The sequence below is a fragment of the Triticum aestivum genome, chromosome 1A (genome assembly GCF_018294505.1).
Source record: "Triticum aestivum cultivar Chinese Spring chromosome 1A, IWGSC CS RefSeq v2.1, whole genome shotgun sequence".
Taxonomy (NCBI): Eukaryota; Viridiplantae; Streptophyta; class Magnoliopsida; order Poales; family Poaceae; genus Triticum; species Triticum aestivum.
This window is the reverse complement of record NC_057794.1, coordinates 172,960,857-173,032,945: the sequence shown is the minus strand read 5'-3', so window position 1 is coordinate 173,032,945 and position 72,089 is coordinate 172,960,857. Positions and strand designations below refer to the sequence as shown.

Here is a 72,089-nt window from a genome sequence, read left to right as displayed (position 1 = left end):
AACTTGTGGGAACAATAATCAACTAGCATAGGAGGGCAAAACAAGCATAAATTCAAAACTTTAAGCACATAGAGAGGAAACTTGATATTATTGCAATTCCTACAAGCATATGTTCCTCCCTCGTAATAATTTTCAGTAGCATCATGAATGGATTCAACAATATAACCAGCACGTAAAGCATTCTTTTCATGATCTACAAGCATAGAAAATTTACTACTCTCCACATAAGCAAAATTCTTCTCATGAATAGTAGTGGGAGCAAACTCAACAAAATAACTATCATGTGATTGAAAATTAAGACCAAGATGACAAGTTTCATGGTTATCATCATTCTTTAAAGCATACGTGTCATCACAATAATCATCATATATAGGAGGCATGCTTTCATCATAATAAATTTGCTCATCAAAACTTGGAGGACAAAAAATATCATCCTCATCAAACATAGCTTCCCCAAGCTTGTGGCTTTGCATATCATTAGCATCATGGATATTCAAGGAATTCATACTAACAACATTGCAATCATGCTCATCATTCAAATATTTTTTGCCAAACATTTTATAGATTTCTTCTTCTAGAACTTGAGCACAATTATCCTTTCCATCATACTCACGAAAGATATTAAAAAGGTGAAGCGTATGAGACAAACTCAATTCCATTTTTTGTAGTTTTCTTTTATAAACTAAACTAGTGATAAAACAAGAAACTAAAAGACTCGATTGCAAGATCTAAAGATATACCTTCAAGCGCTAACCTCCCCGGCAACGGCGCCAGAAAAGAGCTTGATGTCGTCTACTACACAACCTTCTTCTTGTAGACGTTGTTGGGCCTCCAAGTGCAGAGGTTTGTAGGATAGTAGCAAATTTCCCTCAAGTGGATGACCTAAGGTTTATCAATCCGTAGGAGGCGTAGGATGAAGATGGTCTCTCTCAAGCAACCCTGCAACCAAATAACAAAGAGTCTCTTGTGTCCCCAACACACCCAATACAATGGTAAATTGTATAGGTGCACTAGTTCGGCGAAGAGATGGTGATACAAGTGCAATATGGATAGTAGATAATAGTTTTTGTAATCTGAAATATAAAAACAGCAAGGTAACTAATGATAAAAGTGAGCATAAACGGTATTGCAATGTGTGGAAACAAGGCCTAGGGTTCATACTTTCGCTAGTGTAAGTTCCCTCAACAATACTAACATAATTGGATCACATAACTATCCCTCAACATGCAACAAAGAGTCACTCCAAAGTCACTAATAGCGGAGAACGAACGAAGAGATTATGGTAGGGTACGAAACCACCTCAAAGTTATTCTTTCCAATCAATCCGTTGGGCTATTCCTATAAGTGTCACAAACAGCCCTAGAGTTCGTACTAGAATAACACCTTAAGACACAAATCAACCAAAACCCTAATGTCACCTAGATACTCCAATGTCACCTCAAGTATCCATGGGTATGATTATACGATATGCATCACACAATCTCAATTCATCTATTCAACCAACACAAAGCACCTCAAAGAGTGCCCCAAAGTTCTACCGGAGAATCACGACGAAAACGTGTGCCAGCCCCTATGCATAGGTTCCCAATGTCACGAAACCTGCAAGTTGGTCACCTTAACATACATCAAGTGGCACGTGGTATCCCATTGTCACCACAGATATCCATGGCAAGACATACATCAAGTGTTCTCAAGTCTTTAAAGACTCAATCCGATAAGATTACTTCAAAGGGGAAACTCGATTCATTACAAGAGAGAAGAGGGGGGAAGAAACATCATAGGATCCAAATATAATAGCAAAGGTCGCGATACATCAAGATTGTATCATCTCAAGAACACGAGAGAGAGAGAGAGAGAGAGATCAAACACATAGCTACTGGTACATACCCTCAGCCCCGAGGGAGAACTACTCCCTCCTCGTCATGGAGAGCACCGGGATGATGAAGATGGCCACCGGAGAAGGATTGCCCCCTCCGGCAGGGTGCCGGAACGGGTCTAGATTGGTTTTCGGTGGCTACGGAGGCTTCTGGCGGCGGAACTCCCGATCTATCTTGCGTTCTGGAAGTGTTAGGGTATATGGAGTTATATAGGCAGAAGAAGCACGTCAGGGGAGCCACGAGGGCCCCACGAGGCAGGGGGGTGCGCCCTAGGGGGGTGGGCGCGCCCCCCACCCTCGTGGGCAGCTCCCATATCTTCGGACGTGGGGTCCAAGTCCATCAAGTGTGTTTCCTTCCAAAAATAACTTCTCCAGTTGATTTCGTTCCGTTTCGACTCCATCTGATATTCCTTTTCTTCAAAACACTGAAATAGGCATAAAACAGCAAATCTGGGCTGGGCCTCCGGTTAATAGGTTAGTCCCAAAAATAATATAAAATTGGATAATAAAGCCGAATATTGCCTAAAACAGTAGATAATATAGCATGGAGCAATCAAAAATTATAGATACGTTGGAGACGTATCAGTTATCATTATTGAGAGAACTTGCACTAGTGAAAGTATGAACCCTAGGCCTTATTTCCTATCATTGCAATACCGTTTACGCTCACTTTTATCACTTGTTACCTTGCTGTTTTTATTATTTCAGATTACAAATACTTTTATCTAATATCCATATACCACTTGTATCACCATCTGTTCGCCGAACTAGTGCACCTATACAATTTACCATTGTATTGGGTGTGTTGGGGACACAAGAGACTCTTTGTTATTTGGTTGCAGGGTTGCTTGAGAGAGACCATCTTCATCCTACGCCTCCTACGGATTGATAAACCTTAGGTCATCCACTTGAGGGAAATTTGCTACTGTCCTACAAACCTCAGCACTTGGAGGCCCAACAACGTCTACTAAGAAGGTTGTGTAGTAGACATCATAACCCCACTTGTGCTTAAATGATGAGTATGACCTACGATCAAATGTTCTCATTTGACTACTCAGTCAATATACTCATATATAGATGACCTATTCATCGCCAAATTGCTTGATAGATGCTAGAGTGATTGTGCATGCTTTGCCACATATTTCATTTGCCATCTTATTGTGTGAGCATGTTGGTTGCATATTTTACTCATTCGAGGACATCCATTTGTTGCCTTTATTGTTTGGCTTTTTCTCTTTTGCCAAATGGATGGACAAGAATGCCTAAGGACTTCCTCTAGCTATCTATGCTTTTCTCGTCTCAAACTCTATTCATGCTACATCACAAAGTTTGATCAAGTCAGATTCGAACCACTCTGTGTGAGGAGCACTCGGAGTCCCCGATTCGTCATAGACTTAAACTTCCAAAACCTCTCTGTGCATTTAGGTATGACTGATTCATCCATTTTGGTCACACCGAGATCACTAAGTTGATCTAGGTTTTCGATCTCGGTGCAACCGATTTGAACTTCGGTCACACCAAGTTGCAGTAACCGCTTGCGATTCTGCATCTCGGTGCCACCGAGTTGTCGCACTCGGTCACACCGATAGGGTCGGGATATATATACCCATGTGTGAGATTTTGGAAATTTCTTCAAACTCATCAGCCCGCGTGTGTGTCCTGCTCTGCCTCCTCGGGTCTCCGGATCGTCTCCTCACCGCCAGTGACCTCCCGCCGCTGGTTTCCATCGCCGTCAACGGAAATGTTCTCCACCGTTATCGCTGTAGCAAACTCCCGCCGAACTAGGGTATGGGTTCGACCCTTGTGCTATTTTTTTACCTTTGATTCATAGCACATTGTTTTGCCATGATCTTTACCACGTATGCAAACACTCTATCCACTGAAAACATCCTTTAGGTTAGATTTGATTTTAAAATTTAGGGTTAGGTCTCCGCCGAACTCATCTCGGACCGACCGAGTTGTAGAAATCGGTCTCACCGATTTGGCTTAGGCCATAGCACTTGCAATTTTTGGTCTGGCCGAAAACTGCAAATCGGTGTGACCGAGTTCGATTCTCTGTGGAACTCTAGCAGTCTCGGTGCCACCAAACTGTGACTCGGTCTGACCAAGTTCACTAGTTTAGGTTCCAAAAGCTTCTTCAGTATCACCGAGTTTACAAATCGGTAGCTCCGAAATGCTTTCTGTGGAGAACTAAAACTAAGTTTTTAAGTCATCTGTTTTGCAAAACCTCTTCACTTTGTGATGCTCATCCACTCTATCTCATCTACATCTTTTCATAGGGTCTGATGTCAGTGAGTTTGCAGAGATATCTGATCAGAGTGACAGTTAAAACAGGTTTGAGGAACATGTGCAGCCGAGTGAGGGTTCAGATCCCTCAAGCACTTCTGATGATTGCAGCAGGAGCACTCCCAGCAACTTGCCAAAGGCAGCCACCAGATCTAGGAAGGAGATAACCTCAGAATCTGAGGATGAGGATTATGTTGCCACTAAGGAGGAAGTAAGCTCCAAGAAGAAGGTGCTGAAAAAGGAGTATGGCACAGCTGCTACAGTTAAGCCAGGAATGAATAAGAAAGCTCCAGCAAAGAGAATTCCTATGTCTAAGGCCATAGCCTCTACTCAAGAGACAATGGAGTTCACTCTTGAACCCAAAGAAGGGGGAGAATGCAAGAAAAGGAAGGGGAGGGTCAAGAAGACCATTTCCAGAGTCATTGACAAGCCCTCCATGATGAGAGATCCCTCTGAAGAAGAGGAAGAGGATGCTGCACTAGCACCCAAAGCTCACAAGCTTATGGGAGATGCTATGAAGTCAGGGGCTGCTCCATCAAAGCCCAAGATAGCTCCCAAAGCTCCAGCTCAGAAGCCCAGTAAGCCCAAGAGGAACACCAGAAGTATACCTGCTGAAGAAAAGAACAAGGTCCCAGTGCCTCAGGCTGAAGAAGAAGATGATGAGTCTCTTATTTTGAGAAAATTGAAGCCCAAGATTCTAGTCCACAATGATGCTCATCCAGTCGCTGAGAACATGCACATCAGGAAAGATTCAGGACTGAGATTGTGGAGAGAGTCTGATCCTTATGCTGTGAGGAGGAGGACAGCAGTTGACTACCGGTTTCATACAAAGGAACAACAAGACTTTTATGAAACTATTTTGCTTGACAAGAAGCCCATTGTCTGTGACATGAGATGGGTTGATTGGGAATACATCCAGGAGAATGAAGATCACTTTCTAGGAGTTTATGATAGCTTTAAAGCATGTGAAGTAGATGAGTTTGTTGGACAAAAGCTCACAAAATGTAATGATGAACTGATCATGCAGTTTTACTCCACTGCTCACCTTTACCCAGATGGGAATATCATATGGATGTCAGAAGGTACTAGGTACCAATCCACAGTTGAAGAATGGGCAAAATTGATAAATACCCCAGAAGAACATGAAGATGACTTGGATGTGTATGCCAAGAAGAAGAAGGGCCACAACACTATGGCTAACATGTACAAGGAGATCCCAGATAAAGCTTTGGAGACTCACAAGCTTGGATCTATACATTTCTTGTTGTCTGGTCTGCCTACTATCAACTGGATCCTAAGGCACACTCTGCTACCCAAGTCAGGAGATCGCAAGATGATCAGAGGGCACTCTATCAACCTGCTACAGCTTTTTGATGTCCCTCAGAAGTTCAAGGTCATGAGTCTGATTGTAGAGACAATCAAGAGGATTGCTGCTGACCAGAAGAGAAGATGTGGGTATGCTCCACACATTCAGGAGCTCATCAACTCCAAGATGGGCACAGGAACATATCTTTTTGATAAGGAGCATCTACCCCTGTATCCTAATTTTGAAGATAATATTGTTGTGATGAATGAGGAGGAACCATCATCAGTTCAAGCACAGGAGAAGAGAGCCAAAGCAAAGGCTGAGAAAGCTGCCAAGATGCCAAGTGTTGAAGAGGCATCTCAAGTTTTCCTGAAGAGCAAGCAAGATCAACTTGCATATCTGATCCAGTCTACACTGAGGATTGAGAAGGGCTTGGCCACCCTGACTCAAAACCAGGAGAGCTTAGAGAGGATCATAGAGACCAAATTTTATGATCTTGATCTAAAGGTAACTGAGATTCAAACAACAGTTGAGCAGCTTCAGGAGGAAGCAGAAGAGAAGAGAGGTAAGGCAACCACAGATGCATTTCAGCGAGTGCCAAGGAGTCAGAGATCTGCTGCCGTGCGAGTGATAGATTCCAGAGCTACAACATCAGCACCAGCAGCTACAGCTCCAGTGCCACCTCCAGCAGCCACTCCACCGGCTCCAACTACATCAACAGATGCCTTCGTCCTTGGAGTTCTCTCCACACCACCTCCCAAAGACCAAGCCTGAGAGACGCATAGCACTATGCATATTTGAACTTTTTGGTAACTTGTTGCCAAAGGGGGAGAAATATGTATAGATCATAGGCTTCGAGAGAGTGTTTTGCGTCTTTGCATTTGGTTGAACTTTTTATTGTGTGAGATACTTTATGTCCTTGTGTGAGATACTTGTGTGATCATGTGATTGATCATTTGCTACCTTAATGCTTGTTTAGATGATACTATCCTTTATATCCATATATGATCATTCACTTGCTTGGTGATGAGTGCATGCTTTTAATTTCTATCATTTTGAGTGCTCCACCAAGATGTATGTGACATGGAAGAGTAACCCATGATCCTAATCAATTGTGCATTTGCATTCAAAAGCAAATTTTAAATAATGCACAAATTTAGGGGGAGCTCTTGCTTATCACATACTTCTCAAAGTGACGCTGTTTTTCAATCTTATTATCATCTATCGAAGCTTTGATCTATATGTTGTCATCAATTACCAAAAAGGGGGAGATTAAAAGTGCAACTATCCCTGGGTGGTTTTGGTAATTCCTAACAACACATAGCCCATTGAGCTAATGCTATTTCAAGATAAATATTTCAGGAAAGCTCAATGTTTGGCATGGCATGGATTAGAAAGTGGAACCCTCAAAATACTAAGAACACATGTTGGCTCAAGCTCAAGACTCTACATTTTACATTTAGTGATCCAAGATCACATTGAGTCCATAGGAAAAGTCAATACTATTAAAAGGGGATGAGGTGTTGCTTAATGAGTTACTTGCTCAAAATGCTTAGTGATATGCTCCAAAACCCGCAACTACTTTCTCATATCCACATATGTCCCAAACAAAAAGTCAAACTCGGCCCCACCGAAATTTCCTACCCGGCGTCACCGAGTTCACTTGACATAGCCACTGCCACAAACCCTAGTCATCTCGGTCTCACCGATAGGGATCTCGGTCTCACCAAGATGGGATTGCAACCTCTCTATTTCCCTTCGTAATGTTTTGGTCCAACTGAGATGAGCGATCGGTCCCACCGAGATTGCAATGCAAACTCTCTGTTTCCCCTTCGTAACGTTTCGGTCTAACCGAGATGAGCAAATCTGTCCCATCGAGTTTGCCTGACCAACTCTCTGTTTGCCTATTACCAAAATCGGTCCCATCGAGTTTGTGTAATCGGTCTCACCAAGATTACGCTATGCCCTAACCCTAATGGAATCGGTCACACCGAGTTGACATGTCAGTCCCACCGAAAATCCTAACGTTCACATTTTGAACTAAATCAGTCTGACCGAGTTTCATGATTCGGTCCCACCGAGTTCGGTGATTTGTGTGTAATGGTTAGATTTTGTGGAGGCTATATATACCCCTCCACCCACTCTTCATTTGTGGAGAGAGCCATCAGAACATGCCTACACTTCCAACATACATTTTTTGAGAGAGAACCACCTACACTTGTGTTCAGGTTAATATATTCCTTTCCAACCACATAAATCTTGATCTCTAGCCTTCCCCAAGTTGCTTTCCACTCAAACCCTCTTTACACCAAATCCAATACTATGAGAGAGAGCTAAGGGTTAGGGAGACTATCATTTGAAGCACAAGATCAAGGAGTTCATCATCAACACACCATTTATTACCTTTTGGAGAGTGGTGTATCCTAGATTGGCTTTGTGTCACTTGGGAGCCTCCGTCAAGATTGTGGAGTTGAACCAAGGAGTTTGTATGGGAAAGGAGATCGCCTACTTCGTGAAGATCTACCATAGTGAGGCAAGTCCTTCGTGGGCAATGGCCATGGTGGGATAGGCAAGTTTTCTTCTTCATGGACCCTCCGAGGACTCGCGCAACCGTTACCCTTCGTGGGTTGAAGTCTCCATCAACGTGGATGTACGATAGCACCCCCTATCGAAACCACGCCAAAAATCTATGTGTCTACATTATGTTTGCTCCCTCAAACTCCTCCCTTTACCTTCATATGCAATTGTTTTACATTCCGCTCCTATACTCTTAGAATTGCATGTGTAGGTTAATTACTTGACTTGTGCTAAGTTGTTAAAATCTGCCAAGACTTGAAATTGGGAAAAGGCTAGATTTGTTGGGGTCAAGTAGTCTAATCAGCCCCTCTAGACATACTTTCAATCCTACACATCATCCTACAACAAGCAACTTCAAGCAAAGAGCTTCATCATCATCTACCCCAACCGATGAGACCATCAAGACAAGTTCCTTCAAATGCTTCACATGCGGAGGCCGAGGCCACAAGTCCTTTGAGTGTACCAACAAGCGAACCATGATCCTCAACGACGATGGTACATATGACTCCATGAGTGAAGGAGAAATGGAAGCACTTGAGCAAGTAGCAATGCATCGGCAAGTGAACGAAGATGAAGAAGAACAAGACTTTTGTGACGAAGATTCAAGCCCCGCTCTCATTGTCTCCAAGGTCTTGACTCTTCAACATCGACAGGAGGAAGACCAAAGATGCCATATCTTTCATACCAAGGCCGGCATCAATGGAAGGTCCATCAAGGTCATCATCGATGGAGGGAGTTGCCATAACTTAGCAAATGAAGAACTTTGCTCCAAGATCCAATTGACCGAGATGAAGCACCCACATCCATACAAAGTTCAATGGCTTAGTGACTCTGGCACTATCCAAGTCGAGCATAGGGTACAAGTATCCTTCAAAATTGGAGCTAAAGAAGACATTTTGGAGTGTGATGTCGTTCCAATGACCGTTTGCCACCTTCTTCTCGGGCGACCATGGCAATTTGATCGAGGTGTCATCCACAACGGCCGTACGAATCACTATGTCTTCAAGATGAAAGGAAAGGAGTACGTACTTCGCCCTATGTCCCTAAGCCAAGGGATCACCGACAAGCAAACCACCCATTGTGGAGAGAATAGTGAGAGAGAGAGAACCACACAAAAGAGAGTGAGCGCCACAAGCCCAAATCGAGTGCCTACACGATGAGCGACAAGAAGAACTTAGTCCTATTTGCCACCAAAAGTGAGATAAGAGAAGTGTGTGAGAACCCATCTAGTGTCATGCACTATGTCCTTTTGTGCAAGGACGAGGCACCAAAAGCTAACACCTCTCACAATCTACATTTAGTGTTATCTTCTATATTGCAGGAATTCCAAGATGTTTTCCCCGACGAGCTACCTCCGGGTCTAACTCCTCTACGAGGCATCGAGCACCAAATCGACCTCATCCCCGGAGCTCCCCTTCCTAACAAGGCCCCCTACCGCGTCAACCCCGAGGAAACTAAGGAGATCCAACGGCAAGTACAACAAATCATCGACAACGGCCACGTACGAGAAAGTTTGAGCCCTTGTGCCATCCCGGTAATCCTTGTTCCCAAGAAAGATGGTACATATCACATGTGTTCCGATTGCCGTCCTATCAATGCTATTACCGTACATTATCGTTACCCTATTCCACGCCTAGATGATATGCTTGATGAGCTTAGCGGAGCTACCATTTTCTCTAAGATTGATGTTAAGAGTGCCTACTATCAAATACGCATCCAAGAAGGTGATGAATGGAAAACCGCACTTAAGTCCAAGTTTAGCTTATATGAATGGCTTGTTATGCCAATGGGTTTATCCAAAGCACCCGGTACCTTCATGCGCCTCATGCATTTTGTTTTTTGACCCTATATTGGTGTATTTGTTGTGGTCTACTTTGATGATATTCTTGTGTTTAGCAAATCTCTCAAAGATCATGTCACACACCTTAGGGCCGTGCTTCAAACTCTTAGAAAAGAGCACCTTTTTGCTAATATGGACAAATTCCTTTTCGGTGTTGACAAGCTTGTTTTCTTGGGGTTCGTTGTGTCTTCTAAGGGTGTTCATGTTGATGAATCTAAGATCAATGCTATTAAAACTTGGCCCCAACCAACTAACTTGCAACAAGTGTGTAGCTTCCTTGGCTTAGTAGGTTTCTACCGTAGACTTGTGAAGGACTTTAGCACCATTGCTTCACCTTTGCATGCTTTGAGTAAGAAGAATGCACCCTTTGTTTAGGGACCATCCCAAGATATCGCATTCAATGAGCTTAAGAATTTACTTACTCATGCTCCCGTGCTTGCATTACCCAACTTTGACAAACCCTTTGAGATTCATTGCGATGCTAGTGGTAATGGCATAGGAGGTGTGTTAACGCAAGAGAAGCTCCCCATAGCTTACTTTAGTGAGAAACTTTCCGGAGCGCAACTCAATTACCCCATCTATGACAAAGAGCTATATGCTTTAGTGCGAGTTTTGCATGAATGGGAACATTATGTTCGCCTTCATGAATTTATCATCCATACTGACAGCGGACTAAGGCATAGCCTAGTGGTGGGAAGGGGCTGATGCCTTCCCACCCACCCAGGTTCAAGGCATGGTACTTGCAATTTGGGTTTGTTGCACCAATTATATTGTAGGGGGTTCCCTTACGGTCTTTCTGCCAAAAAAATATCATCCATACTGACCATGAAACACTTAAATACCTTAAGGATCAAACTAAGTTGAACAAGCGTCATGCTAAATGGAGTGAGTTCATTGAGTCTTTTCCTTGTGTCATCAAGTACATTAAAGGTAAGGAAAATGTTGTGGCGGATGCACTTTCTCGCATATGCATGCTTGTTACTAAACTTGAATTGGATGGCGTTGGCTTTGAGCACATAAAAGACTTGTATGCACATGATCCTACTTTTTCTATTCCTTACGCCAAATGTTTGACACATACATCTTGGGAACGCTATACATGAAAGATGATCACCTTATGAGAGATAACAAACTTTGCATCCCCGAGTCTTATCTTTGTTTGCTACTTTTGCAAGAATCTCATGCGGAGGACTAATGGGACAGTTTGGACGCGACAAGACATTCGCTACGCTCTCCGAGAACTATTATTGGCCCAAGATGTTTCACGACGTCAACTGCTTCACCAACCGATGCTCTACATGTCGCAAAGCTAAGTCTAAAGCTCAATCCCATGGTATCTATATGCCTCTACCAATTCCGTACCAACAATGGGAAGATATTAGCATGGATTTTGTGCTTGATTTGCCTAGAACTAGAAATGGAAAGGATTCCGTGTTTGTTGTTGTGGACCGATTCTCTAAGATGGCTCATTTCATACCTTGCAACAAGATAGACGATGCTTCACATGTTGCCAATCTCTTTTGTAGGGAAATATTGCGCCTCCATGGAGTACCAAAGACGATAGTCTCAGACCGCGACGTCAAGTTCCTAAGCTACTTTTGGAAAACCTTATGCGCCAAGCTCAGAATCAAGCTACTCTTCTCCACGGCTTACCATCCACAAACCGACGGCCAAACGGAGGTGACCAACCGCACACTCTCCGCTTACTTCGCGTGCTAATCAAGAAGAACATCAAGGAGTGGGAGGAGTGTCTACCTATCGCCGAGTGCGCCTGCAACCGAGCAAGACATACGACTACCGGCAAGTCCCCCTTCGAGGTCGTCTACGGTTTCAACCCATTGTCCCCATTGGACATTCTCCCTCTACCACTACAAGAGCGCACAAATATGGACGTGAGTGCACGAGTCAACTATCTCAAGAAGATGCATGAAGATACAAAGCACACCATTGAGCGCCAAGTACAATGACTCGCGACCAAGCTCAACATCAACAAGCACCCCATGGTGTTCAACATTGGAGATATTGTGTGGCTACACCTTCGCAAGGACCGCTTCCCCCACGAACACAAGTCCAAACTTCGACCACGAGTGGATGGACCCTTCAAGGTGCTTGAACACTACAACAACAATGCATACAAGATCGACATTCCACGCGACAAGTACTCCGTGAGCGACACCTTGAACGTCAAAGATCTCTCTCCCTACCATGGTGATGAAGATTTCAATCCAAGGTCAGATCTTTCCCAAGGGAGGGGAGATGATGCGGAGCATCCTACGGTCATCCCCATGGACCTATCATCATCTCACGAAGTGCCAAGAGGACCTATGACACGAGCTAGAGCTAGAGCTCTCGAGACCAAGGTGACTTCTTTCCTTAGTGATATCATATATGATCCACTCGAGACATGGCTACTACCTAAGTCCGAGATGTTGTGCATGATTAGGTACCAAGAGGACCCTCCCAAAGATGCACGTGAAGACGGACAAGTTCCTAAGTTCATGGATGAAGAGAACCAATGGAAGGAGTCAAGAGCAACTCCCAGGCCCCAGACATCCGGCCTTGACCCCGGACATCCAGCCCCTGGAGCATCATCCGCCCAGACGCCAAGCACCTACAGGCCCTGGACATCCGTCCCAGCCCGGACATCCGGCCCAAAGCCCGGAAATCCGGCACCCTCCAACCAGAGAGCGTCAAGGCCAGCTCCTCCGGCCCTGACATCCGGCCACCCCAGCCCCGACATCCGGCCCCTCGCGAACGCCCGAACATCCGGCCCGACGCCCGGACATCCGGCCTCTCCTGTCTACGTACAGTGTAAGGGCCATGGCCCATGTACCCCTTTGCCCACCTAGACTATATATACTCCTCCTCCCCATCTTTCTAGGGTTAGCATTGGTTTAGATCATACTTGAGATAGAGCTTTGCTCATCCATATGGATCTACTCCTTAACAGAGACCGTGACCCCTCTTCGGAGAAGATCCGTGTTGGATTCAAGACCTCCTCGCGGAGAAGACCATCAAGACCTCCTTTGGAGAAGAACCGGTTACCCTTTGTATCGTCCCATGTTGACTTTGGATCGTGTGATCTCTATGTGTACTTGGATCTAGCATATGTGTGATCGTACTTGTTGGTTTGAGTGATTCTCTCGCGTTTCCCCTCGTATTTCCCCTCGTGTTCTTCGTGTTCTTCGTGGGATCCATTCCTTTCATGAAAGATCGGCCGTATAGGGTTCCACCCTACATCATTAATTATAGAATTTAACCTCCTCATAGCTTCCTTGTAGTAATCAGAGTTGACAAAGGAAAAACTAACTTGGCCTCTAATGATGTACTAATCCAAAATGTACTCTCCTTGGAGTAGTCTTCAACTAGCATTATGGAGTGCCAGTGAATTATTCCAAAAAATAGTCAGACTGTGTAATTTGTGTTGCAGCTTGTCTTAGTACAAGAACTCCGATCTAATGCTTGCTACGAGTAGTACCAGCAGTGCGTGCCTCGGGACTTGTTGATGTATACGTGGAACAATAGTGAAACTCGGCAGCTCACGTGAACCGCGCGCGTACGGCGGTTGGAGCAGTATTTTTGTTGAACTCAGCAACACGCGGCAGCTACAGTAGAAATCCATCTCTTATCCGTATTCGACGGCTCATGTAGCGTCGGCGGCACACCGAACACCAAACCCTAATTTTTCTTCATACCGCAACCTTCAAAATTAATCACGCTTTTGATCACCAAACGATGGATTTGCCGGATGAGCACAAGGTTTTTCCATGGCAGCTTATCATGCGTGATTGTCCATGTCGGCTCTTCTTCATCCGATCAATCATCAACTTCTCGATCCCTTAAGAATTCCATCCAAGAACTCAACACCACATTGCGCTGGCCCCATGGTGGGCGCCAACTGTCATGGATTTGTCACGACATATGCCCTCGTGAAAATGACTTAGTCGTGGGGCCAACGCATCTATGTGGTAGCTTGAGAGGGGTTGAGTGGGACGAGAGACGCGAGGTTTTACCCAGGTCCGGCCCCTCACGGTGGAGGTAAAAGCCTACATCCTGCTTCATTGATATTGATTATGATGATCACGATTACAAGGGTGCTCTATCTCGAGAGCTATAGACTTGTCTGTCTAACCCTAACTTGTCCAACTTGTGAAAACTTGTTCAACTTGGGGTGCCCCGCCCCTCCTTATATAAGTTGAAGGGATGGGTTACATAACTAGTCCTAGTAGGACTAGGACTATTCTATAACAAGCGGAATCCTAGTCTTGCTTCCTTTGCAAGGGGAAACTCCTTATGCCTTTCCTCTTAAGCAGACCCACCATCACATAAGTTGGCCTTCCCATGAGCCGCCTTATGGGCCATTGAGTCTTGTCATCCATCTGACCTGCCTCCCAGGTCACTAATGAGTCGCCAGGCTTGGCCGGGTCATCGGCGAGTGGAGAGATCCGGGCGGGTCACTTAGTGAGTCGCCAAGTCAGGGTGGGTCACCAGTGAATCACCAAGTCCAGTCGGGTCGTACTTCCGGTCGGGTCATACCGCGGGGTATATCCCCGACAATACTCATGTCCATAACTTTCCAATGATATATCGCAAGCCCCATTTGGACAATGTCCGCGGAAATTCAACCTAGCACTGGGGGAAGTTCAGGTCGAACAACTCAGGCAGTAAAATTGCAATAGAGGCATGTTTCATCATGACCCAAGAGCAAATCCATCAATGAGCGAGATTCCTATTTAAAACGGGCATTTAGTTGCTAAAAATCATTTGCAGATTACACTTACATCACAAAGAACACGACTGACCAGAATAATTTGCGCGGGAGACACGATTGTGAAGATAGCCCGAAGGTCGGGTTCCTACAGAGGGAAGTTCAGGTTGTGATCAGAATAATATTCTGATCCCGTGGTCAGAATAGTGTTTACGTATATATATATATGTGTGTGTGTGTGTGTGTGTGTGTGTGTGTGTGTGTGTGTGTGTGTGTGTGTAGAAGTACATATATAGATATAGATATGCATGTTACTAGTCTAAATTGTTCTCCACTATGAGTAGCCTAAGTTACTCCCCACTATGACTACTAGACTTAGTTTTTTTCGAGAGTACGCCAATGGCGTACCTTATCTTTGTAGAAGAAGAGCAACAAATTTACAAGAGAAGCCATGAGGAGGATGCAAACATCCCACCTCGGCCACACCTGATTACACCCCACGCACTATCACAAGCCTACTCTCTCACAAAGCGTGACAACCCGCCTACTCCTAGACCGCCTCTCTCCAATCTTGGATCTCCCGCAGGATAGCCTCCACCACTTGATGTGGTGATTTCTGTTGGGCTGTTCTATTGAATACATGTGCATTACGTTGTTTCCACAATGCCCAAGTCACCGCAATCACAAGAGTGTCGAAACCACACTTGAGCTCTTTCCGGAATCCCCTCCTGGCCTCCAACCACCAATCCAACAAATTGTCCTACATCGTCGGCCTTGCCACGTTCAAGTTGAGCTCTTTAAGGCATTCATGCCACACTTCCCTAGAGTACACGCATTGGACCAAGATGTGCTCTGCATTGTCTTCCTCCTGCAAGCATGTGAAGGAGTTTGATGGACGCTCCTACAGCCCGTGCTTCGCTCTCCGGTGCGAGGTTCAGATGCGGTGATGTATAGCCAGCCAGACAAATAGTTTGCACTTGAGAAGTGCCCTACTCTTCCAAATGCATGAGGCATACGCTACCTGCTGGATCCCCTGGCACAATCGGTAATACGTGGATCTAGCGGTGTACTTCCCGGACGGGTCCACCGGCCAAGAGAAATAATCGGCCATGTTTGGATCCCGAGGCACAGTGCTGATAGCCAGGTTGAGGTGTACGAGCTGCATATGACCCACAAAGGTGAGGTATCCATCCATATCCTGCAACCATCTGTCATTTTCCAATGCATCTCTCACCGTGGGTCGGTTCCTAGTGCGAGTGTCCACCAATTTGTGCAACAAAGGTGCTATGTCCGCCACTGCAAATCCAAGTATCCATCTATCTCTCCAAAACAAAACCTTGCTGCCATCGCCCACCTCAATCTTGACAAGGCTATCAAAAACCTCTCTAGCGTCTTTGTCCTCCATCATAACTAGCCCCTGCCATGGCCTCGTAGGATCCGTCCTCTTTAACCATTCCAATCTCACCCGAAGAGCAAGGCCTTGGAGTTCCAGGTCCCTCACCCCCAAGCCACCCAAGTAAGTTGGTCTGCAAATCGCACTGCAGGCCACCAGGCGTTGTCCTCCATTCACTTTCTCTTTGCCCGCCTAGAAGAACGCGCGCATCCATTGGTTGATCTCCTCCAACACCCACGCCGGGGCCTCCGCAATCATGAAATGGTGAATGGGTTTGGCTGCGATCACAGACTTGGCAAGAACCAGCCGCCCAAACCTCTGAAGCAGTCCTCGTTGCCACGCCGGAGCAGCCTTCTTCGCTTGATCCACCATGGGCTTCCACTCCGCCCTGCTGAGCTGATGAATCGCTAGCTGTAGACCCAAGTATCTGCACGGGAAACTCGTCACATTGCATTGCAGGATAGTCTGCAAACACACTCTATCCGCCACCTCCCCTCGGATCATAACAGCCAATGATTTTTGGTAATTGATCTTCAGCCCCGAAGCCTCCCCAAACACCCATAGCACTTCCTTTACGAATCTCAGATCCACCTTTGTGGGCTTAAAAACAGCGCCACATCGTCTGCATAGATAGACACACTTTGCTCCATCGAGACCCTAGTGAATTTACTCGTCACACCCATAGAAGTAGCTTTGGTCATTATCTTGGACAATACGTCCATCACAATGACGAACAACAACGGTGAAAACTGGATCCCGTTGCCTTAGGCCTTGCACATGTTGGAAGCTTCTACTAGAACTCCCATTAACAATGACTTTCGTGGTGGCTGTCTTGAGAAGAATGGACACCCACATCTGCCATTTGGCTCCAAATCCCTTGTGCGACAACACCTTAAACAAAAATGGCCAGGCAAGCGAGTTAAACATTTTGGATATGTCTAGTTTAAGGAACGCTCCTGCCTTTCTCTGAGTAATCTTTCTAGACACTTGCCACACCAAAATGAAGTTGTCATGCAAATGCCTCCCACATACAAAGGCCGGTTGGTTCGCAGCCACGATCTCCTTCATCCTCCACCTAACGTGATTCGCAAGCAGCTTTGCGAAAATTTTAGCCACGCTATGTGTGAGACTGATGGGACGAAAGTCGCCCACCTCCCCTGCCTCTGGCTTCTTTGGGATGAGAACAATGTGCGCTCGGTTTAGTTTGCTAAAGCCCCGACCATCACCCACATACAACTTCAGGAAAACTGTCATCACATCATTTTTGATAATGTGCCACATCTTCTGGTAAAAGGCAGCGATGAACCCATCTGGCCCCGGTGCACAATCCGGAGGCAAATCCTTAATTGTGTTCCAAACTTCCTCCTCAAAAAAGATCTCCTCTAGCTCCAACAATTTGTGGGTTTCCATCTCCAGGAGCTCAAGATCAACGTCAGGCTCCCTCGAGTGAGCTCTACCCAATAATTTTCGTAGGCCTCCGAAAATATCTCTTCCTTCCAATGTTGTTCAGTTATCAACTCGTCATTGTGCCTCACGTGTGGGATGAAGTTCTTGGATCGTCGGCCATTTGTCACAGCCTAGAAAAGTTTAGTGTTGGCATCACCCTCCCTAATCCACCTTAAGCGCGACCTCTGCCTTTCTATGGTCCTCTGCAAAGAGGCCATGCCTAACAACGCATGCCTGATAATGCACCTGAGCCATCTCTCCTCGGAAGAAAGCTCATGGGACTCCATGGCACTGTCCAACTTCAGGATGATGTAATTGGCAATGGCTATCTGTATCTTTATGTTACCCGTCTTCTTCTGCCCCCATGCCTGTAGAGCTGTCGCAGTGTTGCGAAGTAAGCAATCCAACCTCTTGAAAGGATCAAAGACATCCTCCTCACACACCCAAGCATCACGAACCGTCTGCTCGAACCCCTCCAACTTCAGCCAATACATCTCAAAGTGGAACCTCTTCTTAGCACAGAAGGGCACCGAGGTTGTTAAATGCAGCGGGGAGTGATAAAAAATGTTTGTACTAAGAGCTTGTAGCAACACATCCGGGTAAGCTAGCTCCCAATCCACCAAAACAAACACCCGGTCAATTTTCGTTAACACCGGTTGCTCTCTTTCATTCGACCACGTAAACATCTTCCCATGCAAGTATGGTTCCTTAAGCTCGCAATCATCCAAAAACTCCTTGAATCTTCTCATAATCCTCCGGTTCAGATTATTGTTGCTCTTCTCGTCTGCCCTTAGTATCATGTTAAAGTCACCAAGAACCATCCAAGGCCCTGGACACACCGCCCTTCTATTGTGTAGTTCAACTAGGAATTGCATCTTCGCCTCATCCCCTTGCGGTCCATGGACCACCGTCACCCACCAAGCCGATCCATCCTTGGTATGCACCCTCCCCATGAGTGAACGAGTATCCAAGGCAATGCTATCCACACCCATCACCGTCGAATCCCACCCCAAGAGAATACCACCCCGAGTTTCCAACGCTGTCACATAGGCGAAGCCATCAAACGATGGCCCCAAACATTGCATTGCTATAAATGGGTCGATTACATCAAGCTTCGTCTCTTGCAAACACACTATGTTAACCTTGGCCTCCACCACAAACTCCCTCACCACGTTTCTCTTGGTTGGATTATTCAACCCCTCATGTTCCAACAAAGTACCTTTGGGTTCCAATCCATAGATACCCATTAGACACCCAACGCCTCAACCCGCACGACACTCATGCCGCTCCCAACACAGTCGATGATCCGACAGCCAAGTCCCTCGCCGGCGGCACCTCCTTACCAAACAAGGCAGCGATGACCCTAATGTGCTGCTCCCTCAATGGCGAGTCAAATATCTCAGCCAACTCGGCAATGTTTTCCTCGTTGCCATCCAAATCCTCTGGAACAATCCCAAGCCCCCGCATGAGCACACTTTCTGCCTGTGTCGCCTTGCATGCTTTACTCGTCGGAGCCCTCTTAGATCCCCTAGTCGTGCGACGCGGGGTGAAAGGCTCGGCCTCCGGCCTAAGCGACAACTGCACCTCCATGAGAAGCAGGGGAGCCAACTTGAGCACAAGCTCATTGCAGAACCACTTGAGCTTCCCATATGCCACAACCACCTGAGGTGTCATCCCACTCGTGCATGTTCGAATCTGGTTTTGCATGCCCAATCCAACATGCCGATCAGCCGGTGTCTCCATAGCCCCCTGAGAGGTCGCCACTTGTCCCAAATCCAACTCCCCCTTCATGCATGCCAAAGTGCAATCCACGATCATTGGCGGGGCGAGCTGCCGAGCATCTTGAGACAGGGCCACCCCATCGTGCGATGCGCCTTCCGAGTGGGGGCCAGCCTGCTCAATCCGCGCACCAACCAGCAGCCGCTCTAGCCTCTCCTAATCATATGGGCCCGCCACGACTAGACCACGTCCATCCAGAGATCGGTCGGGCCACACCTGCCCAACCGCTGGGCCCTATCATCCAATCCCAAGCACATCGCGCCCGCCCACAGACACGCCGATCGCTGACCCCACCACCAACCACCGATCCCCCAATCTTCCAGCCAATACCTGCTCTTCCTCCGGGTCCCTACGCTCGACCATGGGATTGACATCCACGGCCCCCACCACCACCTGACACGAATCCTTATCTGGGCCAATGGCCCCACCCTCAGCCTTATCTTGCGCATGCTCTGATGCGACTACCTCAGCCTCCCTCTGCTCAGCGGCCACCACCGCATTGCTAGAGGTGCGTGGCGCATTTGAAATTTGAGCCTCCAGCCGCTCCGCCTCCCCCACCTGCCGCTCCACCCCGCCCAACCGGTCAAAAGCAAAGAGACGGGTCGTCAACCTATCCTGAACTAGCACTCTGGGCCCGTGGCTTCCCACCCGAAGTAGTGGGTCCATCGGGGGAATCCGCCAGTCCCCATCCGCACCAACTCCAGCCAACCCACCAACATGCTGCCTGCCCTCTGGCGCGCCACCTCCGCCGCCCGCGGCGGCTCCTCTCTGGCGCGAACTCCAAACTGCCAGACCAGCCTGCGAGTACTCGGTCCGTCGCCCATGTCCGGCTTTGAACCCGACAACCCACTCTGCCCACTGTCCGACGAGGCCCCCAGAAACCATGGCTCCTCCCCTTCCGAAAATGTTATCATCGAGTCCATATGAATGAGAACTTTGTGCTGTAGCGTCTTTGGCTCGAATAGCTCCCGCTGCTCAGACGGTTCCGGCACCGCAAGCCACCAGCGAGTCAGGATCTGCTCTGGCTCCGTCGTCCATGCCGTAAGTTTGAACGACGACATGTCCGCCCGCGATGAGGTCTCTGGTGCCACTGCCTCGATGATGCAAGATCCGCCCAGCAAGCTGTCCATCACATCAAGCTCCTAGGCATGCGGTGGAATGCCTTCCAACTCTAATCCCACCTTAAATTTCATGGCGGCAAACACGACTTGCGTCTGCCTGATCCACTGCCTGAATGACAGCCAATGCCCCCTGAACTCCAGCACCGAGCGGAGCCCCATCCTACTCCGATCCTCCCTCCTCGCGGAGACCACGAGAAAATCCTCCGGCCTGAACCAATGCATCGAAACCCTGTCCGGCGGGATGCCCATCCTGGAATCCAGCGCCTCCAGCACCAACGCCGGCGAGACCGCCTCCCTGTCGCCTCCCACGTACACCACCATGGCCTGCTAGAGCCTCCCCTCCAACTCATCCATCGCACCGGGTCCTCCTGACCATGCAAAGCTCGCCCGACCCGATCTCCGAGTCTGAATCCAGCTCCAGGCGCGGCGGAGCAAGACGGGTCCATGCCGGAACCTCTTGAGCAGGGCGCGACGAAGGAGGGGGCAGAGGTGGAGGAAGACGCCTCAGCTGCACCTCCCCACCTGCCGCGCGGGGGCCCGACGACACGCCCTCCATCCCTGACCGGCGCGCGACCTTGGCCGCAGCCTCACGCCTGAGCTCCTTGACCAGGGAAGGACTGCGCGGCCGCTTACACTGCGACGCGACATGGCTCGACAGACCACACCGGAGGCAGACGACGTCATTAGTACAATCCTTCAAGAAGTGCCCTTTCGCCAGGCACCGGAAGCACTTGTCACGCATATCCGACGAGACCTCCTTGCGGGGCGGCGACGAGCGGCGCTGGACGGGAGCCCGCCGTCCCTCCTCAAGGCGCCGCCGCCACATGGTCTTCTTGGAAGCAGGGGCCTCCTGCCACTGCGAGATCCGCCGCGACGAGCCCACCCCAGCACCTGCTGCGGCCGGAGCAGCCAGCACCACCGCCACCTCCGACTCCTCGGAGGCCGACGAGATCCCCAGACCTAAAACCACTGGCTTCTCTCCTTGGACGGACGAGGTGACCGATTGCGGGCTCTTCGCCATGGAGCGAACGAGGGACGGGGAGAAGCGGGGAAGGGAAAAGGCCGACAACCCGAGATGGACCGGACCTGGGGTGGCCGCCGAGGCCAGAGTGGCGCACGGCGGGAAGGTGGACGTCGGCGCTGGAGTGACGCACGGCGGGCTCACGCGCTCCCCAATTCCTACTAGACTTAGGCCAACTCCACCGTGCGACCCCATTCTGTCCGGCCCCGTCCGTTTGGGGTAAAACGGACAAACGAGGCGGCCCAGCGCACGACGGCCCGAACCCATCTGGTCCATTTTGTGTCCGGATGGACCCATTTCGAGCGCAAACTTGCGCCGGGATTGGGTCGCCGCGGAAAACGAACGAACGCGCCGCTCGTCCGCGTCTGGCCGCGTGGCGGGGCGGCCACCTATCTCCCACCCGCCAACATCAATGCGCACGGGCGGCAGGCCCCACCTGTCATCGGCCCAGTGGAAGGCCGCCGTCCTTCTTAAACGGGGAACCCGTGGACCGGTCGTCGTCCACACTGCCCCACTCCATCCCGCGGCCTCCTCGAAACCCGACAGCGCGAAACCCTAGCCCTCCCCCGTCCTCGAGCTCGCCGGCCGGCCACCTCGAAGCCATGGGCTTCTGGAACCGCAAGGGGAAGCACGACCGCGAGGCCGACTCCTCGTCGGGGCACCGCGCTGGCTCCGTGAAGAAGAAGGAGGAGCCCGCATCTCCACCACGCCGGGCCCCCACGCCGCCCGCGTTCTCCATCGCCCCATGTCCGCCGGCGAGCGCGACCGGCATTACATCCGCGCGTCGGTGTGCTGCCGTTATTAGGAGATGAGGACACCGCTCCCCTAGAGCAACGTCCACCTCTCCAACAACTGGCACTTGTCCACCGACCGTGTGCCAATCCCGCCGGTCCCGGCGAGCGGCCATGCGCGCTGTGAAGAGATCGAGCGCCGTCGCCGCCTCCTCCCCGACGATCTATACTACAACGACAGGTATGCCCCGGACTTCGCCCTCTGGGACACCTGGCTCAGGGACGAGCACGGCGTGCGACGTGCCTCCTTCTTCACCGGCACGGCGTCTGGGCCGCGGCGGCCACGTCGGGAGCGCGCAGCGCCTGCTCCCCAGGAGCGCGGGCGTAGGCGGGTGTGCGGCCTCATGCCCACGCCATCGCCGTCGCCTTCGCCGTCTCCACCACCACCTCCTCGCATGACAGAGGAGGAGGAGGCCCGTCTCATGGCGCGTGTCATGGAAGACTCCATGTACACGCACGATGAGCGCCAATGGGAGGGCCTGGAGGAGATGATGGCCCGCTCCGCCGCCAGCGAGGTAGCCACCCCCGAGCTGGAGATGGTGGCCGCGGAGGAGACGATGGAGGAGGAGCCGGTGGCCGCGTTCCACCCGGCCTGGTTGGCCAGGGGTGGGGCTGGTCCTGCACTGCTCCGGAGATGGCCGCCGTCGTGGGCGTGAACTGGTGCGCCACTCCGCCGCGGTCACCGGAGCGGGAGGCGTCGCCACGGGAGGAGGTGGTGCAGGCACCTCCTGCCGTCCAGCCCGCCCGTGTCTACCATGCACCGCCGGCCCACCTCTGGACGCCACCGGCCTACGTCGACCTCGTCAGCGACGACGACGCCGCCGGCGGCCACTGAAGACGGCGACGGCGACGGCATCAACGGGCATGAGCAGGAGCGCGCTGGCGGCGCCATTTTTTATTATGTTTAGTTATGTCAAGTTGGACGTGAAACTGGGCCATTTTGTGGCGACCCTAACTTAAGTTTTAAGTTTTTTAAACTACGTTTATTTACTTTTTAAGTCATTTTATTTAAGTTTTTATGTTTTTTTAAACACGTCCAACACGGACAAGATTTGGGGTGAGGCCGCGTCCTGGGCGCACCCACGATCCATCGAACAGACGTGGACATGGGTGAAACCATTGCTGCATCAAAAGGAAAAAATCGTTCGTTTGAGGTCATGCGCTGGAGTTGGCCTTAGTTGCCCTTGTGCAGCCAGCCAACCAAACACACCCTTGATTTCGTGTCCGCTCTTATCCCTCCACTCCACGTTCTCCGCATAGGACGTCACCAATTCGCTCGACTATCTCTCGCTCCTCGCCGCCGAACCAATCCTTCCATCAGCCGCGGCTGAGCCAATCCTTTCCTCAGCCGCCCTCCATTCCATCCGCCACCGGCAGCGGCGGCGCTCCTCGCATCACGTCTCCACGCGCTACGTGGGCGGCATTCTGCTAGGCCAACCATCCGCCGTGAAGAACACAGACGTCTAATGGCGCCGCAGCTCCTGGGCTACTACTCGGTCTCCTCCTGGCCCCGGCTCCCGCAGGTTCCCCCGTGGCCCTGCGCATCCCACGTCCAGCGCCGGGTGATATGCTTTGGGCCGCCCCGCTGCCGCGCCGGCGCAGTCAGGGTGTTAGCGGAGGTGGACCCTGCGCTGGCCCTGGGCCGCGGTGCGAAGGCGGTGGAAATCCAGTTTCCGACTGAGGAGGATGGTGTGGGGAATGAGGAAGACGGCGAGGGAGTGGACGAGAGGGAGAGGATGAGGCGGATGCGGATATCGCAGGCGAACAAGGGGAATACGCCGTGGAACAAGGGCAGGAAGCACAGCCCAGGTAGGATTGCACCCTAGTTTAATCCTTCAGTGGTAACTTTTGTGGAAATGTTTGATTAAAATGGAAGAAAAAGAGAGAGATTGGTACTGGTAGGTGGAAACTGTGTGATAGCAACGTGAGAACTCAACATGCCAGCGGCCACCTTTTAGGAAATTCATGTAGATGTTCTGTTCCAGAAAAACATGGAATAACTGCAACGATGAAGGTTTAAATGGATCTAGTAAATGACTTAGATAAGAGTTGCATATTGATTTGAGGAAACGGTAATGCCTTATTAAATTTAACTTGCATGTGTAGAGACGCTCCAGCGGATTCGGGAGAGGACACGGCTTGCTATGCAGAACCCCAAGGTGAAGTCATGTAAGAATTGTTGTTGCTATTTATATGTGGCGTCATGTCTTTTAATCCCTTGGTATTTGTGTAGTGTTACTTGAGCTAACTATTTCATAATGTAGGATTGTAGATAGCTAATTGAATACATTTAATTAATAGCAATATTGCTACAAGCCAAAATTGTTATCTTATATTGGATCGATTGAATGCCTGGGCACAATTGCATTTGGGTAACGCATGGTCTCTACCTCTTAAGTTTGCATCATCTGAGGAGATTAACCATCTCTAACTAAACTGGACAATACAAACACCCTTATGTCTTGGGGTGCTACAACGTTCTGGAGTTGCTTTATTTCATGGTGTAACAGATTGTCACCATACAGCTTCTATGTAGCTGTTTGTTTTGCAATGCAAAGGAAGGATAAAAAATTTCAGGACAGTGAGTTGGATAGATTATTGAAAAAATGTACGTTTAAGTATGCTTGGTTCCACATTTCTGGCTGTGGATACATGCAAATGCAGATATCATAGCCTAGAAATCTGGCATGTTTGCAATGAAATGTTCATCCAACCACATTTTATTTTGAGACACTTTCTAATTTATTGAATCATATGCTGATCGGAAGCAATTAACTTGGAATGTTTATGCCATCATTTCTTTTTGCTTTCTGCTGGGTATGTTTTGCAACCTTGCCAGGTAAAGCATGCTGAATAGTATTCATAAATGGTTCCAGGGCATCTAAATTTACTTATCACCAAAGAACTAGCCATGTACAGGGGTGCGTGGAAGCTTGCTATCCATGTGCCAGAACCATGAGTTGGTCGCGAGATCTTATGGATCTCACCTCTAGCCTACCCCAACTTGTTTGGGACTAAGGCTTTGCTGCTGTTGTTTGAAGTATGTATTAAGATGTAATTTTCCTGAATTCGTTTGCTATAGTTCTCTTTAAAATTGGGATCTTACATGAAATATGCAGTAATATGTTGATATGTTGCAGCAACATGGGTACTGCATGGCTGGTAATACAGATACTTCTACATATATAATGGGAAATGATTATTGGTATTATTATTGGTTTAATTACTTACAAACTAGTATAATGGTGTGGCATTACAAACTAACCACACATGCTACTTACAAACTATAATGGTGTGGTATTACAAACTAACCACACATGCCATAGCAGGCACAAATGTAACACTTGGTCCAACCGCAAAGGACCAGTGGGTGCACTAGTGTACGGTACTAGGTGTGATACCCATCGAAGCCTATATTTTTCTTGCATTATTTACTTGGCTCATTAATACTGTGTCAGTATGTTCAAGTTTTTGTCAGAAACAAGTTAATGCATTGTTTAGCTTGGCTAAAGAGATTGCTGTGCAGGTTAAGAAAAAGCTGATGAATCTCGGACATGCTCAGAGGTAGGCCCTTACTTATTCTTAAGATTTATGTAGTACATTGATAAAACATTAACAATTATCGACAAGGTATTTTTCTATTTTCTTGTGCAACGTCTTACTAAGGGCATCTCCAACAGTAGAAGCTTATATGAGCACCTAAAAAAAAGGCAGCCCGGTGCATGTTGCTCCCGCTTGTGCAGGGTCCGGGGAAGGGTCCGACCGCCTTGGGTCTATTGCACTGGGCTGCCCCCCTTGTTTTTTTAGGTGCTCATATAAGCTTCTTCTGTTGGAGATGCTCTCGGTAAGACGTCGCACAAGAAAATATAAAAATACCAAGATGAAGCACTCACGTAAGAGCCGCAGCCTCCAACGCACATAATAAATCCATGGGTGCTTGGACCATTTAATTTGAACCAAAAGCCCACCTAAGCGTCGCCTCTAAATCAGGCACTCAACACCAACTATGTGACCGGGATTGGAGAGCAACGGCTGGGAATTTATTCCCTAGCGCCCATTTGTAGCGCCGCGTTGGAGATGGCCTGAACCATTATCCTCCATAATTATAACACCCTGCTGTGTGCTGTGCTTTGTAATGGTGGGTTTAGTCCCACATGGTTTACTTTAAGATGTATTAGAGTTGCGAACCATACCGGCTGGATTGACGCCCTTAGAGTTGCGAACCATACCGGCTGGATTGACGCCCTTAGAGTTGCGAACCATACCAGCTGGATTGACGCCCTTAGAGTTGCGAACCATATCAGCTGGATTGACGCCCTTAAGAGTTGCTAACCTTACCAGTTGGATTGACGCCCTTAGAGTTGCGAACCTTACCAGTTGGATTGACGCCCTTAGAGTTGCGAACCATACCTGCTGGATTGACGCCCTTAGAGTTGTGAACCATACCAGCTGGATTGACGCTCTTAGAGTTGCGAACAATGCATGACTTGATGAAGTAATTGTTGTTGTTTCCCGCCACATTTAGAGAGACTCTTAAGATATATGATTGTGTTCATGGAAAATAATATTTTTGTAAGTACATGTCTCCTTTTTTGTCCTTGCTTGCATTGTAAAAGACGTGTTAGCAATTTTGGCCTTTTGGTGATAAAAATTAATTTTTTGTAAACATTTTAAATATGAGTATCAAAGCACTTCTACATCAACATGTTCTCTATATTTTATTGAATATGTTCTTAAATGCCGACCACGCCCATTAAACTACACAGTATATCTATCAGTGGTGTGTGATGAAAGCCTACTAGATTTCCTCGCACATGTGTGCTTCCATTTCACCTCAATTATTGATAGCCGTCCGATAAAATTGTGTGACATCAGTGATGGTGCCATGGCCCGGGTTGCCTTCAGCCACCAAAAGTCGGCCCATCAGGTTGGCACAGGACCCCTAGGCCGGTATACGGCTCCGGACTCCAAATGAGCTCTCCAGAGCTCGTTTTGTCAACTCATGAGTTTAGAAGTTGACAAGCAAGCATGATGACCTACACAACATAGACACAAACGAAAGAATGTGGGCACGTGGCATATGTACACATCATCCATCATGATGTGTATGTGCATGTGGGAGTTAGCACAAGATATGCAAGTAAATTTGATGCACGATACAAGAATACGTCATCCATGATGCAATGATACTTGTTATGCTCAACACATGGGGGACAAAAGGTGTAACAAGTATATGATGCATCAATATTAATATGCATAGCATTCATATCAATGTAAAACATATTACGCACACAATTATGGGAGCATGCAAAGTAAAAGATAGAGCAACCTAACAAGGAAACTATGGGGGTGTCCTCATGGGCAATAGTATAAGCATGGTTGCAAGCAAGACAAAGACTTGAAAGAATACAAGGAGAAATTGAACAACATCTAAACAATGCATGTACAAAGCACGTTGTTCATGGCATGACATATGAAGGGAATTGCTCAAATGATGCAAAGGGAGCACGCCAATATCATCACAAGATATGCAAATACCATAGAGCAAAAGCTTGTCATCTCTGCCATATTCATAACTCAAGTTGAATTTAATGGGGATGGCATAGTCACCATGATAAGATTGCAAAGATTTGAATTTTCATATCTCATTCATAGCATATGACCAAGCAAGAGGGTTATCGAACATGATATGATATATGAAGTTATGACAAGATATCCTATGTAGCACGGTATCACAACTACTCAACATAACATACTCATCATCACACACATCATAGACGGGTGTCAAATCAAAGCATGTAGAAGGCCTAATAGCATGTGACATAGTAATAGGAGCGTCAATATCATGCAAGCAATCCATATCCACTAGAGGGACATGCACATCACCATCACCTATTTTGTTACCTTGGGAGTCCCACTCATGTGAAGTAGGTGTGGTGGAAAAGACCATCTTGTGGCCAACGTCATCATCTTGATGGAACCATGTGCGGGGTGCATCTTCTTCCACCATGGCCATTGTCTTGTCCAAAGGAGGGCCGAAGTTGTTGAGGATGGAGGTGTTATCATCCATGAGACCTAGCACCAAAGGAGAGGACACAATAAAGGTAGAGGTTAAGTTGTTTGCATTGCAAATGGCCTAACATGATGTAACACCCTCGATGCGACTATAGCTCCCACGTGTCGAGGCACGACTTAGAGACATAATCGCATTGAAGGCATATGTCGCAAGTTAGGCAATCTTCACAACATCCCATGTAATATAGATAATAAAAGGGGAGATAACATAGTTGGCTTACACTCGCCACGTCAATCAAGTACATAAAATAGCATTACATCATCCAAACACTCATGGCCTGACTACGGCGCCAAAATAAAAGACAACCCAACATGCGACACGGTCCCGATCACCCCCAACTGGGCACCACTACTGATCATCAGGAAAGGAAATATAGTAACGTTGAGAGTCCTCGTCAAACTCCCACTTGAGCTCGAGCGCGTCACCTGGAGCGGAATCATCAGGCCCTGCATCTGATGTAATAGTAATCTGTGAGCCACAGGGACTCAGCAATCTCGCACCCTCGCGATCAAGACTATTTAAGCTTAGCAGTTAAGGTAAGGTAAATATGTGGAGCTGCAGCAAGCGACTAGCATATATGGTGGCTATCCTGTTCGCAAAAAAGAGCGAGAGAGGAGGCAAAGCGCGAACGGATAACTAGAGGGCAACCTGCGGCAAGCATTACTCCAACACCGTGTTTACTTCCCGGACTCCGCCGAGAAGAGACCATCACGGTAACTCACACTGTTGATTCATTTTAATTAAGTTAAGGTTCAAGTTGTCTACAACCGGACATTAACAAATTCCCATCTGCCCATAACCGCGAGCACGGCTTTCGAAAGTTCAAATCCCTGCAGGGGAGTCCCAACTTAGCCCATGACAAGCTCTCACGGTCAACGAAGGAATAGACCTCCCGAGACGTTTCGATCAGACTCGATACCTTGGTTCTTCAAGACACTTCGACAGGTTAAAACAAGACCAGCAACACCGTCCGAATGTGCCGACAAATCCCGATAGGAGCTGCACATATCTCGTTCTCAGGGCACACTCAGATAGGTCAAGCTACGAGTAAAACCAACCCTCGAGTTTCCCCGAGGTGGCCCCGCAGGCTGCCTGGTTCGGACCAACACTCAGAGGAGCATTGGCCCGGGGGGGGGGGTTTAAATAAGATGACCCTCGGGCTCCGGAAACCCAAGGGAAAAAGAGGCTAGGTGGCAAATGGTAAAACCAAGGTTGGGCATTGCTGGAAAAGCTTTAATCAAGGCGAACTATCAAGGGGTTCCCATTATAACCCAACCGCGTAAGGAACGCAAAATCCGGGAACATAACACCGATATGACGGAAACTAGGGCGACAAGAGTGGAACAAAACACTAGGCGAGAGGCCGAGCCTTCCACCCTTTACCAAGTATATAGATGTATTAAGATAACAAGATAATATAATGATATCCCAACAAGTAAATAATGTTCCAACAAGGAACGGTCTCCAATCTTCACCTGCAAATAGCAACGCTATAAGAGGGGCTGAGCAAAGCGGTAACATAGCCAATCAACGGTTTGCTAGGACATGGTGGGTTAGAGGTTTGACATGGCAATTTGGGAGGCTTGAAAAACAAGTGGTAGACATCGTAGCATAGGCATAGCAAAAGAGCGAGCATCTAGCAAAGCAAAGATAGTAGTGATTTCGAGGGTATGATCATCTTGCCTGCAAAGTTGCCAGAGTTGCCTGGATCCTCGAAAGCAAACTCAACGGGCTCCTCGTTAGCGAACTCGTCTCCCGGCTCTACCCAAACAAGACAAACAAGCAAACGGAACACAATCAACCACGTGCAAAGCTCAAACAATATGATGCAATGATGGTATGCTATGCGGGATGCATATGCAAGATTTGACAAGGGATGCATGAACCTGGCCTCAACTTGGAATTCCAAGTGTGCCACTGGAAAGATGAGATGAAATCCCTTGAAAACAATATAAAGATCACCGGAATCGGAGTTACGATTTGGAAATGGCAAGCAATTCAAATATGACCACGTTCTGCGATTTACAACAAGTAGCCATCTAAATGCAACGAGATGAACATGCTACAGCACCCAAACATGGCATCAAAATACATGGCAGGAATCCATTCAAGATGCTTAACAAAAGTCTAGCATTGAGCTACGGCAATTCATCCATTAACAGGTTCAAACAAGCATGGCAAAAATGCATATGGTAAACAGATTTCAGACTTAGTGAAATTAACACTTGTCTGGAATCTCAGATCAGATAGCACTCTTTGGAGCAACAAAACTACATGCTACAGGACCTGAACATGGCAAAGTAAAGCATGACATGGAGCTACTCAAAGAGCTTAACAAAAGTCCCTTAGTGACCTTGAGCCAAAAGGGATCAGAAAATACAAATGCAAGCATTTGAACATGGCAAAAACATAATCAGTTCTTAGACTTAGTGAAAACTGGAGCATGCTGAAACAGATATCAAGTAGGCATGTTTACGAGCTCGATGCACTCACTACAGAGCAAGTCATGACAATTTAAGCATACACCCATCAAGAATACACAAAATACAAGCTAGACATGGCAAGAACAATAGCATAGCATGCACGGATCAACTGCAACATCCTCGGCAAAATTGCTAACAAGTAGACAATCTGCCCAGATTCACGAAATAGCAAAAGTAGAGCTCGATTGACTCAAGCTAGGGTGCTCCATAATTGCAAACAAAGACATGAATGGATAGAGCACTACAAGATTAACAAAACATCCTTACTGATCATCCTCAAAAGAGGCACGGATCACTAGGAAACAACATGAACATATTGCCATATGAGATAAACAGCCCAAGGACTTAGTGGAAATGCTAAGTCCCTGAAATCAGCATTACCAAGTGTCTCACTTTGCAAGCTTGTGCTAGTCACCACACACATCACAAAAATACATGGGTTGCACCTCTGGAAAGATGACAAAACTCTTAATAAAACATATGTAGAGCTCATGGGCATATCATGCACACAATAATCATGGCAAAAATGACAAATATCTAAATGGAGCAGTAGATCTGACAATAATCTCAAGTAGCCCTCTTCTAACAGCATTTCGGGCATCAAGATGAACTCAAATGAAAATGATGCAATGAGATGAAATGATGTGCTCTCTGAGACGAACATTTTGATATGCTATATGCGCCAAACGGAGCTACGGATGCAAAGTTACGACATGATGAACATGGGCATATGAATTAGGGTTTCGGGGATAAAAGTCAACCCTCGAGATTTTTGGATCCAGATCTGCACTGTTCACGCGCGGGTTATGAGGTTCGATGGCCGGAGCTCGAGTTCGCCGGAGAAGCAGGGGCGTCGCCGGACTTGCCGATTCCCGAAGCGAGGAGGGGCGGAGGAACGGCCGGTGAGGCGGTCCGGCGCCGGCGCGGAAGAGGAGAGGCGGCGCGGCGGATGGTCGGCGGCTCGGGCGCGCGGGCCGGGAGGTAGGAGAAGGGCGGCGGGGCGCGGGCGCCGGTTCGGGCCCTCGGGGGCCGGCTGCGGGCCGGGCGGGCCGCGGCGGTGGGAGGAGGCGGCCGGCCACGTGGCGCCTCCTGATTGGCGCGGGCGGCGGCGGCGACTTCTTCGTCCGGCGGCGGCCGGACATGTCCGGTGGCGGCGGGGCGATTTTTAGGGTTTGGACGGGGAAGAGATCCGGATTTTCGGAGGAGGACCTATTTATAGGCCTAGAAGGAGCTAGGAGTGTCCAAATGAGGTGCGGTTTTCGGTCACGCGATCGTGATCAAACGCTTTAGATGATGGAGAGGGTTTTGGTGGGTTTTGGGCCAAATTGGAAGGGTGTTGGGCTGCAACACACACGAGGCCTTTACGGTCCCTCGGTTAACCGTTGGAGTATCAAACGAAGTCCAAATGATACGAAACTTGACACGCGGTCTACCGGTAGTAAACCAAGGCCGCTTGGCAAGTCTCGGTCCAATCCGGAAATGTTTAATCCCCACACACGAAAGAAAGGTAGAAATGACCATCGGAGGAGAACGAAGCGCCGGAATGCAAAACGGACAACGGGAAAAATGCTCGAATGCATGAGATGAACACGTATGCAAATGTAATGCACATGATGACATGATATGAGATGCATGACAACGATAACAATACACGGAGACAAAAACCCGAACCCGAGAAAAATAAAATAACTTAACGCCGGAAACGGCAAGAGTTGGAATACATATTGGGTAAATCATATCCGGGGTGTTACACATGACCTATCAACTACCTCACTCATCTCTTGTGGCTCACTATTTCCCTCAAGGTGGATGGACCGCACTCAAACTCACATATGATGGAGTCACTCAAGTGATGGTGGTGGTTGTGGCTCTCCTCACATAGGAATTGGGGCATCGACATATGTGGGGCTAGTGGTGAACTCTCACTCTCAATATGCGTGCACATATCTCTCAAGTCGCACTATACGCCGCCATAGTTGAAGGGAAAATCCCATCCTCAAGCATCCCGTCACCGTTGCCAAGGATGAAGGTCCTAGAAGGTGGCACATCATCACTCGCCTCCATGATCGAAGGGAATATCCCATGCTTGACCATCTCACTATTGCCTCCAAAAGTGGAAGCTTGTTCCTCGCTCGCCACCAAGTCACTTGCCTCCAAAGTATGGTCCTTGAATGGGTCCATAGTCATAGTTGTCGTTGTGCTGTGTTGAAAAACGCTTATAGATGGAAAGAACCTCACTGCGAGAAGTCATAAAATAAAGCCAAGTGTAACGAGAGAAATCATCTATGGAAATAATATAGTATCGATGGCCCCCTTTCGAAGCGAAGGGAGCCGGACCCCATACATCAGAATGGACCAAATTAAAAGGACGCTAAGACACCGACTCACTAGTAGGGTAAGGTAACTGAATCTGTTTTCCTAGTCTACAGCCCTGACACTCTAAATAGATATCTCCCGAGACAGACCCCAGAAGACCTCGACGAACTAATGACGACAAGCGAGACCCACAAAGATGACCAAGTCGATGATGCCACTGCTGGAAGGAGCCGGTAGCTGAAGCGACAGAAGCGGATGGACTGGCGATAGTGGTGGCAGCAGAAGGAACATGAAGCCAGTCTAGCTCCCAAAGACCCTGAGAGTCACGGCGGTGAGGGCCAGTCCCAACCGAAGTGTGCGTTCGACGATCCTGAACAGAACAAAGAGTCAACGTCAAGGATGACGCGACAACCAGAATCAGTAAGTTGACCGGCAGAAAAAAGATTCATGGTAAGTCGAGGAACATGAGCAACATCAGGAACAGAGTAAGAAGGTGTGGTAAGATTGCCTCGACTAGCAACAGAAAGAGGAGTACCATCAGCAGTGAGTACGTGAACAGGAAAATCAAGCAATTTAAGAGAGAACAAATTTGAAGAATGAGAAGACATATGAAAAGAAGCTCCGGAGTCCAGAACCCACGAGGATGTACCTGACTGTGTAGAGGGTGGTTGCTCAGTGCGGAAAGCATTAGTCACAGAACCTGCAGTACCCGTCGAAGGAGAACCTGAAGCGGCAAGCAGACGCTTAAGTCGCAGAATATCCTGCTCAGTCAAGGCGGTGGCTGAAGATGTTGAAGTAGAAGAAGTCCTTGAAGCTGATGATCGCACCTTACACAGGTGTTTCTTCTTCTGGAAGCACTGAGACTCAACATGACCATCCATCTTGTAGTAGCCGCAGTGAGGACGAGATTGACCCTGGCCGCCCGTAGGAGTAGGCAAGAGCGGCGGAGCACTCGAGTGGGAAGGAGTCGGTGCAGCAGGCATAGCAGGAACTCGAGTACCGAGCACAGAGGGAACCTCAAGTAAACCAGCGCCACAGAGGCGAGTCTCCTCAACACAGATCTCAGAAAGCGCCTCCATGAGGGAGATACGACCACGAGCAAACAACTGAGCGCGCCGGGGCTCAAACTCCTTACGGAGTCGAGACAAGAACTCGTAGACACGATGAAACTCCAAATCAGCCCGCACAGCCTGGCAACACTGACAAGTACGACAACCAGCAGTGCGGAGAGAATCAAGCTGATGCCAGATAGCAGAACTCTGTGCATAGAACTCATCAACAGTGGAGTCACCCTGCTGAAGAGCATGCTCCTGACGAACCACAGACAGGTATAAGGCATCACCAGAGGGCTGATAGCGCTGACGAAGCCGAGTCCACATCTCAAATACAGTAGAGAGGAAGCAGCACTGACAGTCAGCTGCACGGAAAGACGCTGTGCCGATGTGATTGTGCATATCCCTGGAACTTGAGAGCTGAGGTGGAGGCGTCCTTGTTACATCTTTGTGTATGGTTTAGAGCTTGCACTACTTGTCTGAATAAACATTGGATACTCCTAGTCTGCATTGGACGATGCCGCTGTCCGTGAGCACACAGACGATGCAGCTGGCACGAGGCTGATGTTGGCCGGGCTCCTGTTGGCGTACACGCCGGCACCAACAGCATTCAGCACGCCATGCCAGCAGACAACGCCGTGGAGCGCCCGCAGCCTGACGTAGTCCCTCCGTAAACTAATATAAGAGCGTTTAGAATACTAAAGTAGTCATTTAAACGCTCTTATATTAGTTTACAGAGGGAGTACTTGGCAACAGCGTCCTAGATCTCCAACCGGGTGACCGGCACCAGCGGTGAAGGCCTAGATGGCGAAACGGTCGCGCTCAATCGTGCGCGTGCGTCGATTGTGCCAGGAGTTGGGATCGTCCCCTTTTTTGGGCATAGTGTTTCCAAAAGGAAATCCATACCAAGAGGGGTGGTAGGACGAGAGAGCAAAGGGACACTTGGATGTGGTAGCAAGCAACCACCGCCATGGCTCCATCTTCGACGGATCTAGAAGCAGAGATACGGACGAAAGCTTGAAGCCAAAATTCAATTTACTGAGACCCTAACTACAACTACGTATAGAAGAGTAGGATCCCTCGCGCAACTCAACTCTGGCAGTTGCCGCGGATGAGAGGAGAAGGGCCGACGACGAGGAATTTGGGAGGGGTTCTAGAAGGCTCGTTTGTTTGGCGAGAGAAGGAGAAATTTCCAGGGTATCGGCTTTGTGTTTCGGATGTCTTCTCCAAAATTCTGTCGAATGTGTGGGGTGTTTATGCAAAATGTGCTCCGGAACTACCCACCTCAGTTTCAGCCTTACATTCCAGATCGAACGGTCAATATGGCACAGAGGCAGACACACCATCATCACCAATTGCCATTTTTATAGGAGTATAGATGCCCGGAGGCATCAAGTCGGACTTCCGGGATGATGTCCAGACAGTCCGGCAGCTGATCTTCAGCAACACTTCTCCTTCTTCTCTATTCGTCGCTGCTTCCAAGCTTCCCTTGATGATGGTGTAGGCGTACTCTCGTGCTTGCACTCCTTGATATGTGTGAAGTTCCACTCTGGCTTGGATGCCGGACAGTCTGGCTGATGGTCAGACAAAACTCCGGACAGAAAGTCAGAGGGCCCTTTCATCAGGCTTAACGTTTTGGGTACTGATGCCTGGAGGCATCAAGCTGGACTTCCGAGATGATGTCCAGACAGTCCAACAGCTGATCTTCAGCAGCTCTTCTCCTTCTTCTCTATTCGTTGCTGCTTCCAAGCTTCCCTTGCGGATGGTGTAGGCGTACTCTCGTGCTTGCACTCCTTGACATGTGTGAAGTTCCACTCAAACCTATGGATGCATGAGGGAGGAGGGTCAAGCAGTATACCGTCCTCGAAGGGGTCAAGTAAACACAAGAAAAAGAGAAGATTCACCTTTATATGTATGATGTGGGAGATATGCATGTCTTTGATGATGGGGCATACTGACATGGTGATATCCGGAGGCACCCACCGCACCAAGGAGGTTTATGTGTCGCAGCCACTTGGTTTCTTTGTCACTTGAGAAGAAGGAAAGGTGTTGCGACTATGAGGGGGTACTATGTACTGTGCCAAGCCCTGCGTGCATGCAAGGCATGCCTCATGCCTCACTGAAGTGGCTTGGCTTCGAGCAGAGCGCCCAGGAGCACGATGTACGGATGCGTCCATGGCAGGGTGTTCTTGCTCATTGGCATCAATGTCTACCATCTGGTGATCACCAGATCAGACACCCGATTAGACCATGATGAGATCACCCGATTCAAGGAAGAAATGAAGACGGAATTCCTTATAGGTGATCTTGAGCTCATCTCCTTCTACCTGGGATTGAGTTACACCCAAGGCAAAGATGGGACACTTTGAATCAGGGGAAGTCGTCAAGCGCATCCTTGACATAGCTGGGCTGAGGAACTGCGATCCCTTGCCCACACCCATGGAGGCGCGACTCAAATTGAGTTGTGAGAGCACAGCAGAGGAGATTGATGCCACAACATACCGGCGGATCATTGGAAGTCTGCAGTACCTCGTCCACACACAGCCTGATCTCGCCTTCTTCTTGGGTTGAACGAGCAGACTCATGGAGCGCCCCACGGTGGAACACATGAGCGCCGTGAAGCAGCTGCTACGCTACAGCCGGCATGATTGACTATGGTCTCTCCTACCCACGTAGTACAAAGGGCGCAAAACTGGTTGGCTTCTTGGACAGCAATCAGACCGGCGACATCGACATGAGGAAGAGCATGTCCGGAGTAAGCTGGCAATCTGCGAAGCAGTGAGTTTTGGCTGCGTCTTCCTGTGAAGTAGAGTACGTTGCTGCAACAACGGCGGCAAGCCAAACCATCTGGCTGGCACGGTTGCTTGGTGATATGAAGGGGAAGAGGGACACCATGTCCGTGCTCGCACTCAGCAAGAACCCAGTTTTCCATGAGCAATGACGAGTGCAGCAGCGGATGGCAATGACGAGTGCAGCAGCGGATTGCAATGATGGTTCCTGCACACATGTAATGGCACCACTATTTGTGTTAGTGGCAGCATCCATGGAGAGTGCCGTTGAGGGCATCGGCGGGACTGGTTTTGATGTCGTAAGATAACACAACCTGGCTGCTAGCTCGGGAATTGCAAGCATACTACTCAGTAAGGATGGCAGTTGGCCCATAGTTTAAAGTATGCCAGGGACTCGAGCTTGTCTCAGTTTCGGCATGATTCAAGTGTTTGCACATGCACTTCAAGAGATGGAGCGTGGCCTACACAAGCTCATGCACTATAGCGAGCTGATCCGAAGAGCTCGTTTGCTTGATTTCGCAATGTTTGCACATGCCACTTCATACTTCCCTCGGCCATATCCAAACCTGCAACTGTGCCACAACCCACAAGTCTAAACTCTGAAGTACCCAGGAACTAACCTCAAAGCAAGAATATTTAGTGCTTAAATAGTAGTGTAATAAGTTAACTGCAGTTCTTTAAAAAAAAGTTAACTGCAGTTTAAAAAAAAAATGTTAACTGCAGTTCCTTAGTTTCATGATTTCTAGAACTACCAAATCGATTTAATTGTAGATGCTTTTGTAGTAATTGCTATTTTTTGTTTGTACTTAATACAGTGAAGAGACCAAAATTAAGATATCATTGGGAGTGAGGCGTGGGTGGAGCTTGCGTCTACAGAAGCTAATGGTTCAGGATGGCTGCTTTGTGGAGTGGCGGGAAATGATAGCAGATGCAGCTAGGAAGGGCTTTGCTGGTGGAGTTGCCTTCCAATGGAATTCACATAAAATATTGACTGAGCAATTGCGGCAGGAATGGTTGGAGAAAGTCCAGCAAAGACGATCAATGCCTAGGCCGACAGGTAATAGAAGAGCGCCAAAAACTCCAGAGCAGAGGAGAAAAATTGCAGAAGCCATTGCTGCGAAGTGGTTGGATCGAGTAAGATTATCTATGCCTTGCTGAACATATTTCATGGTTCTCATCCTCTCATTCCAATGTCTTCGGGGCAATATATGGCTTATTCATATTGCATAAACTAATGGTAGAAACGATTGATTTTCTTGCAGGAATACCGTGAACGTGTTTGCAGTGCAATTAATAGCTATCATGGAACATCTTCTGGATCTAAAGTACCGCGTAAACAAAGAACTCCGAGAGAACCAGGTGCAAAGCGTGAAAAAAAGAAATCTATTCAACACAGAGCTGTCAGCTTGGACGATGCACATGCAAAAACTGCTCCGGTTAAGAGAAAGAAAAGTGCAACTCCTTACAAAGATCCTATGGCAGGTGAGAAACTAGAGATGATAACGAAGATTCGAGCCCAAAGGACAGCACTGGAAATAGAGAAGAAAGAGGCTATTGAAAGGGCCAGGTATGTTGTCTTATTTGCAATTAGAAAAGGGTAAACTGCATGAGGCACATCTTTGCTAACAAATATCAGCTATTGATTTTCTGTGCTTAAAATTTTGTTACTGCACTTTGATGTGTTCTTTCAACTAGACTTTGACTAGTTTTGACAAATATGAAAATAAGACAAAATAACCCAGCAATGCTGGCTAAGCCCCCCCTTATAATTTCTGTTTGATTGTTGCACTATCCAATGTGTTTAATTTATGAAAAGTAGTCAAAGCTTAATAACAGCCACATTGTCGGACCCCGGATTTGGTATATTCCAAGTTTAGCGCAATTGCCTACAAGGTATAGAATAGAAGCCATATCCTACCCGCAAAGTGTACTTTCGTACATACACGCACTATGACACGCTGTGGGGTGAGACGTAATAAGTATCATCATAGAACTCGAACGATAACATATATATAAGGTATGGAGCTCACATGAGCTAATAAGTTATTGTTACAACTAGAGATCAACATGACCCAACATTACATCATTCAACGAAGTGAATAGTCTGGTTATAGGCAAAATATCAAATGTGCCCAAGAGGTTGGAGATAAACGAAAGGCCCTCCCAAGGCTCAGACCACCTGGGACCTTCTATCTAACTCATCGTCAGTAAGTTTTGCAAAGTAGCCGCCTTCAATGTCGGTGAAGTCCTCTGCTGCAACTTGGTTTGAATAGCAAGGGTGAGTACATGACGTACTCTGCAAGACTTACATTAGATCTACACTGAGTATGCCTCGTCTCAAAGTAAGGGTATGTGGTTTGCTCCTATAGATACACTACAACTTGCGTCTAATAGAGATAAGGAAAGAGAGTGCACTGGCTTTCATTCCACCTTGTATCTCCCACGAGGAAGAATCCGCAAGGCACTCACACCGTATGTTTTTAAAGCGGTTAAGGGAAGCGAGGCGCTGAGTGGGCGCCTCACTGCTTAAGCGCTAAAGCGTAAAGTGAGGCGACGCTTTGGACAGACTCTGAACCTGATGGGCAGTAAAATAGAGTACCATTTAGTGAGACATACGTACCTTGATTCTAATCCACCAGTGAGCACATATGCATTAGTAGCCATTATTCTAATCCATCCACTAAGCAGTAAGCAACTAGCCAACTACTATAAGAGAGGTAGCAGCAGCACCTAGGAGCAGAGGAGCTGTGCATAGCATAACACATAACAGAGCAGGAAAGGTATGACAGGCTGGTGCAGATCTGAGCATGCAAGAAAGAGCAAAGGGAGGGGAAGGGGGAGAAGAGAGGGCAGGAGCCATGCAATTGTGGTTGCGCAAGAGGAAGGGGGGAGCTGCTGCAGCCGGAGAAGAGGAGCGAGAGGAGGAAGCTGGTGCTGATCTGAGGAGGAAGCTGCTGCCAGAGGAGAGGAGAGAGATCTGAAAGCCTGGAGATTTGCACGTCCTGGTTTTGGTTCTCTCTCTCTTTCCTCTCCTGAAACTGTTTCACATGTGAGCCCAGTTTTCCCGCCCTTGTGTTCCCACCCAGCCCTTTTTTCCCGCCAGAAATCTCTGTTCCCTGCTTGGCAAGTCTATGGCGTCCTCTCTGTACTAAAGCGCCAATCAGGATGCCTAAGCGGGCGCTTTAGACGCTTTAATGTCTAAGGCACGCCTTAGACACATGTGTAAAGTGAGCCGGATGCTTTGAGCCTGGAGGGCGCTCTGAGGGACGCTTTACAAACAATGCTCACACGGCGGCAAGTTTATTAAATATTTGTTGAAGTTGTTCTATGATTAAGTACAAAATGTTGAAGTCGTCCATAACATGGACAGGGCTATTCAAATAGATTTAACCCTGCAGGGGCGCACCAATTTACTCTAACAAACGCCAAACGCTCTTTTAGGGGCTGTTTGGATTACAACCCTCACTCGCGGATCCAAAATTTTGGTCGTTGACCAGGCTTGGCGTCCCGTTGGGATGGGCACCAACTTTTGGTGCGCCCAGCCCACCCAGGCTCCTCCGGTTCACTTTGACGCCAAATCATTGGCAAATCTCGGGCGCCTAGATCCTGCACCAAGTATTTGGCTCGCCAACATTGGCATGGCCGACACTGGCGAGAACCAAACAACCCCTTAATGCCCTCGAGAATAGCGCACACGGGGTGTGCTGGCGGAGGGAGAGTGGCCACGACACTTCCCATATGTTGCAAACAAGTCCAAGGGGCTACCCAACCGAGTTGTGCCTGAATTGTGAATCTAGCCGAAGCTCCGAAACAGACTCAACCATTGTGAGCGGCTAGAGGCCGCAAGATAAACGGTTGCCGTGCCACATTCCTATATGCAAGGTTGTCAGAATCACAATTCTATTGTACGATTCTATCACTTTACGATCCAAATGAACCCCTATGATTCAATGATTTTGATTGCTAGCACTCCCTCCATTTTTGTATACAAGGCCACAAACGTATATTACAGGTAACAAGGCAAAAGTTAATGCATGCTCAAGCCAATGTTGCAAGCCAACTTGTCTCGTTGTTTAACGTGTTAATTAATGTGTATTTTTCTCTTCCACCCACAACAGGCCAATGCTCTCACTCCTTTTTGGTTGATTAATGAGGCGCATTCAAGCCAACCTCACACCCGCTTGCATGCAAGATATAATTAATGTCCTCCTTTGCTAAAATGAGGCAAACACAATTAATTTCGTCTTGATTAGTGTTAGTGGCCTTGTATAATTGCAAATTGTAATTTTGATAGGGGCCTTGTATATAAAAAGGGAGCATCTATGATTCTGACTGTGAGGATTCTATGATTTGCGATCCTACCATCAAAGCTCAACCATTGTGAGTGGCTAGAGGCCGCAAGATAAACGGTTGCTGTGCCACATTCCTATATGCAAGGTTGTCAGAATCACGATTCTACCACTTTACAATCCAAATGAACCCCTATGATTCTATGATTTTGATTATTAGTATCTACGTTTCTATGATTCTGATAGTGAAAATTCTATGATTTGCGATCCTACCATCAAAGCTTCGATCCAATTCAGAATCACGGTTCTGACAACCTTGGCTATATGTATGCAACGGTTAGCCATAACATTAACAACAACACCATCATCATAAACATCTCATTCGCAACACAACTAGACGTAGTGGAAAGCCCGAACTATGTGGCCCATGGAGAGGTTTGAGGTTTAGGTCTAGGTCGCAAGGGGTCCCATAAATTCCCCAGCGAGAGGTTGAGTAAGCTTGGTCTTGGATCAAGATAAAACTCGGGTCCTAGTGTCGGCTCAAGTGGAACAAAACACCGATTGCATAAAACATGGCCTCCCACCTTTGCCTTCATTACATATTAACATAAGTATATCCATAGCACAACATAAATGTATCAGAGCCAGGTTCAACTACCCATAGCAGCATCAAGTAGATATTGTTAGGAAATATGCAACTTGTATTTTCAGGTGGACCTAGGCTGATATATATACATGTAGAGGTGGTAAATATGCATGAAACCCCTCATACCTTAGGGAAAATAAAACAGGCTATACATGGAAAATAATATAACTCTTAACACTACCCCTCAAACTCATGGTGGATCCACAACACTTAGTTTGGAGAGATAAAATCCATGCTCGGCTCTAGTTTGGTCCTTCGTAAAGAAATCCGTCAACTGTAACTTGGAAGGCACACACTGAAGAGCAATAACCTGATCCTGCACACGAGGGCGCACAAAAGAAGCATCAACACCAATATGCTTGGCGAGCTCATGTTTCATAGGATCACGCGCAATACTTCTAGCACATGTATTATCAGACAAGAGTCTAGTAGGTGTAATAATAGACACACCAAACTCCTGAAGTAATCACCATAACTAAGTCATCTCTGCCGTTAAAAGAGCCATAGCTCACAACTCAGCCCCTGCACTTGAGCAGGAAATTGCAATTTGTTGCCCTGTCTTCTAGGCAATGAGAGAGCCAGCAAGAAAAACACAGTAAGAAAAAAGTGAACGACGATCCGAGCATCGCTAACCCATGTAGCATTCGAATAGTCTTGAAGCTGTAACAAACTGGAGAGGGGAAAGAAAAGACGGTGAGAGAGCGCATCACGAAGATATTGAAGAACACGAAGAAAGTGACTATAGTGAGCCGACGTGGGACCTGTTAGAGTTATATTAATATTGTCTTTTGGCCTTTTGCATTCTAGTCTATTGGCATCCTCTTGTAGCCTTTTGGCATCCTCATGTATGTGTATATATGTTGGCTTTGACCTTCTAATAATACAAGTTGTTCTCCTCTCAACATGGTATTAGAGCTCTAGGTTTTTTTTCCAATCTCCCACCGGCCCGTTCTGCTCCTCCGCTCCTGCGGGCGTCCACACATCAATCCATAGCTGGCTGTTGGATCCCATCGAGACTTGGTCTCATTGATCCAGTCGCTGCTGCTCCTCTCCGTGAAGTCAATCTCTTTGCTCTGCCGCCGATCCCGTTTGCCAGATCGGCCTTCTGCTCTGCATCCCCCATCGGCCTTCTGCTCTTCCAGGTCGGGCGCCGCCGTCGCGTCTCGGGCTGGTGCTCGAGGTCCGGCCGCCGCCGCCGCTGCGTCTCTGACTGACGCTCGGGTCCGGCCGCCGCCTCCGCGTCTCGGGCTGGTGCTCGAGGTTCGGCAGTCGTCGCCACGTCTCTGACTGGCGCTCGGGTCCGGCCGCCGCCTTCGCGTCTCTGACTGGCGCTCTGGTCCGGCCACCGCCGCTGGCCTTTTGGCTCACCCAGGTCGGGTCGCGCAACTTTGCTCCTCTGATTCTGGTGTACGAGCGCTGCGGGCGCTGCTTCTGTCGTTTGACTTACTCTGGATTCATCGATCGGTTGTGTGGATTGATTAAAAAAAAGAGAAGGTTAAAAAAAAGAGGTACAGAGAGCGCACCATGTCTTCGACCTCGTTGGGCTATGTCGTCATTCCGCGCTGCCCGGTGATTTTTGATGGGGCTAACTATGCTGAGTTTGCTGCTTTTATGCGCATTCACATGCGTGGCCTTCGTCTCTGGGGAGTTCTTTCCGGCGAGGTTCCTTGTCCTCAGCGCCCGGTTCCTCCTGTGGCTCCTATCCCACCGCCGCCTCCACCGGATCTTACCGCAAATGCTTCTGATGATGATAGGGCTGCAGCCCGAGTTGCTGCTGATGATGCGGTTGCTGCTTATGACCAGCAGGTCGTGGTTTATTCGGATGCTCTTTCCGTTTATCGTGACGATCTGGCTGCTTACACTCAGTGGTGTGATGATGATGCTCGTGCAGCTGCTGTCCTCACTGCCAGTGTTCTACCACAGTTTGCTTCTGAGTTTATGGGTCTCGGCACTGTGTTTGAGATGTGGACTCGTCTTCGTCAGCGCTATCAGCCCTCTGGTGACGCTCTCTACTTGTCTGTGGTACGTCAGGAGCATGCTCTTCAGCAGGGAGACTCCACTATTGATGAGTTCTACACTCAGAGTTCTGCTATCTGGCGCCAGCTTGACTCCCTTCGCACTGCTGTTTGTGGCACTTGCGCCTGTTGCCAGACTGTGAGGTCCGACTTGGAGTTTCAGCGTGTCTATGAGTTTCTGTCGCGGCTCCGTGGGGAGTTTGAGCCTCGGCGTGCTCAGTTGTTTGCTCGTGGCCGTGTTCCTATTTCTGAGGTGCTTTCTGAGCTTCGTGCTGAGGAGACTCGCCTCCGTTGTGCCGGTCTGCTTCAAGTTCCATCTGTGCTTGCTGCTCAAGCTGCTGCTCTACCAGTACCTTCTCGCTCGAGTGCTCCGCCGCTACTACCCACTCCTTCTGGTAGTGAGAGCCGCACTCGTGAGGGCCGCTCTCGTCCTCATACTCATTGTGGGTACTGCAACAGGGATGGTCACCCCGAATCTGATTGCTTCAAGAAGAAGCGTGATATGCGTAATAGGGAGCGCAATTCTTCCACTGGGACTCGCGCTTCTTCCTCGACGTCGTCTACTGTCTCCTTGACTGAGCAGGATATTATGAAGCTTAAGCGTCTACTTGCTACTTCAGGTTCTTCGACGGGTACTGCAGGCTCTGTGACTGGTGCTTCTAGTGTTGAGCGACCATCATCTACACAGTCTGGTACATCCCCATGGGTTCTGGATTCTGGAGCTTCATTTCATATGTCTTCTGATTCCTCTGTCTTGTCCTCTCTTAGATCTCTCGATTTTCCTATTAATGTTCTTACTGCTGATGGTACTCCTCTACCTGTTGCTAGTCGAGGCATTCTTTCCACTTCTTCATTTCATGTTCCAGATGTTTCTTATGTTCCTCGCCTTACCATGAACTTATTTTCTACAAGTCAGCTTACTGATTCTGGTTGTCGCGTCATTCTTGACGTTGATTCTTGCACTGTCCAGGATCGTCACACGAAGGCTTTGGTTGGAGCTGGCCCTCGCAGCCTTGACTCCCAGGGGCTTTGGGAGTTAGACTGGCTTCATGTTCCTTCCGCTGCCACTACACTCGCCAGTACGTCTGCCATCGCGGCTTCTGCTACCAGCTCCTTCCAGAAGTGGCATCATCGCCTTGGTCACCTTTGTGGTTCTCGGCTATCGTCTTTAGTTCGTCGTGGTCTTCTGGGGCCTATCTCAGGAGATGTCTCTTTGCAGTGTCAGGGTTGTAGGCTTGGTAAACAGGTTTAGTTACCTTATCCTACAAGTGAGTCAGTGTCTCAACGCCCTTTTGATTTAGTTCATTCCGATGTGTGGGGACCGGCTCCCTTCTCTTCCAAAGGGGGCCATCGCTACTATATTATTTTTATAGATGATTTCTCTCGCTACACTTGGCTTTACTTCATGTCTTCTCGTAGCGAGGTTCTATCTATTTATAAGCGTTTTGCCGCCATGGTCCACACTCAGTTCTCTACACCTATTCGTGTGTTTTGTGCTGATTCTGCTGGCGAGTATATCTCCAAAATGTTGCGTGGTTTTCTTGCTGAGCAGGGTACTCTTGCGCAGTTCTCTTGTCCCGGTGCTCACGCTCAGAATGGCGTGGCTGAGCGCAAGCATCACCACCTTCCGCCTCTCTTCTGACAGCAGAGGTGACTTGGTTACGATGGTTACTGGAGGATTTTGGTGTTTCTGTTACTACACCTACCACCCTCCTGTCGGACAGCACAGGTGCTATCAGTATTGCGCGGGACCCTGTGAAGCATGAGCTTACCAAACACATTGGTGTTGATGCTTCTTATGTGCGCGCCGCTGTGCAGGATCATGTTGTTGCTCTTCAGTATGTGCCTTCTGAGTTACAGCTCGCGGACTTCTTCACGAAGGCTCAGACTAGAGCGCAACATGGATTTCACCTCTCCAAACTCAGTGTTGTGGATCCACCATGAGTTTGAGGGGGGGTGTTAGAGTTATATTAATATTGTCTTTTGGCCTTTTGCATTCTAGTCTATTGGCATCCTCTTGTAGCCTTTTGGCATCCTCATGTATGTGTATATATGTTGGCTTTGACCTCCTAATAATACAAGTTGTTCTCCTCTCAACAGGACCAAAAAGAAACTGATTCAAAATATGAACAATATGTGAGATACCCATACGAGTGACAACTAGATTGACTAGACTCCCAACAAGATGACAATAAAACGCCAGATTAGACAAGGGGTCACCATCAGTAGCACGGTGAGGTGAATATTGAGCTCCATGGGAGTCTCAATGGTGCGCTTATCAGTAAGAGCAACACAGACAAGATCATTGATATACTTTTCATGGGAAATAAAAAAACCATCAGAGGTAGTAGAAACCTCACACTCCCAAGAAAACAATGAAGAGGGCCAAGATCAGACATAATAGACTACTCACTAAGACATGCCTTCACAAAGGCAATGTACTTAGGGTCGTTGCCAGTGATGATCATGTCATCAACATATAGGAAAAGAGTCCAACCATGAGAAGAAAGGTGGACAAACAACGCAGGATCATGAACGCTTGCCGAAAAACCAGCAACAATCACCACAGAGGCGAAACGCTCAAACCAAGCACGAGGGGCTTGCTTAAGGCCATAGAGAGAGAGAGAGAGAGCGACGGAGATGACATACCATACCATGAGGAACAAAATACCCATGTGGTGGCTGCATGTAAACCTCCTCACACAACTCACCATTAAGGAAGGCATTCTTGACATCAAGCTGAGACAGACCAATGGCTAATAGAGGCCACACCAAGAAGTGTGCGAACAATGGTCATATGAGGCATAGGAGAAGAAGTCATCATAATCACGACCATGCTCGTGTTGAAAGACACGAGCCACAAGACGAGCTTTGTAGCGCTCAAGAGAACCATCCGTGTGAGTCTTAACCTTATAGACCCCGTTACAAGTGATGAGACGCGCACAGGGAGGAAGAGAAACAAGATCCCACGTGTCGGTGAGCTCAAAAGCAACAATCTCCTCTGCCATGGCAAGCTGCCATTTGGAATGAACAACATCATGATAAGAAGTCGCAGCGCCAGTGCTAGAAAGACCATAGCGGTCAACGGGTGAGTACGTAAACCATAAGTAGGCTGGCACAAGGAAGATGGCGCATTAGTAGACGCATCCACAACACGTGAACGACGTGTATAATACTGAGGAAAAGATGGAAGAATACGAGGAATCACCGGGATAGGCTCAGGTGATGGAGACGGGGATACCACTGGCGATGAAGGTGCAGATCCCGTGACAAGTGAGGTGAGGGTGAGGAAACCGTAGGAGATGACGACGTCGTATCTACAACAGTCGAATTAGTAGAAGAGTGGGGTGAGTGGACAAGGACTCAACATTAGTGATAGAAGTGTCGGGGAAAAGTGAGGAAAGAGATATCCTTCACAGAAAAGGTCGAGAAAGATGGAGCCGGGTAGAAAGGACGAGACTCATCAAAAGTCACACCCCGAGAAATACGCGTGCTTGGTGCGTTCCGGGGAGGGGGGGGCATAGCAAACACAACCAAACAAATGAAGTGTCGAATAATCAGGAGAATGATCAAAAAGACGCTCAAACAAATGCCACCTTACAAAGCAGCAAAGGGCTGGATGTTTATGAGATAGGTGGAAGTGGAAACAGCCTCAGCCCAGAAGTGAGGTGGAATAGCGGTGGCGATCATCAATGCCTGAGGCGTCTCAAGAAGGTGACGATGCTTGTGCTTAGCCACACCATTCTGAGCATGGGCACTGGGACAAGAAAACTGAGCAGGAGTGCCCTGCTCAGCAAGGACACCATGCAACATCTTGGAGATATACTCACCAGCGGAGTCATCACGAAACACACGAATAGGCCAAGATACTTGAGTGTGGGTCATAGCAGCAAAATGCCTATATATATAGGCAGAACCTCACTGCGGGAAGACATAAATAAAGCCAAGTGTAGCGAGAGAAATCATCTATAGAAGTCCTTAAACCGGAAGAAGAGCAGCAGCCAACCCGAAGGAGAAATTGCAGCGATGGCAACACAAGATTGGACGGGGAGGGCGAGTTGTGGAGCCCAACAAAAAACCTTAAACCCGGGTTCATGATACCATGTTTGCATGCTATCTCTATCGTGTAGCCCGTGGGGCTTATATTTATTACATAAGACTTGGTGTACAAGGAAAGGAAACATAGCCTAATAGGTCTCCTAGATCTAATACTAATACTCCTTAACAAAGTAAACCAGAACTAGGGAGGTGAGTCTCCTCAGCATAAATCTTAGAAAGCGCCTCCATAAGAGAACTATGGCCACGAGCAAACAACAGAGTGCACCATGGATCAAACTCCTTACGGAGCCGAGAAAAGAACTCCCGTAGACGCGATGAAACTCTAAGTTGGACTGGACAGCCTGGCAACAATGAAAAGTACGACAACCAGCAGTGCAAAGAGAGTCAAGCGGGTGCTAGATAGCAGAATTCTGTGCGTAGAAATAATGAACAGAAGATCGTCGGCGACGACCAATGGCAATGCCGGTACTCGGGTGCGTGAGCGGGCCAGTGATCTACGGCGAACTAGCATGATCCAAGGACGTATACGACCTTGAGGCTCCATTGGGCGCTGGTTTGCTTGCCACCGACGTCCGTGACCTCTAACAACGGCGAGCGGTGACGTCTTGCTACTGGACTACATGCTAAGGGTAGCTACCAAACATTGCAGAAAATAGGGGGCTTCGGTATAGGAGCTCACCATGAACACAACGGTGTGCTTGGATCGGTCAAAGGACGTGCGGAAAATAGGGGCTTCTGTAGGTGGAGGAGGAGAGCGGCAACGTCGAGGGAGGGTAGAGGGTGGCTAGGGCTAGGTCGGGGGCAGCTATATAGGCCGAGGCGACGCTGTTCAGCCCGTCAAATTGACGTTGCCGTCAACGTGATCGTGGGATCGTGCTGCCATACAGAGGTAGGGAATAACCAGTGCAAAGGGGTATTTGGGCTGTGGGTTGTGTGACTTAAAAGAATTCCTTCTTCTTTTTCTTGTACAAAAAATGGAATATCTTCTGTTTAAAAATGTTTTGGAGGTTCAAATGAGATCCAATCTTTATGAAATTTTTTGTGAACCTTCTCTGGAATATATCAAAGCCTCACAAAAAGATTCATAATTTTTGGAATCATGTTTATATTTTCTGAAATGTAAATCCATTTAAAATCAATTTCAGGTTTGAACTAAATGTAGGTGATAGGTTAGGGATAAAATCATGAAACAAATTGGGTAGCCTCTAAGTATTGTAGAAAGGCTATGTGCTAAGTTTGAAAGGCTATCATGCAATACACCAAAAAGGGAAATGGTTTTGTAATTCCCTAATAAAATAAAATGATAAAAGTAATTATTGTTTGAGTTTGGTTTATCTGTGAGGGTTTAACCACATATCTCTATCGTGTACTAATTACACACATGACACATCTAGTTCGTTTGTTACTACTGGGAAAAATCAAAACCACATATCTGTGAAAGTCTTTGGAAAATCCAAACAATATACATGTCAGTACAAGGTTTGCCCGTCTCCGGTGAGGGAGGGGCGATGATGGCGGCGCGTCTTCGGCTCGCTCCAGTGCTTGTAGTCGTTGCTAGGTGGTCTACGGGCATAGATGTAATTTTTATTATTTCTTGTGTTTTTTGTACTGCCATGATGTTTGATGAATGGATCGGAAGTTTTTTCCGGAAAAACAAAGAATGAAAAGAAAAACATAAGTAATAACATACAAATATATCACATTAGTGCACTGCAATCACACTTGCAGTTGAATTTCCCGGGGTGCTTTTACTTCATACCTACTCCCTCCGTCCCATAATATAAGATCGTTTCGCAAGCTAAAACAGCTTGCAAAACAATCTTATATTACAGCTTGCGAAACGATCTTATATTATGGGACGGAGGGAGTAGTTTACACTATTTCCTGTCAGAAAACTAACATGCTATCTGTACATGCAAGACATTTTAAAATTTAACTGTCTCATTGTAGTTGTTTTCTTATTCTTTTACCATCAGGTCACTCATTGTAGAAGCCGAGAAAGCTGCAAATGCTCTTGAGCCTGTTGCAGCGAAAATTCCATTTGCCCAAGCATCACTTATAGAAGCTAGAAAGCTTGTTACAGAGGCAAGAATGTCACTCGAAGGTGTTGATGATAATGATGGGCCAGCAGAAAGTTCTTCTGATGATACATCCGATGACTCGGGTGTATCGGAACTGCACAAGTTGGAGAATCAAAATGACCTTATTAAACAAGAGAATAAATTTGTAAATGGAATGAAGCTACCTCCAAGGACTGTTAATGGCATGGATTTCTATTTTGATGTGTCTGCACTAGGTGAAAAGGAACAACTCAGTATGTTTCAGAGGATAGAGAACTCCATGGAAAGAGCTTATTTGCTTCCTTCAGCTTTTTCAACAGCTCAAGATGTGAACGGAAATCCTGGAACAAATGATCTATATATCAGTGAGCAAGTGGTCAATAACGACCAGATCGACCGGATTGCAGCAGATACAACAGAATTTATTTCAGCAGAGCCACTAGAGGATGTGTCCTCACCTGCTAATAAGTCTAAGATGAGATGGGTACGTGGAAGACTAGTTGAAGGAGAAGAATAAACTAGGAGGTCTAAGGAGTCAAATCCTTGGGAGACTCATCATTAGAAAATGCTTGGATTTGCTTCCATTCTGCTAGGATCTGCAATTTGCAACAGGGAAATGCAATACTTGGAAGCAGATGCTCGTTGTTATCTAACTGGTGTGGACGGGATTGATTGGGATTCATTTATTGTTGGCATGTTCCTCCCTGGAAGAAATTGACGAGCATTCCAGGGAACGGCCTTCTGATGAGCATTGTAATTAGTAGTTGGGACTTTAGAAATTGCCCTCGGGTGTAGTCAGTTATAGGAGAAAACTGACTATAAATCATGATTAAGACGATATATTTATGGAATGCAATTCCCCTCAGCCCGTGTTTATTAGGCCCCTCACTTTGAGCCAAAGTTCGAGCATACCGCGTAACAAAAAATTTGTTATATGTAACAAAACTATATAAATGAAAACTTCTTTCCAACACGAATCAAACAGTATAAATTTTACTGACATTCTCTCCGCCCATAATATAAGATGTTATCACAACCTATGTTACTTACAAAGCTAGGGTTTCTGCCACCTGCCGGGACAGCCGTAGATCCGCTCCTCCGATGGCCCTAGGGCCATGGGGACGTGATGGATCTTGGCAAGGGCCGGCGGGAGGGCTCCGTTTTTAGTTTTTCTTTTTTTTTTGCTAGGGTTCGTGTCCTGCTTTTAAGATGAGATGACGACGACTTTCTAAAAATGGAATAAAGGTCTTCCCGCCTAGACCTTGTTCTGCCGGTGCGTCTAGCAGCGTTGGTGGATGTGTGGAGGTGTGTCTCTGGTGGATCTATCTTTAGTGGATTTGCTCGGATCTCGTCATTGTTCGTCTATGTTCGTGTGTCTTCGAGTTGGATCCTTCTGATGTACGTTATTCTTCATCCACGGCGGTTGCTATTTTGGTGTGCTGGTCCTACGGGGCCTTAGCATGATGACTTTCTGACTATCTACTACAACAAGTTGTGCCCGACTTCGATGATGGAGGGGCAATGATGGCGGCGTGCCTCCGTCTCGATTCAGTGCTTGTAGTCGTCGCTAGGTGGCGATGAGGACATCAATACCATTGTTACACTCACAGCCCCTACTGCTACATATACGGGACCAATTACTAGAGCTCGCGCACGCCAATTAAATTATCAGGTACTTTCGTTTTTTGGTAATGATTCTAATGTTCATGAGAATATGATGCTGCCTAAATTGGATAAATTTTTTTGCTTACAAATGAAGGGCCTAGCTTGGAGAAGGATGAACATTGGAGTAAGAACAAGCATGGAGATGCCATGCGCAAGGGGAACAAGAACGGAGTTACAAGTGATGATTTCAGGACTTTGAAGCCACCATAATGGGTGCATGAAGCCTTGGACGAAATATACAAGATGCCACTTCATAAATTTCATCACGAGGCTATTATAGGTGCTGCGTCACCTTTTTATTGGGCCAGGCCCATGTAATTTCGAAATACATAAGTATAGGCTATTTTTAGAGTCCGTATGTGTGGGGAAACAAGAGATAGGGTTGATTTCGGACCCCTCCACCAAGGGCCACGAAATTCCCCCTCTCTTCCTCCATATATACAGCCCTTAGGGCACCGTTTAGACTTTGGGTTTTGTTTAGATTAAAAGTTCGCCATAGCTGCAACTTCGCGTACTTCGTTTGTGTTCAACGACCAGACAAAGGTGTCACAGAACCCCACCTTGATCAATAAAGCTTTCATCTTATATTCGCAATATCCAGATTGCAATCTTAGTTTCTTGCTTGTTCTTCGTTTGCTCGCAGGAAACAGACCCTCGTGGTCAGGTTGATCGTGCTCCGGCGTGGTCAATAACCTCTCGGAGTTGGTTTAGCGACTGCTAAGGCGCGACGTCCTCGCACATTCGTAGTCGGATCGTCAAAGTCGACTTCCACCAAAGCGAAATCCACCATCTCATCGAAAGACGGGACACCTTTGCCTCTATCAAGTGGTATCAGATTTTCAGGTTGCTCGGTGAGATTTTACAGTTTTTCGTAGTTTAGATCGAGTCTGTTCTTCATACCTATAGTCCACGAAAAAGCCAAAAAAAATAGGGTTAGTTCATCACATCCGAACCAATCTGAGCCTTGCATAATCTTTTCTGTATTTGCTTTGTTGAATTTGCGGTTGCATCGTCGTGTCCAGTTGCTGGTCTTAGCGTCTAGTCTTTTAGAGTTTCGAGTTCTGTTCACAGGTTGTCACGTCGCCGCTGCCATATATCACCACCGCATCATCATCGTCGCTGTTGCCATATACCACCACCACATATTCACCGCCAATCCGAATCCATATACGCCACCACATATCCGCCGCCATCACGCCAATCCGAGTTCACCTGCAACATATATCCGCCACCTGTCCGTGTTCCACCAGATTCATCTCCGCCACCAGTCCGAGTTCCACCAGATTCATCTCCGCCACCAGTCCTAGTCCGAGTCCAGTAATTGTTGCATTGTTCTCGATTTCCAGATCACGCGATACTCCGAGTCGTGACAGAGAAGGACTCCCCAACTTCCGAGCCATCCGCAAAAGAAAAATAGTTCCAATTTCAAAAAAAAAAACTAAGTCTGGAAAATTCTGGCTAGGCAGTTTTTAGACCATTTGTAGACTTTTTCGAAAAAAATTTGTTGCGGAGCAAAAAAAAAGAGGAAAAAAGTGCAAAAAAAAGAGAAAAAAAATTCAGAGTGTGCTCCTTCCTTGTTTACGTGCCGCGCCGTGATTTTGTTGGTGTTCTAGGCTCGCGTCTCTAGCACAGTCTAGCCTAGGACCAGCACAGTACCGTCGTTGAGCGTTTATTCAACTTTGCATCTCTGAATTGATTATTGCTGATCCTTTTTGCTACCATATTATAAGCCTTCCCAACTCCACATACATCTACGTCATGCGTTTGACTCTCCCTAGTAATCGCTCTATCCAAGCTTTGAGAGTTTTGACTACAACGGTTGCCGATCACCGCCTGTTGCTGGGTAAGAACTGGTAAGAATTTGAGTTTTGCTTGACGGATTTGTGACACCCACCACCACCACTTGTTCGTAGTCTGTAGGATCATATTCTTGTGTGTTTCTATTGCTGCTAACCATGCCAGGATCACAAGCCGACGAGATTGACTGGGAGAATTTATCGAACAAGGAGCTTCATGATAAGTTTCAGCAAATGATGACTGAACAGGTGCAAGATGTGCTGAACAATTTTGAAGAGGCCATGGAGAAGATCACTGGCCTTGAGAAGACGTTCGAAACAAAGCTCGATAACAAGTTTAATGAATTGCTCGCGCGTCTTCCACCACCACCACCCGCTGCACCTAACGCACCTCTCCAACAACAACAACAACGACTACCTCCACGTCGCGAAACAGACCTCCGCCGAGCAAGCCGTGTTCCTCTTGCGTTTGGCCAAACTGTTGGTGCTACTGTTGATACTTCTGTGGCTCCTGCTGCTGATGCGGAGGAGGATGATTATGTGGGAGATTATGAGGATGAGGTTGATCAAAATCAGCACTACGTGCAGCCACCTGTTCCACCACCAGCAGGTCGACCTCAGGTATATATTCGTAATGGTAGGCCTGCACCACCACCTCAGGTACGAGATGATGTCCATATTTCTAAACTGAAATTGAATATTCGACCATTTGAGGGTAGATATGTTCCTGATATATATCTTACTTGGGAGTTAGAAACTGAACAACGATTTACATGTTTACAATATCCTGAGGAGAGACGAGTTGCTGCTGCTGTTTGTGCTTTCACTAGTTTTGCATGTGTATGGTGGTCTGAACATTGTAGATTATATCCTATTCCAACTACTTGGGCTGCTTTGAAAGCTGCTATGCGTACGCGTTGGGTTCCACCATATTATCAACGTGAATTGCTTCAAAAATTGCGGCGTTTAAGACAAGGGAAAAATTCTGTAGAAGAATATTATCAGGAATTACAAACTGGCATGATTAGATGTGGTATTGTTGAGGAGAATGAAGCTATGCTTGCACGATTTCTGGGTGGATTAAATAGAGAGATTCAGACCATTCTAGACTATAAGGAGTATACTAATATCACTCGTTTATTCCATCTTGCTTGTAAAGCTGAACGTGAAGTGCAGGATCGACAAGCATTGGGGCGAACTAACTTTTCTGCAGGCCGACCTTCATCATGGACACCACGTGCATCTTCTACTTCAACTGCACCAGCACCTCCATCCGGTGCCACCTCCAGCCGTGATAAAAGAAAACAGGCACAACCACCATTATCTGCCAAGAGCGCACCTGCGGGGCCTGCACAGCGTTCTTCTTCTTCCATGGCATCAACAGGGCACACAAGTGATATTATTTGTCGTCGTTGTAAGGGAGGAGGTCATTATGCGAGAGAATGCAAATCTCCGCGTGTGATGATTGCTACCGCGGATGGTGGATATGAGTCCGCTAGTGACTATGATGAGGAGACTTTGGCTCTTATTACACGTGAAGAACATGGTGGAGATGATTCTGATCATGAGACGCAATACATGGCTCCTGAAGACGCTGACAGGTATGAATGTTTAGTTGCTCAACGTGTTTTGAGTGTGCAGATCACACAAGCTGAGCAAAATCAGAGGCACAATTTGTTCCATACCAAGGGAGTTGTGAAGGAACGTTCTGTGCGCATCATCATAGACGGAGGGAGCTGTAACAACTTGGCTAGCATGGAGATGGTGGAGAAGCTTTCTCTCACCACAAGACCACATCCACATCCTTACTACATCCAATGGTTCAACAACAGCGGCAAGGTTAAGGTAACACGTACTGTTCGTGTGCATTTTAGTATCTCTACATATGCTGATTATGTTGATTGTGATGTGGTACCTATGCAAGCATGTTCCTTATTACTTGGTAGACCATGGCAATTTGATAAAAACTCTGTACACCATGGTAGAAACAATCACTATACTCTTGTTCATAAGGATAAAAATATTACTTTGCTTCCTATGACTCCTGATTCCATTTTGAAAGATGATATTAATAGAGCTAATAAAGCAAAACAGGAGAAGAATAAGAGTGAAAATCAGATTGTGGCAAAAGAATTTGAGCAACAAATGAAGCCTAATAATAAACCATCTAGTGTTGCTTCTGAAATTAAATTGAAAAGTGCATGTTTATTTGCCACAAAATCTGATATTGATGAGATAGATTTCAGCAAATCTGTTTGCTATGCTTTTGTGTGCAAAGAGGCATTATTTTCATTCGAGGACGTGCCTTCCTCTTTGCCTCCTGTTGTCACTAACATTTTGCAGGAGTTCGCTGACGTCTTTCCACAAGACGTGCCACCGGGATTACCGCCTATTCGAGGGATTGAGCATCAGATTGACTTAATTCCCGGTGCTTCACTGCCAAACTGTGCACCATACCGTACCAATCCAGAGGAGACGAAGGAGATTATGCGTCAAGTACAAGAGCTTCTCGACAAAGGTTATATACGCGAATCCCTTAGTCCTTGTGCTGTTCCTATTATTCTAGTGCCGAAGAAGGATGGTACATCACGTATGTGTGTTGATTGTAGAGGCATTAATAATATTACTATTCGTTATCGTCATCCTATTCCTAGGCTAGATGATATGCTTGATGAATTGAGTGGCTCTACAATATTCTCCAAAGTTGATTTGCGTAGTGGATACCATCAAATTCGTATGAAATTGGGAGATGAATGGAAAACAACATTCAAAACTAAGTTTGGATTATATGAGTGGTTAGTCATGCCTTTTGGGTTAACTAATGCACCTAGTACTTTCATGAGATTAATGAACGAAGTTTTACGTGCTTTCATTGGACGATTTGTGGTAGTTTACTTTGATGACATATTGATTTATAGCAGATCTTTGGAAGAACATTTGGAACATTTACTTGCTGTTTTTATTGCTTTACGTGATGCACGTTTGTTTGGTAACCTTGGGAAGTGCACCTTTTGCACCGACCGAGTATCTTTTCTTGGCTATGTTGTTACTCCACAGGGAATTGAAGTTGATAAAGCCAAGATTGAAGCTATTGAGAGTTGGCCGCAGCCCAAAACGGCCACACAAGTGAGGAGTTTTCTTGGCCTCGCTGGATTCTATAGGCGTTTTGTGAGAGATTTCAGCACCATTGCTGCCCCTCTCAATGAGCTTACAAAGAAAGATGTGCCTTTTCTTTGGGGTACCGCACAGGAAGAAGCCTTCTCGGTATTGAAAGATAAGTTGACACATGCTCCTTTACTCCAACTTCCTGATTTTAATAAGACTTTTGAGCTTGAATGTGATGCTAGTGGAATTGGATTAGGCGGTGTGTTATTACAAGATGGCAAACCTGTTGCATACTTTTTTGAAAAATTGAGTGGGCCTAGTCTGAATTATTCTACTTATGATAAAGAATTATATGCTCTTGTTCGGACTTTAGAAACATGGCAACATTATTTATGGCCCAAAGAATTTGTTATACATTCTGATCATGAATCTTTGAAACATATTAAAAGTCAAGCTAAACTGAATCGTAGACATGCTAAATGGGTTGAATTCATTGAGACTTTTCCTTATGTCATTAAACACAAGAAGGGAAAAGAAAATGTTATTGCTGATGCATTGTCTCGCCGCTATACTATGCTTTCACAACTTGACTTCAAAATATTTGGTTTGGAGACCATCAAAGATCAATATGTGCATGATGCTGATTTTAAAGATGTAATGCAGAATTGTAAAGAAGGAAGAATGTGGAACAAGTTCGTCGTTAACGATGGATTTGTGTTTCGTGCTAACAAGCTATGCATTCCAGCTAGCTCCGTTCGTCTTTTGTTGTTGCAGGAGGCGCATGGAGGAGGATTAATGGGACACTTTGGCGTGAAGAAGACGGAGGACGTACTTGCTACACATTTCTTTTGGCCAAAGATGAGACGGGATGTTGAGCGTTTTATTGCTCGATGCACTACATGTCAAAAAGCTAAGTCACGACTCAATCCTCATGGTTTATATATGCCTTTGCCTGTACCTAGTGTTCCTTGGGAGGATATATCTATGGACTTTGTTTTAGGTTTACCTCGAACAAAGAAGGGGAGGGATAGCATATTTGTTGTCGTGGATAGATTCTCGAAAATGGCACACTTTATACCATGTCATAAAAGCGATGATGCTGTTAATGTTGCTGATTTGTTCTTTCGTGAAATTATTCGCTTGCATGGTGTGCCAAATACTATTGTTTCAGATCGTGATACTAAATTTCTTAGCCACTTTTGGAGATGTTTATGGGCTAAGTTGGGGACTAAACTGCTTTTTAGTACTACTTGTCACCCCCAAACTGATGGACAAACTGAAGTAGTCAATAGAACGTTGTCTACTATGCTTAGGGCTGTTTTGAAGAATAATAAGAAAATGTGGGAGGAATGCTTGCCTCATATTGAATTTGCTTATAATCGTTCATTGCATTCTACTACTAAGATGTGCCCTTTTGAAGTTGTGTATGGTTTCCTACCTCGTGCACCTATTGATTTGTTGCCTCTTCCATCTTCGGAGAAGGTTAATTTTGATGCTAAACAACGTGCTGAATTGATTTTAAAAATGCATGAGTTAACTAAGGAAAACATTGAGCGTATGAATGCTAAATATAAACTTGCTGGAGATAAGGGTAGAGAACATGTTGTGTTTGCACCTGGAGATCTTGTTTGGTTACATTTGCGTAAGGATAGATTTCCTGATTTGCGCAAATCAAAGCTAATGCCACGTGCTGATGGTCCCTTTAAGGTGTTAGAGAAAATAAATGATAATGCATATAAACTTGAGCTGCCTGCAGATTTTGGGGTTAGTCCCACTTTTAACATTGCAGATTTGAAGCCTTATTTGGGTGAGGAAGATGAGTTTCCGTCGAGGACGACTTCATTTCAAGAAGGGGAGGATGATGAGGACATCAATACCATTGTTACACCCACAGCCCCTACTGCTACATATACGGGACCAATTACTAGAGCTCGCGCACGCCAATTAAATTATCAGGTACTTTCGTTTCTTGGTAATGATTCTAATGTTCATGAGAATATGATGCTGCCTAAATTGGATACATTTGTTTTGCTTACAAATGAAGGGCCTAGCTTGGAGAAGGATGAACATTGGAGTAAGAACAAGCATGGAGATGCCATGCGCAAGGGGAACAAGAACGGAGTTACAAGTGATGATTTCAGGACTTTGAAGCCACCATAATGGGTGCATGAAGCCTTGGACGAAATATACAAGATGCCACTTCATAAATTTCGTCCCGAGGCTATTATAGGTGCTGCGTCACCTTTTTATTGGGCCAGGCCCATGTAATTTCGAAATACATAAGTATAGGCTATTTTTAGAGTCCGTATGTGTGGGGAAACAAGAGATAGGGTTGATTTCGGACCCCTCCACCAAGGGCCACGAAATTCCCCCTCTCTTCCTCCATATATACAGCCCTTAGGGCACCGTTTAGACTTTGGGTTTTGTTTAGATTAAAAGTTCGCCATAGCTGCAACTTCGCGTACTTCGTTTGTGTTCAACGACCAGACAAAGGTGTCACAGAACCCCACCTTGATCAATAAAGCTTTCATCTTATATTCGCAATAACCAGATTGCAATCTTAGTTTCTTGCTTGTTCTTCGTTTGCTCGCAGGAAACAGACCCTCGTGGTCAGGTTGATCGTGCTCCGGCGTGGTCAATAACCTCTCGGAGTTGGTTTAGCGACTGCTAAGGCGCGATGTCCTCGCACGTTCGTAGTCGGATCGTCAAAGTCGACTTCCACCAAAGCGAAATCCACCATCTCATCGAAAGACGGGACACCTTTGCCTCTATCAGGTGGTCTACGGATCTGGATGTAATTTTTATTATTTCGGGTATTCGTTGTACTGCCATGATTGAAGATGAATATATCAAAAATTTTCTCGCAAATAATAATAATAATATACGAGTATATTGGTTGTGATAACATCTTATATTGTAGGAAAGAGTAAGCATTATACTTTGCAAACCAAATCTATGGTTAATGTACCCAAAATACAAGAGAGTGTAATAAACCCCTTATAGGGATCCAAAGTACAATTATTATGTTGATAACTTTAGCATTAGTAGTCTGATAATGATAGCTTCGTATCCTGATAACTTTAGTAGTCAAGTGATAACTTTAACATGAGCAGCCTCATAATTATATGATTAGCAGTCTGGTAATAACTACATAACAGTCATGATCCAAAGTACAATTGTTATGTTGATAACTTTAGCATTGGTTGTCTGATAATGATAGCATAGTATCCTGATAACTTCAATAGTCAAGTTGTAACTTTAACATGAGCAGCCTCATAACTATATGATTAGCAGTCTGGTAATAACTACTCCCTCCGTTTCAAATTACTCGTCACAGAAATAGATGTACCTAGAACTAAAATACATCTAGATACATCCATTTCTGCGACGAGTAATTCGGAACGGAGGGAATACATAACAGTCATGTTGGTAACTATAACACGTGCAGCCCGGTAACTACGTAATAGTCATGTTGATAGCTGTAACACACTACATAACTGTTCCAGTTGGTAACTGTAGTATGAGTACCTTGGTAACTATGTCATTAGTAGTCTGGTAACTATATCACTAGTAGTCTAGTAACCACTCCCTCCGTTCCTTTATGTAAGGTGTATTGTTTTGGGCACCAAGACACCAAATTATAGAGATATTAGGACAAAATTACCCTTGGATAATTTGTTTCTTAGGCAAGTAAATCAGTTAGATTGGGAAAGAAAGAGATATAGTGATGCGGAGCATCCTACGGTCATCCCTATGGACCTACCTTCGTCTCCCACGACACCACGTGGACCAATGACTAGAGCTCGAGCAAGGGCTATCGAAGCTAAGGTCAACTCGCTCCTCTTCAAACTTACATACTCCCTCCTTCCCAAAATCTTGGGTGTATTAGGTATTAGCATGAAAATTAACGGATTGATGGTTACGTGAGCCATCGCACAAGGTAACTGAAAAAAACGAGTGGAGCATGCACGATCTCCTTTGACCCACTCTTTGTTGACCGATCCAATCTCAAACGGTGAGAGGTAGTTCCTGTTTTCCTTTTTCCCACAAAAGTAGCTATCGTTAGTGGGGCTGTAACTGCGCGTCTTGTATTATGGGATTGCATGCAGAATTGAATACACCCAAGATTTTGGGAAGGAGGGAGTATTTCACATGTGAGACATGGCTACTACCTCAAACAGAGACCTTGTGTGTGATCAGGTACTTGGAGGAAGGCCATGAAGCTACTACCACCAATGAACAAGATGGCGAGGGCACCAAGTGCGAGCACCAAGAGGAAGGGCTGGCAAGATGTGATGTAGGGTGGAACCCTAGGGGCCGATCTTTCATGATTTGGAGGGGGATTCCTGAAGAACACGGCGAACACACGAGGGAAAACGAGAGGGAACACTCGAATCAACGAGAAACAGTCACACATGTGCTAGATCCATGAACACAAAGAGAGATACATGATTCAAATCCAACAAAGGGGGGGGGGGGTACAAGGGGCACTAGTTCATCTCCTAGAAGGAGGTCTTGAATCCACTAGGGGATCTTCCCTTAAGAGGGGGTCTTGAGTCCACTTGGGGGATCTTCTCCTAGGAGGCCTTGGTCTCCAATGGAGTAGGTATCAAGTGGATGGACAAAGCTCTATCTCTAGTATGAGCTAAACCAGTGCGAACCCTAATTCAGAGCTAGGAGATGAGTATTTATAGTCCAAGGGGTAAGTTGGGGATACATGGGTCAAAACCCCTTTCACTTCGCGCAGGCAGACCGGTTGTACCGGTCACATGAGCGGTTGTACCGCTGGGAGCTCAGGTACTGGTTCCTAGAGGTGTTCGCGGAAGTAATTAGCGGTTGTACCAGTCTTACTGCAGTTGGGGGAGACAACCGGGGCGGTATCGGTCTTGTGCCGCTCGATTACAGAAGCTGGACCGATAGTTGGGCGGTAGTCGAGCGGTTGTACCGGTGGGGCGCTAGTTGACCGGTAGTTGGGCGGTTGTACCAGGATTTCTGGACTGGGAGATTCTCCTCTATGCTCTTGGCATCCATCTTGCACCATAACTTCTCCTTGGCTAATTCCTTGGTACCTAAGCACACAAAGCATTTCCGTTTGAGGTAGTAGCCATGTCCCAAGTTGATCAAAGGGAAGTTCAACAAGGAGAGAGTTAACCTTGATCTCGATAGCCCTTGCACGAGCTCTAGTCATTGGTCCACGTGGTGTCTTGGGAGACGAAGGTAGGTCCATGGGGATGACCTTGGGATGCTCCGCATCATCTCCACCCCCCTTGGGAAAGATCCGACCTCCGATCAAAAACCTCATCACCATGGTAGGGAGAGAGATCCTTGACGTTGAATATGTCTCTCAAGGAGTACTTGTCTCGTGGGATGTCGATCTTGTAGGCGTTGTTGTTTTAGCATTCTAGCACCTTGAAGGATCGATCGACTCGAGGTAGAAGCTTGGACTTGCGTTCGTTGGGGAAGCGGTCCTTGCAAAGGTGTAGCCACAGAAGATCTCCAATGTGGAATACCATGGGTTTCTTGTTGATGTTGAGCTTGGTCGTGAGTCGTTGTAATTGGAGCTCGGTTGTTTGTCTTGTATCTTCATGCACCTTCTTGAGATAGCTCGCTCGTGCACTTGCGTCCATGTTGAGGCACTCTTGTAGTGGTAGCAGTAGAATGTCCAATGGGGACAAAGGACTGAAGCCGTAGATGAACTCGAAGGGGGACTTGCCGGAAGTCGAATGTCAGATTGCGGGTTCCGGCAAAACCTTGAGGTTCGAACTCTGGGGTGCGCACGAAGATCTCTCTCTCCCTAGCTCACTCTCGCAACGATCTCTAGGCCTAGCTCACCGAACCCAAGGAACAAGTGACACGAGAGTTTATACTGGTTCGGGCCACCGTTGTGGTGTAATACCCTACTCCAGTGTGTGTGGTGGATTGCCTCGTGGGCTGAGGATGAACTAGTACAGTGGACGAATAGCCTCCTGAAGAGAGGTGTTCTTGAGCTCGATGAGCTGGTGTGCTTGAGGATGGTCCGAATGATCCGTCCACTTGAGCCCCCCTTACTACGGTGGTGGCTAGCCCTATTTATAGAGGCCCTGGTCCTCTTCCCAAATGTTTAGGCGGGCAGGGATTCCACAGTGGCTAATTTCGAAGGGAGACAACTAGTACAAGTTATCCTAACAAAAGGTGGTCTTCTCCTGCCAAAGGCTCTGGTGGTGACGCCGCCGTGGGCTCCGCGGTGACCCCCGTCCTGCCGTCCTGCCGGTCTTGGTCTTGTTGCATCGATATGGAAACCTTTTCCTGATGCCTCAGGACTCCTCGCCTGCGCCTGCTTCCTTAGCACCAAAGAGAAAACTGGCATCCTGCGCCCGCTGGCGTCCGCCTGGCCTTGGTCGTCATGGCTCACGTCACGCGGACCTCGCGAGGTGCCCCTTGCATAGATATCTCCGCTCCTCAGGAGCCAGCCTAGCGAGGCCGCTCCTGGGGAGGTCTTGGTGTCGTCCGCCTCGCGAGGCTTGGCCCCTTGCGAGGGTCTTGAGTGGTTGCTAGTGAAGATGGGCCGTACCAGGCCGTTGGTGGAGCCACGCCCTGGGCCGCAGGCAGGCAAGTCTGGGTACCCCCGTTCCCAGGACGCCGACAATAGCCCCCGGGCCCAAGGCGCACTCGGTCTTGGCTTCGAGGCGAAGCCAAAGGGCAAGTGCGGAGCGCCGCGGGCCCCAACCGCCTATGGCCTTGGCATGTGGCGATTGACGAGACGTTGACGTCTCCACTTCCCCACACTGCCTTGATATCCGCCTGGCTAGGCGGCCACCGTTGTCTCCTCAACCCCACCTCCATTGCTGGCAGTGCACTTCCCAGCTCCTTCGTCTTCCTGAAAGCAGTGGCCTCCTCCTCCAACCTGGCCAGGATCCAACCCTCTCCATAGCCATGGCGCCGAGCGGGAAGAAGAAGGGAAAGAAGAAGCCCCAGGCTTCAGCTGAAGCACCACTGGCCTTCAAGCCTGCCGTCGAGCGGTCGGTGGTGCTCAACCGGGAGGCGATGGACAATGTCCGCCCAGCAATCGCCGCCAACTTCAACGAATGGGGAAAGATGATGGCCTGACCCGCATCCCGCGCCGCGGTCGATAGGACAGCCACCGAGACCCCCATTCATCTTCACACCCTCTGGGCTGGCCTGATTCCCCCTTTCTCCGCCTTCTTCAACGCTGTGCTCTCCCATTACCAAATCAATATGCTGCATCTGGATCCCCAGTCCATCATCCTTCTCGCCATCTTCGCCTTTGTCTGCGAGGCCATGGTGGGTATTGCTCCCTCCATGGCCCTACTTTGCCACTTCTTCTCGTTGCATCTGACCGACCCTCGGCAGCGCTCCGGATGCTTGAGCTTCCAGGCCATGGCTGCGACGGCCAGTGCGGGGATTGACTTCGAGTTTTCTCCATCTGTGAGTGGGTTCCGGAGGCGGTGGGTGTTCGTGGAAGTCGGCGTGCGCAGCCCCCTGCTCTTTCTTCCGACGGCACCAGCTGCTCCCATCATCGGCTGGGAACACGAGAAGCTTACTGAACCACGTCTTGCCCATGTCTGGCGCCGGCTGACGAGGCTGAAGGATCTCAGCGTGACAGCGCCCATGGTGGTGAAGGAGTTCATCCGGTGCCGCATTGCCACGCTCCAGCGCGATTCTCATTCAATGTGGACCTTCTCCGGCAGCAAGGACCGCATGAGGCTTCACGAACCCGGGCTTCCTCTTGAGGAACAACATACTGTGCTTGAGCTTCTGACGGGCGACATATCGCCAGCCGATATGTCAGAGGAGGGCTGCCTTTTGTACCGCTGTTCGAACACGATGGCGTTCATGAGGCAAATGCCCCCTTTCGATGAATGGGGGCTTCGCCCGACGGCCTTGAAGGGCCTCGCGAGAGCCCCTTCTTTGTGGCCCCTTGGTCGCCACCTATGCGGTGCCCACCCCAGAAGTGGGCGCAGGGGGGCAGTCGTGGTCGAACACCGGCAGCGCGGCCACTGAGGAACCGGCGTCGCTCGGAGCTCCTGGATCGTCTTCAGCTGGGGCTCGAGACAGCCATCCCGAGGAAGCGGCGGTGGGGGCGACACAGTCCGATACTCCTGAGGCCGAAGCCCCCGGGGCCCTGACGAGTCACCATGAGGCGGGGGCTAGGGACTCCACGCGGTCTAGCGCTCCTGAGGTCGCCTCCTCAGGAGCCACCCCAGGCACACCCGACATTGGCGACCACATCTAGGGTTTTAGCCGGCTTCGACCGAACTTCGAAGCGCTCCGCAAGAGGAAGGGGTCTTCAAGCTGCAGTGGTAACGCCTTCCAGCCATTGAAGCAGAGGAAGTACATTGCCATAGACGAGTGAGTACCTTATCTTTGTAATTTCATGAGAGCGGTTTCCCCTCCTGACCGTAGTTCCTCAGGGCCCCTTCTGCCAAGGCGATGAAGTCTCCCAAAAAGCGACCTCCGCCCGCTTCAGGCCCTCTGCTGACCTTGAGCGCCCAGTGTCACCCTGCCGCGCATGGCGCAGGGCCTGCCGAGGAGGTGGGTGCGCCGGCCTGGCGTCTCGACCCTGCGCTCTTGTCGTTCCTCCTCCGAGGTCCTGCCTGGGGCGCTGAGAGCATGCCGAGGGCCCCGCCAATAGTCATTGCCCGCGGCTCGACGACCTTGGCGCTAGCCTCATCTTCGAGCGACGAGGCCCCACCCCGCTGGTTCTCCATTGAGGCCCGGAGGGCGGCCGGAAAGGCACCGGCCTCCAGCCCCCTGTTGGGAGCAAGCGACCCGCTTCAAACTTCTTCGACGACCCCTGGCACGGAGGACGGTCCTGGCCGCGCGTTTGGACTTGCGCGCCAGTGCGGTGCCATCCATCATGAGCTCTTCCGGGAGGCAATGGGCGCGCTGAGCCGGCTCGGGTGATAGAGGCGAAGGCGTCCCGTCTTTCGATGAGATGGTGGCTATCGTTTTGGTGGAAGCCGACTTTGACGATCCGACTACGAACGTGCGAGGACGTCGCGCCTTAGCAATCGCTAAACCAACTCCGAGAGGTTATTGACCATGCCGGAGCATGATCAACCTGGCCACGAAGGTCTGTTCCTGCAGGCAAACAAAGAACAAGCAAGAAACTAAGATTGCAATCTGGATATTGCGAATATAAGAGGAAAGCTTTATTGATCAAGGTGGGGTTCAGTGACAACTTTGTCTGGCCGTTGAACACAAACGAAGTACGCGAAGTTGCAGCTATGGCAAACTTTAATCGAAACAAAACCCAAGTCTAAACGATGCCTTAAGGGCTATATTTATAGGGAAAAGAGAGGGGATTTTGTCCACTCTTGGCAAGGTGGGACTAAAACACCTCCTAAGTCGTTTCCCCTACAATATGGACTCTAAAAATAGATTACATGGGCCTGGCCCAAAATAAGGTGGCGCAACACCAATAATAAGCTATGGACGAAATTTATGAAAGGCCATCTTGTATATTTCATCCATCTTCTTGTATGTCATCATGGTGGCTTCAAAGTCCAGAAATCTCCACTTGAACCTCCGTTCTTGTTCTCTTCGCACGCACCTTCATCTCCGTGCTTGACCATGCTCCAATGTTCATCCTTCTTGTCTGTTCTAGGCCCTTCAATTGCGAACAACACAAATGTATCTAAGTTAGGCAGCATCGTATTCTCATGAACACTAGAAACATTACCAAGAAATGAAAGTACCTGATAATTTAATTGGCGTATCTGAGCTCTAGCAACTGTTCCAAGAGGTAAAACAACAGGGGATATGGGTGTAACTGTGGTAGCCATGTCCTCATCATCCTGCCCTTCTTGAAAACAAAGCCGTCCTCGGCGTTGCTTAATCTAAAATGTGGCTAACAAAAGAGACAAGGTGTACACGTTGTATATGTATATGTCATCCATTTTTACTAATCTCAGTTGGGGCACATGTGACATAGTTATATAAGAGCACCCTTCAAAAGTCGTGAAATATAAAGCCAATATATTATCACAAGAAGTCAAAGGCATGAAAATATTGCACCTCAGTTTGCACATATAAGTGAAGCTCTTATTCATATCAAAAGATTGACAATGCTTATCATTAAACCATCCCAACATTGATGAACCATCACCAAGATTAGAGGTCATATCAAAATGATTAAACATTGGCAAAATTATTTTCAAACGTATTTGATCCAAATCTGATTTATTCCCTGATTCACTTGATTCTTTTGCATCGATAGTTAATTCAATGGGTTCACTCAAAATTGTTTGATCACATGGCAAAGTCAAATCATTAACATAGTACTCTAAAATAGCTGGTGTGATAAAAATAGTGGGTAGCTCATCGCATGGTGCATTTAATTTGACAAGACATTTATCATACTCATGTGGAGGTGGAAGATTAGTAGCTTTGTCATTAGCTCTGATACCACTTGATAGAGTCGAAGGTGTCCCGTCTTTCGATGAGATGGTGGCTATCGTTTTGGTGAAAGCCAACTATGAACGTGGGAGGACGTCGCACCTTAGCAATCGCTAAACCAACTCCGAGAGGTTATTGACCACGTCGGAGCACGATCAACCTGACCACGAAGGTCTGCTCCTGCAGGCAAACGAAGAACAAACAAGAAACTAAGATTGCAATATGGATATTGCGAATATAAGAGGAAAGCTTTATTGATCAAGGTGGGGTTCTATGACGCCTTTGTCTGGTCGTTGAACACAAACGAAGTACGCGAAGTTGCAGCTACGGCAAACTTTAATCCAAACAAAACCCAAGTCTAAACGATGCCTAAAGGGCTATATTTATAGGGAAAAGAGAGGGGATTTTGTCCACCCTTGGCAAGGTGGGACTAAAACACATCCTAAGTCTTTTCCCCTACAATATGGACTCTAAAAATAGATTACATGGGCCTGGCCCAAAATAAGGTGGCGCAACACCAATAATAAGCTATGGATGAAATTTATGAAAGGCTATCTTGTATATTTCGTCCATCTTCTTGTATGTCATCATGGTGGCTTCAAAGTCCGGAAATCTCCACTTGAACCTCCGTTCTTGTTCTCTTCGCACGCACCTTCATCTCCATGCTTAACCATGCTCCAATGTTCATCCTTCTTGTCTGTGCTAGGCCCTTCAATTGCAAGTAACACAAATGTATCTAAGTTAGACAACATCGTATTCTCATGAACACTAGAAACATTACCAAGAAACGAAAGTACCTGATAATTTAATTGGCGTATCTGAGCTCTAGCAACTGTTCCAAGAGGTAAAACAACAGGGGATATGGGTGTAACTGTGGTAGCCATGTCCTCATCATCGGGGAAGAGGTTGTGGATGTTGACGCCCGTCTTAAAACTGAAAGCCTTCGTCTGGCGGACGAGTGGGACCAACTGAGGGTGGCCATCGACCTCGGGCGTCTCCAGCGCGACCGTGCCATCGTGCTGGCTGAGGCATCCCTCTCTACCTCGCGCGAAGCCAGCGCCCGAGCCTTGGAGGAGGCGAGGAAGGCTGGCCGCCGCCGCGAGGCCGCACAGAAGCGTGAAGGGGAGCTCCAAGCTCTGAACGCCTCCCTGAGGAGCACCAGGTCGAGGCGCGCAGGGCTGCCTTGGCGTCGATGAAGGGGTCACCATCCGAAGAGGAAGAGATCTTGAAGCGCGAGGAGGCGCTGATGCTGGAGGCCACGGAGCACAGCCTCGAGCTTGAGCAATTGGAGACGAGGGAGCGCCAAGTCACCCAGGCGGAGGACGCCGCCAGCGCGCGCGAGGCCCGGATCCAGAAGGAAGTCGACCCCAGGGTGGCGAAGGCTCGTGCGGATCTTGCCAATATGCACGACCTAAAGCTGAAGATGGTGGAGGCTGGAGCTGAGGGTACAGCCAATACCCTTAGGTCAAGGCTGTACAAGGCGGAGCAGCGCAAAAAGGCAGCTGCGGCAGCCCTGATCTCTGTCCAAGCTGAATTGGCCTCCGCCCGTGCCGAACTGCTCCCGCTTCAGCGGCGGGTTACTGATGCTGAGTCCCTCGCGTAGCAGAGCAGGGAGGAAGTGCTCCACCGGCAGACATTGCTGCGTGAGCATGCTCCCATGCTCCGGGCCCTTAGAGCGAGGGCCAACCGGGCGCTGGGCGCCATCTGCGATGAACATGCCCCTCATCCCCACGCAGAAGACTATGCTTGCCATCTTCGCTTCTTCACTGACGCCGTGACACGCCTGGAGGACCGGGCCGAGAGGGCTCATGAGCTTGTTGAAGAAAAGAGCCGAGGACTTCTTGGGCGCATGTTCTCCCGTATTTTTAGCTATCTTCAGAGCATCGATCCCAATTTTGACTTGAACGCCGCCATTGCTCCTGTGCCCAGAGCCATCCGGGGCAACCTGGCGCGCTGGGTGGACGACAATGTGGACGCTCTGGTCAGGGCTTTCACTTCCGAGGACGACGCGGTGGTGGTCATGGCGGACGAAGGCGGCACGGTTGACGATGGTGAAGACGATGCCAGCGACAGCGTCGGCAGCATGTCTGGGAGTGATTCAGAAGACGCTGCGAGCGACATGTCCGATCCTTTGAACCTGCACGCAAATGCTCGGGCACGGCGCCTCAAGGTGTAAGAGCATTTTGGGGAGGGTGAGCCCCTCATGTAATTAGAATATTATCTTTTTCCTTAAGCCAGACTTGAAATGTGCTTTCGCGAGCCCCTGAGCTCCTTTACGGCTTATCGTAGTAACTTACCTCAATCCAGGCCGTCCTCGAGCTGGTTTTGCAGTTGCCGATGTGCATTCCTCCCAAGGGGAGTTCTCCGCAGGCTCCCGAGGGGAGTCCTTCATGGGCTCGCGAGGTTTCGGGCTTCTGAAGAGCCTGCCGGCCCACCCGAGAGGGCCTCGCGAGAAACGAGCGGCAGATGCGGCGGGTCGTGCACGTAGTGCGCACATACCACGCCGAGCCCTCACTCGCGAGGTGCTAACAGGGAAAGGGGTAGCAGGCGCGAGCTTTGAAGCAAGGCACCGAACCAGAAAACTCAGAAAATCAGCACAAACAAGAGAAGACGCCCCTCCGCACTTCCAAATGAAATTACGACTTCGAGTCCAAATCCAAAAGGCGGCAAGTCGAGCTACAAAAAAGGGGTTGAAAGCAAATGGCCGCGTCCGGCACCTAGCTAGTCTTCTTGTCTTCCCACCAGCGCGGAGCTAAGTGCTTTCACTAGATGTGAGCATAGTCATTGGGGGACAGTGTCGATGGCCAGCGCGGAGCATGGTGCTTCCAATAGGACGTGGGTGGGAGCCTCTAAGGCCCGAGGGCGGCACTCCGGAGACTCCAGGCCGTGTACAACCCCATTTATTATTACGTGAGAGTGTCATGAGCAGAGACCTTCACAGGCGCGAGTCTTACTTCATATCGCCTAGCGAGGGCCCCGCCCTGCGCCACCCTCGACCACCATTGGGGCGTCCGGAAACCAGGACGAGAGGACGGGGCAAAGAGGACGCTGGCGGCGCCCCCGGCAACCATGGGTCCTCTGCCGGGGGGGGGGGGATGCTCGCCGGCGCTTCCCCCAGTAGAGGGCCTACCTCCGTGCAACATCTTGCTCCGTGTGACGTGGGGGAGGGCCTGGCTCTGGGCCTCTCCCGCCCGGCCCCCAGAGCGTCACTCCTGCCGCTGGTTGGGCCACTGCCTTGAGGTCTCTAACTGGAGCTGCAACCTAGTTCTCCTGCAGTTCGGGGTTAGTGTAAGCTTGCTCTGGAGATATTGACCGTACCCCGCCGTCGTCATCGCTGAAGGGATCGGAGAAGCCTCCGGGCGGCTCGGGGAAGCCATGTGCTTCTGGCCCTCTAGCCGCCCATCCCGGTCCGCGGAACGGATTGGGGCCTTCCCCCAGCAAGTATTCTGGGTTCACCATGCGGGGCACGTAGGCGTCCGTGGTCGCCTCACCAGAGCCTTCGCCCATGTACCCCGCGCATCGTGCCACCAGTCGAGGCGCTTGGCCCTTGTGGCCGTCGCGTGGCATCCTAGCGCGTCCTCGCGGCGGGCTGTCGGTGCTTGTTCCTCCAAGCTATGGTGCGGCCGTGGCCCGAAGGCTCGCGCCAGGTCTTGTGTCGGTGCTGTCGGATCCCCCTGATGCCCCAAGGGGCGCGTGGGCTCGCCCGGGCCTCGCACGCGCTTCCGCCACGACCTGGGATGTGGTCAAGGAGCAAAAGGTGGCGTACCCTTGCAGGCGGCGTCCAGTTGCTCGGCGACTCGCTCCAGTAGTGCATCACGGCCGCTATCCACCAGCCTGCACCGCAGCAGCTCCCGTGCCACGATGAGCGCGGCTCGCATGTTCGCCTGCTCCCGCCAGGTGTGTGGTGCCGTTGCCGCAACGTAAACCGAAGATCGCGCGGATGTGCATGCGCACCGTGGCGCGAGGGCGGTGGGCGCCGCCCCGCACTGCCCGCGCCCGCGAGTGTTAGGCGGCGCACGGGCCGCTTGGAGCACGGAGTTGAGTTCTTCTGGAGCAGATGGCGACGCCCGGGTAGGCCAGGCTTCCCAGTGGTCGGGTTGGGTCCTCGAGCCATCAAACATTGGAGTCGCAGGGCAACGGCGAGTCGGTCGACGGAGAAGAGAGCTTCAGTGCACCCCTACCTGGCGCGGCAAATGTCGGATTGCGGGTTTCGGCAAACCCTTGAGGTTCGAACTCTGGGGTGCGCATGAAGATCTCTCTCTCCCTAGCTCACTCTCGCAATGATCTCTAGGCCTAACTCGCGAACCCAAGGAACAAGTGACATGAGAGTTTATACTAGTTCGGGCCACCGTTGTGGTGTAATACCCTACTCCAGTGTGGTGTGGTGGATTGCCTCGTGGGCTGAGGATGAACTAGTACAGTGGACAAACAACCTCCTGAGGAGAGGTGTTCTTGAGCTTGATGAGCTGGTGTGCTTGAGGATGGTCTGAATGATCCGTCCACTTGAGCCCCCCTTACTACGGTGGTGGCTAGCCCTATTTATAGAGGCCCTAGTGTTGGGTTCTACGGTAGGGTCGTCGACTGCAAATTAAAATTTTCTTACGCGCAGAATAACCAAGAACATGCTACGGGAGATGGATCACAGTTTGTTACCACTAGACACGCAACACGTCCGCGTGGATCGTCTCCTCCTCGTCCGATCTCCCTCGCACAGGTTCGCCAGAGCGGCACAAGTGCACCGCCTCTAATGGTATCCGCGCGTGCAAGAGGAACGTCGTGCGGCGGACTGCTAGGTCCGATCACACAACCGGCGGCAAATGGAGGTGTCTATTCGGAACACATGCAAACCCTAGTGACAGCGCTGAAGCTATCAAACTCCATGAGTTTGCCGCACCCCACTTTATATAGGCGCCCGTCGCGGGCTCAATACTTGGGCCTCGCACAGACCATAAAGCCCATAAGTCTACTCGGCCACAATCCAAATACAGCTCGGATCACATCCGACCAGTGTCCTCGGATCCGACCTTGTAGGTTCCTTCCCTTAAGCACGCGACCCCTTAGGTTCAAGCCGGCTTGGTCGCAGTTCGGATCATCTCCGGACAACATGGCTGGTAGCGGCCTCTAGCAAGGCGTGCCGACCACCAAGCAGATGTTGAAGCTGGTTAGGCGAACCTGTACATCACACTTCCATTCCTT

At 48.3% G+C, this 72,089-nt stretch overlaps 1 protein-coding gene across 2 annotated transcripts; it reads left to right on the top strand.

Moving 5' to 3' along the window:
* The first annotated feature begins 23,376 nt into the window (after positions 1-23,376).
* Positions 23,377-50,794, top strand: LOC123042354 (uncharacterized). 2 transcript variants are annotated; one of them, XM_044464835.1, is made up of 6 exons: positions 23,377-23,953; positions 24,251-24,303; positions 25,671-25,708; positions 37,676-37,994; positions 38,123-38,427; positions 44,781-45,211. In XM_044464835.1, the coding sequence occupies exons 1-6, from the start codon at positions 23,611-23,613 to the stop codon at positions 44,848-44,850; spliced, it is 1,128 nt and encodes a 375-aa protein (XP_044320770.1). In that variant the 5' UTR covers positions 23,377-23,610; the 3' UTR covers positions 44,851-45,211. The 2 variants fall into 2 exon arrangements, with proteins under 2 accessions (XP_044320770.1, XP_044320765.1); XM_044464830.1 differs by lacking the exon at positions 44,781-45,211 and adding an exon at positions 49,846-50,794 and having other exon boundaries at positions 23,378-23,953.
* Positions 50,795-72,089: the final 21,295 nt, after the last annotated feature.

Bases quoted from the DNA above. Each gene is read 5' to 3' on its own strand.
- LOC123042354 (XM_044464830.1), top strand. From the start codon at position 23,611: ATGGCGCCGCAGCTCCTGGGCTACTACTCGGTCTCCTCCTGGCCCCGG. The intron at 25,709-37,675 runs GTAGGCCCTTAC...TACTTAATACAG, and splicing joins AATCTCGGACATGCTCAGAG to TGAAGAGACCAAAATTAAGA. The intron at 37,995-38,122 runs GTAAGATTATCT...ATTTTCTTGCAG, and splicing joins CTGCGAAGTGGTTGGATCGA to GAATACCGTGAACGTGTTTG.